Source organism: Felis catus, chromosome E2, assembly GCF_018350175.1.
Source record: "Felis catus isolate Fca126 chromosome E2, F.catus_Fca126_mat1.0, whole genome shotgun sequence".
NCBI classification, from domain to species: Eukaryota; Metazoa; Chordata; class Mammalia; order Carnivora; family Felidae; genus Felis; species Felis catus.
In genome coordinates, this window is record NC_058382.1 from 28,388,660 (window position 1) to 28,459,431 (window position 70,772).

Consider the following 70,772-nt stretch of genomic DNA (forward strand, 5'->3'; position numbering starts at 1 on the left):
CCAGCGACTACGCTCGTCCCAGGGAGAGAACAGGAAGATGTAGGACTTGGTTTCTGCTGTCCGTTTGCTGATCTCGGCCCCTAGTGCCTCTCCCACAACCCTGAGGGAGGGTAGTTTTCAAAGACAGGCATTTTCATACGCTCCAGACTCTCGACCAACTGCATTCGAGCCCATCATCCGGCCCTCCACCAATGGCACAGCGATCCGTGGCGAGGCTGGAAGGAAAAACCACCTGGGTCAGTTTCATTAAGAATCTGGCCTATCCTGGGGCGCCTGGGTGGCTCTTGGTTTTGGCTCAGGTCATGATCTCATGGACTGTGAGTTCGAGCCCCATGTCAGGTTCAGCACTGCTGGTGCAGAGCCCGCTTTGGATTCTCTCTCTCTCTGCCCTTCCCCCCTTCGTGCACACACGCTCTTTCTCAAAATAAATAAATAAACTTAAAAAAAAAAACTGACCTACCCTGTACTCTGAGATTCAGGAGGTTTCAAGGATGATCTTTGACACTGTGGAATTTTCCTTTTGTGTGAGGACTTTAGGCTCTAACTCCTATCGAAGCGACAACCCCTGAGAACAAGCTGAGGTCTCATCTCAAGTGCTGCGGGTGATGGACGGACTGTGACAGTCTGGAGGGTTGCGGGAAAGAGGGTGATCTAACAGTAATGTTTGCCAGGAAGGCAGGAAGGGCAGAGTGGGCCACTGGGGCTGGGGATCTCTGAGAAGTCTGAAGCTCGTCTCCTCTTCCTCCTACCGAATCCTCTCCCTGTGCCCTTGGGCAGAACCCTACTCTGCCCCTGAGGGTGGCAACAGTTGAGGTGCACGGAGCCCTCTGTTAGCCCAAGGTTACTGTTGGTCAGTATTCCCGGATGTACATGTGTCCTGTCCTCTGTGAGCTTGAGCAATGTGGGGGTTCTCAGAGCCTGGAGACTCAGGAGTGATTGATGCATTGGGTGTGTTGGTGGGGGGGGGGGAGATCCTGCTAGGCTGAGAGGCAGACCACCAGCCTGGAGAGCTCACTGGGCTGGCCTATCCCTGGGGACTGATCACTGCCAGGATGTCCCGTGGGTCTACTTATCATCCTAGAGCATTGCTGCTGCAAAGGGCTGCAGGGAACTTCAAGCTGTCTCATAGTTCAGGTGGGAAAAACTGAGGCCTAGCGAGGGAGAGGCGGCCCTGTGGCAAGCTGGAGACTTGAACCCAGATCTCCTGACCCCAGCCAGACCCCAGCCTACCTTCTCAGCAGTGTGTGGCACTTGGGTCCCTCTCTACCCTGGTTCCAGATGGTCTTCTGCAAGGACTCCTCCTAACCAGGGTTAGAGCTGGGCTGCACAGGCAGCATCCAGAGGCCCTGGCCTGGGGTGGGGGCCCAGCACTCGGGGGGCCACGTCAGAGTCCAAGGGCTGGACTCTTTTCAGTACAGCCCTTCCTGGTTGCCCTAGGTGATGTTCTTGACTCTATTGGACATACGGTCCAGAACCACAGAAACAGGGGGTTTGAGCCTTGCACAGGCCTGGGTGGCCCTCACATCCATCCTGGGAAAAGGAGCCTCCCAGGCCATCCAGTTGCCCCCCAGTGACTGCCACTGTCCTTGGGGCCCAAGGACCAGATCTTAGCTCATAAAGTAGATGGGTGAGCCAGGGGAGGGGGACAAGCCAGGTTGTGTCTGGGGGCAAGAAGGCCCCATTGAGGGCTGCGGCCACCCAGCTCCCCGTACAGAGACTCCCCCACGTCGGCAGCATCCCTCCTCCACCCCAGCACCGTGCTCCAGGAGTGACCTCTGCGGCCGGCCAGATAAGCAGTGGGGTGAGCAGTGCCTCCCCGCCTGATAATTCTGGGGCAGACGCTGGATTAGAGTCAGATTCCTGAGCTCTAGTTCCCCCTCAGTCTGATGGGTGAGGATGGGGCATTTTTTTTTTAAAGTTTATCTATTTTGAGAGAGAGAAAGAGTGGGGGAAGGGCAGAGAGAGAGAGAGAGAGAGAGGGAAAGAGAGAGAATCTCAAGCAGGCTCTGTGCTGGCAGTGTGAAGCCCGACGCGGGGCTCAAACCCATGAACTGTGAGATCGTGACCTGAGCCGAAGTTCATGGGACGCTTCACCGACTGAGCCACTCCGGCGCCCCATCTTGTCTAGTTAGCTAACATACAGCGTACACAGTGTAGTCTTGGCCTTGGGAAGAATGGGACATTTTTGATTGGAGACATACCCGTGGTGCACATATACACCACACACACACACACACACACACACACACACGCGCACGCACACACGCACGCACACACACACGCACACACTCACAGGTTTCCAGGTTTCCATTAACATATACAGGGAAACTTCTGTTTGGCCTGGGTGTGGGGTATTTGGGAGGAAGCAGGAGCCAGGAAAGAGGGGAAGATGGGCTGCCCACCGTCTGCTCCTCTGGGCTGTCCCGAGTTCTGGGTTTTGCGGGGAGCTAGAAGTTGGAGGTGCAAGCTGACGAGGCCGCCAAGGGAGAGTTTGTGAGACTGGGCGCCTGGCTGAGGCTTCGGGCCCATGGGACTCAGGGTGTCACTGGGCTGGGGAGAAAGGGCTCCCCCACCCCTGCGCAGAGCCCAGCCCCATCACGGGACCTTGGAGGAACATAAGGGGGGGCATCTTTGGCTGCGTACAGGCCTCAGGCAGTTCCAGCGGCTTTGTGGGCAGGTGGGAGCCAGAGCTGGGGCGCAAGGGCAGGGCGGGGGCCACACAGCCCGTGGCTGCTGGGCCCACACATTTTGTGGGTGCTGCTGCACCACCACAGACGTGAACCCCATGTGGGCGGGGACCCCATCTGTATCCCAGTGTCAGGACCGGACCCTGGCACGCAGCAGAGCCTCACTGAATGCTTGCAGACTGCCTTGGGGGGCTCAGCTGCGTGGCTTGAATACCTCCCGGGAATGTCCTGTGGGAGCTGTGGGGCGCCGTGCCCGTGGGAGGGGTCCTTGTGCCCCTTTCCGCGGGGTGTGGCGTCACAGTGGTGTGGCAGACTCGGGGCGCTGCTCATGATGGGCTGCGGGGAAGGGGGATCCGGCCCAGCGGCAAGGAACAGGGTTGAATCACGGGCCCCCAGCTGTGAGCTCCCGCAGCCGCCGCCTCTGCTTTCCAGCCCACCTGGCGCCTTCCTGGGGATCCCCCTCCCTACCCCGCCAGTGACTGAGCAGGGGGGGTGGTACCGGAACCTGGTCACACCCGGCAGTCTTTGCTCTGGAGCTCCCTGGGGGCTGGCGGGCCTTCCTCAGGCGGGACTGTGGAGTGACGGCCCCCCAGTTCTGCTCCTCTGCCCTGCCTTTCCTTCTGCAGGCGGGGGAACCCCTCAGTGGTTTGTAGTATGTTCAAACCGGGGTGCGGTGGTCACTACAGTCAATTTTAGAACGTTTTCATCACCTCCAAAAGAAACCTAGGACTCGTGACCAGTCACACCCCCCTCCTGCCTCCCCTCCCAGCCCCTGGAAACCGCGACGGTACTTTGTCTATAGATTTGCCTATTCTGGGCATTTCACAGCTTCCTTCTCCTAACGTTTTCATCCACGCCGCAGACTGTACCAGTCCTTCACCCCTTTTCCTGGCTGCGTAATATTCCATCGTCCGCCTCGGCCACGCTTTACCCATTCGCCAGTCCACGGGCCTTTGTGCCCTGTCTGCTTTTTCTTCAGTTATGAAGAAGGTGGCTCTGACATTCATGCCCAAGTTTTGTTTCTCGAGGAGTAGGATGGCGGGGTGGTATGGTAACTCTTAACCTTTCGAGAAACTGCCAGACTGTTTTCCATCTGCAACCTTTGACGTTCCCACCAGCAATGCCGGAGGGTTCGGATTTCTGCGCACTCCTCCTCCCCGACTTGTTCTCATTCGTCTTTTTCATGCTGGCCATCCTTGTGGGTGTCAAGTGATCTCTCGCTGTGGTTGGATTCGCATTTCCCTGCAGGCTAATGAGGTTGAGCATCTTTTCCTGGGTTTATTGGCCCGAATAATGACTTTGTGTTTCTCACTTCTCAGCCCTGCTTTCCAGAGAACCCAGCTGGCAACAGGACAGATGGAGAGCACATTGGGTGGGGCGTCAAGGAGGGGCCGATGTCTCTCTCTTCCTCGGTTCCTCTCTGTCTCTTTGTCTGTCGTCACGCCCTTCTTTTTGCCCACAGTTTCTGGAACACACTGGTGATGCCCAGAGTGTTTGCAATTCTTTCAATTAGAAGCACAAAAATGTCAGCTGGATACCACGCCATGGCAACCGCCCCATAACAAGATATGTTTTCTTTCCATGGAGCTTTCCAGAGACCGACCGGCTCGGTTGGACCCGCAGCCCATTCCAGGTCCACAGCCTCAGTCACCAACTGGCAGACCCTGGGGTTGACCCATGGTCATCTCCTGGCTCTCAGAGAGACTCTGCATCTCCTCTGTCTTTGCTCTTCCTTTTCGGTTTTCTTCTCCCCTCTCCTGATGATTTCCTTTGTGCCAGTCTTTTCTCTCCAGCCAAGGGGTGTGAGCTCGGAGAGGGCAGGGACAATGTCCCTCTCTTGTCTTTCTCTCAATGCCAGCAATGCAGAGACTTGCCCCTGGCAAGAAGCTTTGTGATGAGTGGGAGCTGGGGATCGAGTCTGATGGCCTGTAACCTATAGGAGGCTGGACCTACCCACCACCCCCCCCCCCGCCCACCGCTGCCCCCACCCGCACCGCTCCGGCTTGTTCATCCAGTGCCCAGGATGGTGACAGCGTGTGGCAGGCTATGGTGTAATAAAGGCTGTGGTAGATTTGGTTTTTGTCCCTGGTTCCTGGCACAGAGCTCCTGAAACTTGTTATTTCCTGAGTGACAGGAGTGTCTTTTCTTAATGGGCCCTTTTGACCACACCTGAGTTTCTGCTAATGAGGTGACGCAGGGTGGGGCCCCTAGGAGGCTTCAGAAGGGGGGGGGCTGGTCACCAGGGAGACCCAATAGTGATTAGAAGTGGGAACTTTCAGCCCTCCCCCGGACTTCTGGGGAGGGAACTGGAGGCTGGTTTATAAGAACTCTTGAACTAGAACTTCCGGAGGGCTTCGGGGCTGGGAGACACCTTGAGCTGTTTGGGGAGGGTGGTGCGTGTGGTGTGCCCAGAGGGGGCCTGGAAGCTCTGTGCCTGCCCCCACCCCCACCTTGCCCTGTGCCTCTCTTGTATTTGACTGCTCCTGAGCCGTGTCCTTTAAAATAAACCAGCGATCAGAAGTAACCCCCTTTCCTGACTTCTGTGAATTATAAAGTCCGAGGAGGGGGTTGTGCTGAATTTTAGTATCTGGGGTGGAAGTGTGGGTCCCTGGGGGACCCCAGTGGTGGCTGGCATCGGAAGTGAGGGCGGTCTCGTGGGGCTGAGCCCTTAACCTGTGGAGTCTGGTGCCAACTCTGGCCACTCAGAGTCAGAGTTACATGGAATCGTTGCACACCTAGTTGGCGTCAGAAAGCAACCGCATCCAAGCCCTCAATGAAAAGTTGCTGAATGGACAATGAATAACAGCTCACGTAATTTAAGCGCTATATCCTTCGTCCTTTCCTGAATGCTTTCCATTCAGTCATTCAGGAAAATGCTTTTTTTTTTTTTTAAGTTTATTTGTTATCGAGCGACAGAGAGAGACAGAACGTGAGGGGCAGAGAGAGAGGGAGACACAGAATCCGAAGCAGGCTCCAGGCCCCGAGCCGTCCGCCCAGAGCCCGACGTGGGGCTCGAACTCACGGACCGTGAGATCGTGACCTGAGCCGAAGTCAGTCGCTTAACCGACTGAGCCACCCAGGCGCCCCGGAAAACGCTTTTGAGTAAGGACTACCTGCCCTGTGCTCCGCTTGGTATTCGGGGACAGCTGGGAATAATTAAGTCAATTCGACAAATATGTTTTTAGCACCCACCACGTGCTGCATACTGGTCTAGGCACTGGGAACGCAGCTTTGAGCAATTCGAGTCTGTAAACTCATATCTATTGAGTGAATCTCTACTACATGTCAGGCACTACTCCGGGCCTGGAGGATACAGCGGTGACCCGAAAGTCAAAAATCTTACGCTGGGGCACCTAGGTGGCTCAGCTGGTTCAGCACTGACTTTGGCTGAGGTCATGATCTTGAGGTTCGTGGGATCAGGCTCTGCACTGTGCTTCTCTCTCTCCACCCCTGTCACTCTCCGCTCCTCCTCGACTCCCACTCTCTCTCTCTCTCAAAATAAATAAACTGAAAAAAAAAAACCATTCTTACCCTGTGTGTATTTTGCAGAAGCCCTAGGAGGTAAGGCCTCTGATTTTATTCATTTTACATTTGAGGAAATTGAGGTTCAGGGAGGTTAATTGTCTTTCAGAGGTCACACAGCTGGGGCAGTCAGGCTAGACCCAAGCCCTGGCCCATCTGACGTCAGGGCTGGGTTCTCATCCCAAGCCCATCTGACTGGTTTAGGCTGAATATTAATATTGGGGTGGGTCCTGTGGCCCACCTTGCTGAGATCTTTGGGACTCCTACATCCTCCGTGCAAGCCTCCCTCTTCTGGGCCCCCTGGCCCTGCTCCCTCCTCTCTGATGCACAAGATTCCGACCACGACTGGCGGTGTTCCTGAGTGACACCCCCGAGTGCCGTAATGTGTTTTTGTGCACAAAACCTCGTGTTCAGCAAATTGCTGTGACCGAGACCCTATCCAGTTACCTGCCGCATCAGAGGTATGTTCTGTGGCCGTGCCAAGCAAAGCAGAGAATAATACTTCTAAGAATTTTAACCATTAGATAGAAAACGCGCAGTCCTGGCAGGCCCTGGCAGGCGCTGCCGAGCGGGAACCGGAGACAAAGAAAACAAGAAGGGCCTGTCCACGTGTGGGCCGCCCTGGCCCCACAGTCACGTCGTCAAAGCCATCGGCCACCTGACTCCGGTGGCCGGCTGGCGGCAGGTGGTGCTGGGATTTCCAGGCACTCATGGGCCCAGCTGGGATGGCCACTGAGGACAATGGCTCCACCCATCAGCTCTATAAAGGTTTTTAAATGTTTACTTACTTTTGAGGGAGGTGGGGGGGAGGGGCAGAGAGAAGCAGACAGAGGATCCGAAGCAGGCTCTGTGCTGGCAGCAGAAAGCCTGATGCGGGGCTTGAATTTACGGGCTGTGAGATCACGACCTGAGCTGAAGTCGGACCCTTAACCCACTGAGCCACCCAGGCGCCCCCTCCACGCGTCAGCTTTAAAGCCGTACTTTAAAAGCCTGCCGTTGTCCCTCAACCTCAGCGACTTGTGAACTTTGAGGAAGCGACAACCTTGCTGAGCCTCACCGGGGAAGGCAATAATAAGGAACCCTGGTGTGCTTGTGAGGATTAAAACAGGCTGATACAAACGCAGAGAGCTGAGTGTGGCACACCCTTGGGCTCTGTAGCTGTCAGCCCTTACCCCCAAGCCAGACAGATCTCTGGGGGCACCTGCTAGGCCTTGCCAGGTGCACACCGAGGAGGAGGGCAGATGTGGTCCCTGCCCTTATGAAGCTTACAGTCCAGCGGGGTGTCGGGTGACACGATCCCCTGTGACACTCGAACTTGCTCCATGATAGGATTTCACTGCGTGGGGAGTCGGAGAAAGGCACTCTGGGAGATTTGGGGGGGTGCCTGAGCTGAGACCTGAACAAGGAGGAAGTTATGAGGGTGTACAAGGGAGGGACAAGCTTTCTAGGCAGAGGGAACAGCACTTGCAAAGGCCTGGTGGCAGGAGGAAGCCTCGTGACCCCAAGGACCTGAGCGGGTGAGGCTGGAGTGCAGAGCGACAGGGAACTGAAAGATGGGGCTGGAGAGGTGGGCAGGGACCAGGCCTTACAGCGCTTTGGAGGCCGAGCGGGTGCGTCTGAAAGGTCTTGCCGCGATGGAAACTATCACTGGCCCCAAATTCCTATAGAGGGGACAGAGAACCAGCTGGGTCTGTTCAAGCCATACTCACTTCTCTGCACCTCTTTGTCCCTAAAAGCCACCAAAGGCCAAGAAAGCTCTGTGCTGGACACAGCCCCTCTTGTGTCCACACCTCCCAGCCTCTCTCCAGATGCCCAGGTGGGGTCATGTCAAGCCTCCCGAGGACGGACCTGCCTCTGTTCCCTCCCGGGCACTGCGGGGAGCTGACCCGTTCTCCTCCGCACTGAGGGCCAGCCTCCCCCGGTAGAAGCCAGTCCCGGCGTGCTTGGTGCAGTGGGTTTAGACCCGGTTTTGGAGTCAGAGAGACCCAGGTGAGGGTGCAGTTTCCACCGTTACTGGAACTGTTCCTTTGTGGCACGTAGGGGCACCTGACTCATGGGTGGTCGTGAGGATTTAAATGAGTTATCCACATAAAGCACCCAGAAAAAGGCTGGGCCCATAGCAGGTGCCCAGTAAATATTATTATTACAGCTGTCAAGTGGGGACAGTGATCACAGGGCTGTTGAGAAGACAGTGCTCTTCGCAGCGCCTGGCACCTGGTCAGTGCTCAAGGAGTCCGATGTTGCCGACCCTTACAACAGCGCTAAATCGGAAGCAGCTTCAGGGCGCCCGGGGTGGGGGGGGTGCTCACTCAGCGAAGCACCTGACCCTTGATTTCCGCTCAGGTCTTGTGTTTTAGGGCGTCGGGCCCCACGCCAGGCTGTGTCCCGACAGCACGGAGCCCGCTGGGGATTCTCTCTCTCTCTCTCTCTCTCTCTGCCCCTCCCCTGCTTGTGCACTCTTTCTCTCTCTCAAAATAAACTTAAAAAAAAAAAAGCAACTTCAGCCTCTGCCATTGCGATCTTTGCAGTCAGTTCTGGATACTCGTACCACGGAACGAGAGGGAGCTATTCGAAAGGAGAAGGAGAATGAAGCGGGAGCTTCCTTGTCCTATCATGTTAAGGGAAAAGAAGTTGGGATTAAAACTTGCTATGGTCCGAACCTATCCCTGTAAAGATCGAATGTTGAAATCCTAACCCCCAAAGGTGATGGCGTTAGGAGGCGGGGCCTTCGGAGGGTACTTGAGTCTAGAGGGTGGACCCCACCCTAGAGAGATCCGCAACCCTTGCACCATGAGGACACTAAGAGGAGGTGCTGGCTATGAACCGGGAAGCAGGTCGTCACCAAAACACACCCGGGCTGGCTCCCCGATCTTGGACTTCTCAGCCTCCAGAGCTGTGAGAAGCAGGTTTCTGTTGTTTCCAATCCCGGTGTTTGTAAGTGGTATTTTGTTACAGCAGCTCAAACGGGCTGACACAAAACTGTTCAGGTGGTAGGTGAGAGAGTGGTGATTTTATTTCTTGTTTAGGCTTCTCATAGTTAACAAAAATTTCAATTATGGGGCACCTGGGTGGCTCAGTCAGTTGAGCGTCTGACTTCGGCTCGGGTCACGATCTCACGGTTTGTGGGTCTTGCCCACAAGACACCTGTGCTGACAGCTCAGAGCCTGGAGCCTGCTTCCAATCCTGTGTCTCCCTCTCTCTCTGCCCCTCCCCTGCTCAGGTTCTGTCTCTCTAAATGAATAAATGTTAAAAAAAAATTTCTAAAAGAAAATATTAAAAAATTTTCAATTATGAACATGTATTTACTCTAGAGTCTGAAAAACTATTATGTAGGATGTTTATAAAGACTTTTCGATGACAAGGGAACATGCTTGTAATCCAAAGTGAAGTTAAAAAAAGAAATTAGGTCATAAATAGTTTACGCAGTTTTGGCTCACCTACACAAAATGAAGTATCCAGAAGGAAATAAATATGCCATGACCTCATTGTTTGTTATCTTGGAACGAGGGTGTGGTGATTTTTATTTTATTTAAAAAAATGTTATTTATTTATTTTGAGAGAGAGAGAGAGTGTGTGAGCAGAGGAGGGGCAGAGAGAGAAAATTCCAAGCAGGCTCCATACTCAGTATGGAGCCCGACGCGGGGCTCGACGTGGGGCTCGATTCCACGAACGGTGAGATCATGACCTGAGCCAAAACCAAGAGTCGGACGCTTACCTGACTGAGCCACCCAGGCACCCTGGGGGTGTGGTGATTTTAAAACGAGACCTCGTATCCTTTGACCTTCCTCCTACTGAGAATCAGAACCTATGGCCTCTCTCCCTTGAATCCGGGAGGGCTCGTGACTGCTGTAACTGCTAGAATATGGCAGAAGTGACACCATGTAACTCGTTTCTTTATTTAAAGGAATGTCTATACCCCATAGGGGGCTCCAACTCAGAACGTTGAGATCAAGAGTCACATGCTCTGCCAACTGAGCTAGCCAGGTGCCCCTTTACTATACAGCTTTTAAGACTAGGTCAAAAAAGACTATGGAGTTTCCCTCATTTGCTAGAACCTACTCTCTTGGAGCCCTGAGCCTCTCGGTAACAAGTACAACTCCTTGGAGGCCACCATATTGTGGGGAAGCCTAAGCCACATAAAGAGGCCATGAATGGGCACTTAGGTCAACAGTTTCAGCTGAATCATCCCAGCCCAGGAGCCAGACATGTGAATGAAGATTCTAGATGGTTCCCGTCCCCAGCTGTTTGAGTCTTTCTAGCTGAGGCTTCAGACATCAAGGAGCAGAGACAAGCCATCCCTGCTGTGCCCTGTCCAAGTTCCTGACTCAGAGAGTCTGTGAGCATGATTACACGGTCGTTCTCTGCCAGTAAATCTGAGGTGGTTTGTTATACGGTGACAGGTAACCGGGACAGGGGGATTATGGGAAATTTTTATCCTTTTAACTCTACTTTTCTGGAAACCTGAAGTTTTTTTATTGGTGAGCATGTATTTTTATTATTAAGAACATATAAGGATTTTTTTGTTGAGTGAATAAAAGAGAAAGTCAAGAAAGGAAACAACATGGATTAAAGAAAAGGGAAGAGAGAAAGAGGCAGGGAGAAAGGAAGCAGAGAACCGTTTTTGTGGGAAGGTCCTGACTCCACGTCTCTCAGGAATCATGGAGCCCATATGAGTTTCCTCTGGACATTTCTTCCCTCCATGGCCCATTCCCTTAAATTACTCTATTCTTGGACCATGACTGAAGTGTGCAGCAGTAAATGGCTCAGAGTCGGACAATTGGCTGTGTGTCTTTGTGCAACTCACTCAACCTCTCTGAGCGCATTTCCTCACCTGCTCCGTGGAGTGTGCTTGGACACAGCTGGAATGGGGAAGAAGCAGGATTCAAATTCAGGGTTGTCTGACACCTGCCAGGGCAGTTCTCTTTCTTCATTAAGGGGGTCCAGGAAAAGACAATTGGGAGAAGAAAGCTGCCCCCAGCCAGCCCCTGCCTGGGAACCTTCCGGGCAGGCTGCCACTGGGGCCAAGGTGCTAGGGAGGCTGGGGCCCAGGCAGAGGCCAGTCTGCTCCAGTCCTTCCAGGAAGCCAAGTGATCCCTCCCATAAACCTTTCACCCCTGCATGCTCTGAATGGAGCCATTCAGAGGAGGAAACCTGAGCGGCCGATGTTTTATATGTTTTATGCATGGTCCGCCCGCGCCAACAGCGGCAGGTCTCTTGGGAGGTGTTATTTTTAGCCAGAGCATGCGAGGGAGTTGGGAGCTTGAAAGAAGCAGGCTGGTCACCCACCTGTCCAGCCGCCTCACCTAGCGACTCCTTGCCTTGCTGGGTGGCCGGAGGCAATGTTAACACGTTCTGTGCCCAGCACCGGGGGCAGCGGCCCGAGCCACGCATCCGCTGGGGGTGCGGGGGTGCGTGTGTGGGTCTCATCATTCCAGGCTGTCTGTTGTGCGGCCAAATAAAGCAGCTGGCCGTCTCAGATACCTGTGTGGCCACCTCCCACGGGGAGCTCCCTCCCTGTCCAGGTATTGGCTCTGAGTAAGGCTAAGTCCTGGGGAGGGGAGGGGAGGGAGCACGTTCCTGACACTCTGTGAGAGGATGGAACTTTTGTCAGCCTTTTGAAATCCCTCTGCTGCTGCAAAATGTAATCCGGCTGCTGGGGGTGCCAGCTTCAATCCTTCCCAGCCTCCTCTGGGGCAGTGTCTCCGCCTGGTAGGATGTCCATTGCAGGGGGATCGGCAGCGGAGCCTAGGTAATGACCATCTTTATCTGTCAGGTGCCCACCGGTGTTCCCTCCCCCTCCCGCCTTGCTTCCCAATGAGTTTCAGCGGCACTGTGGCTCACGTGCGTGGAGCATCTAGTCTGCGCTTAGAGCTTTGTGGCCCATCACTGCTTAGTCCTCACAACCTTTGGGCCTCATTTTTATGGGGAAACTGAAACTCACAGAAGAGAGTGATTAGCTGGAGGCCACACAGGGAGTTACGGCAGAGCCAGGACCCAGACCCAAGCCTGTCTGCCCCAAAGGAGTATTCTCTGCACACTTTGAGGCCTGACCTGGTGACTTCTTTAGGCTAAGAGCCCAAACCCACAACTCAGGGGTGTTTCGTCTTTTCTCTTTTTTTCCTTTCGCTGAATAATCAGAAGCAACAAAATGTGGACGTGGAAGGAGCAGTGGAGAGCCCTCCTTTCAAGCTAAGCTGTTCATTTCTCAGATGGAGAAGCGGAGGCCCAGAGGGAGGAGGGCACTTCCTCGAGGTCACTTGGCCCAAGGGCACTGCCCCGTGTGCTGACCTTATTCCAGGCCTCCTCCAGCCCAAGATTTTCTAGGACCTCATCATCCTGGGCCTCTGTCTGCCTGTCAATAGGGCCAGCCATCCAAACGCGACTTACAAGCTGTCATGGATGTGAAGGTGTTTGGCAAAGAGATGGCCTGATTCCCCGGTGCCGGACCTGTGAGCCCTCCCTGCGTTCGGCAGATTGGTCACAGGCTAGTAACCCCTCACGTAGGCATCCATCCAATGTGGGGGGGGGTGTGGCCCCCCGATTTGAAATGGCCAGGAGAGGTTGCTGGATCATCACGGCACTGATAAATGATACATGACCGAGGTCCAGTCTCTAGGTATGTCAGTGAGAGAGAATTCCATGGAGGGCATTGACTAGGTAAGACATGTGAGAGCTGAGGGGCCCAACAGAGAAAGTTAAGCCGGCCAGGAGCTTAGCAAGAGCCGGAAGCTGCTTCTACCCCAGGGCCTGGGACAGAGGTGGCGTTACCAGAGCCCGGGAGCTGGGGCAGGGGATAGAATCTAGGCGGGGGCAATCTGGGGGGAGCAGGATCGTAGACCCGATGGTGGTTTTGTTGGAAACACTACAGGAAACACAGAGATGGTGGGAGAGGGGAGAAATTCCTCGGCTTTTCCCTCCTCCTACTCTCTGCCATGCCTCGCATTGGCCAAACCAACCCCGAAGCCAGGTGGCAAAGGGGTCTGGGAAATGTAGTTCCTGTAAGACGGGGCCGAGCAGAAGAGCCGAGATAGGATCTGGGATCTGCAGGCAGTGACCAGCACAAGCTTGACCCGGCATTACCGCTGTAACAGCGAGCATTGGTTAAGCGCTCCCCAGGGGCTCTACCTGCGGTAACTGTTTTCTTCCCATGGTAACCCTTTCACAGATGAGGACGCTGAGGCACAACGTAATGAAGTAGCTCAGCCAGGAAGTGGGGGAACTGGCTTAAAGGCTGGCCTAGTGCTCAGACTCTGCCCTCCTCCTTGCTGCAGGCACCCCCCACCCCACCCTGGGCTGGGCTCCGGCCGTGCTTGGGAGCGTGCGCTTTGGGTTGAGTGACAACCCCTCAATACAAGCTAGTTGTTAACATGATCTTACAGCTGGGGAAATGCAGACAGGTTACAAGAACCCTCTGGGTCACCTAGCTCATCGGTGGCAGTGCTGGGAGTTTCCACCCGTCTCTTCTGGTTTCAGAGCACAGGTCCTTCAGAGAGCGAGAGACCCCTGCCCCTGTCCAAGGTGCTCCCCGAAATCCCTTCTAATGGCCGCTGTTGGGATCCCCCGTAGCCCTCTCTAGCTCATTAACTCTGCCCGGATGGCCGGGCTGGCGTGGCTCAGGCCTGACCCGCACGCCCAATTAGAGGAATTCAAAACGTCATTTATTTATCAATGACTTAAGTTCATTTGATCATGAAGGATGGAGCCCAAACTGTTCTCCGAAGCGACTATCGTCCCTCAGCTGTGCCAAATCCGCCTTTGATCTACTAATCCTGAGTTTATAAGGTTAGGAGATAAGTGGGCGGAACAAAATTCTTTTCTCTTTTGGTCTATCTAAGCGGCATGAACCCCCCAAGCATCACAGACCTCCTGGGCCCCTGCCTCCTCGCCAGGATGACTCAGATGGTGTGTGAAGGGGGAGCTGGTGCCCTGGTGCACACACGTTATTTGGGTCGGCAGGCTCTCCCCACCGGCTCTGCCTACTTCTTTTTCTTTCTCCCCCTTCTCCTCCTCCTTCTCCTCCTCCTTCTCTTCCTCCTCCCACCCTCTCCCTCCTCCTCCTCCTCCTCTCCCTCCCCCTCCTCCCCCTGCGCTGCCCTCCTGATGCCAACCTGGGGCTTGGAAAACCCAGGAAGCCAATCCAGCCAGTGACCTTGCCAAACTGCTGAGAACCTGCTCCCTCCCTTGCTCTCCCCCCCCCTTTCATTTTATACACAAATCTGCCCTTCCATCTGGAGCCCTCCTGCCTGGTACTGACCCTGGGGAGGTGACAGAAACCCTGTCCATAGGAAAGGGACAAGGTTTCAGGCCAAGTGAGCCCGATCCAGATTTATGGTTCCTTTGCAGGAGAAAACCCCCAGGGAGTGTTTATAATTCAATGCATTGAAGAGCATGGAAGATTTGTAGTCAGACAGTTGCCATGTAAATCCCAGCTCCGGCCAGTTACGTGACCTTGGGCAACCGCTTCACCTCTCTGAGCCTCCGTTTCTTTATTCATAAAATGGGGATAATGACGGTACCACCATCATTAACTGAATCCTCACTGCGAGTATCCGGTGAGGACACCTGCAGCCTGGTGCAGACTAAGTACTTCAGAAAGGGCGCTGGTCGTGATGACTTTTGGGGTCCTCTGTAAGACCTCAGCTTCCAACTGTGCAGCAGCCCCCACTCACCCATTCGGTGGTGGGTCTGTGGCTGCTGTCTGTCCGTCCCCACGGACCCTGGACACAAATTGCGTGGCCCCTGCCATGTTGCTTAGGCCAGGGCTGGGGGAGACACCCCAGGGAGTGGGACAGAGATCCACAGCGGCTCTGAAGAAGATGGGGGGACATGGGCAGGTGCTCTTGTGAGCAGCTGTAACTGACTCAAGCCACAGACTGATAAGGGCCACAGGAGAGAGGTTCACCGGTCAGAAGAGGCACTTGGAGACAGACAGGGGCGGAAGTCTCATGGGTTGCTGAGAGGCTTGGAATGCAGGCGTCCTGACCTATTTCATGCCCTTTAGATGCAAAAGGCCTTCAAGGGCAAGGACTGATCCTAGACAGGGAAGGGAGAGGCTGAGGCAGACCAGCCTGCTTCTCTTCCACCAGGGAAGAGGTGTGAGAGAGGCGGGTGAGGGCATGGCCACTGCTTTGGGCGTCTGGAGGCTGTATCCTTACCCTACTTCCCACCAGCTCTGAGTTCTGAGCCAAGTCCCCTCATGTGGAAGACATTGCCTGACCTCTTGCCTGCGTCTCTATTTTTAAACTGTAAACTGGGAGCTCCCTTGAGCTGAAGCTTCCTGATTCATCTTTGAGCAATCCACCTGTCAGCGGAGGGCACTCCGTTTATAAGATGCACATAAAACAGATCCCATACTCACATCTTGGAGTGGGGGGTGGGTGGGCAACCAAGCTCTCCCGAGATTTCTGCAAGGTTAAGGTGTCGACAGTTTCACGGTCATTGCTGGCTCTGACTCCCTGTCCCCCGCCCCATCTCCTCTCTTACGTTCTCTCTCCTCCATGACTGTGTCCTTCCCTGTCCCTGTCCCAGCCCCAGAGTGGACCCAGACTCTTTCCCCATGTGCCCTGCAAACACCACTGACACTAGTCATTCCCAGGCACGGCAGACTTAGCTGGTTGGGGGTTTCAGGAGGAGGAAGGTCACGTTCTAGAAACTGACCGGTTCAAATCCGTGTTGGTCGTCCTTCCCTGGAGAAGCCCCTTAGCCCTTGCCCCCATAGACATTTTTCACTCGATGCCTTTCTATGTGAGCTCCTGCTATGCGCCTACTGTTTTCTCCAGCAAGCCCTTGATCCCTGCGAAACCCTTATGCAGGGCAATTCAGTTTATTACCATCTTCCGAACATGCACATCAAAGCCTAACCCTCACACACCAAGTGCCCCAGCAAGATATTTTTCTCAACAAAAGTTTCTCCTTAAATGGGATTCTGGAACTGTGAAATGGCTTCCCCCACCCCCTCAATCAACGTGCACCCTAGTACACACCCTCTCTGGGTCTGTCTTCCCTCCCTTGTCCGTGGTGATCACCGTATCTACCTTTCCATCCCACGACCCTGTCGTGTTGGATCAAGACAGACTGATGCACAAGGAAACAAAAGGGCCGCACAAATGGTTGAATCCTCCTTGGAATAAATATTCCATGATGATGAAAATGGCTCTATAAAACTTGGGAAGAACTTTGGTCTCTCCAGTTTGGATCCCCACGTAGGAAGTTTTTGACCTTGCTGACAAAATAGCACTTTGCTCTCCCCACCGCTGAGATTTGCCAAATGCTGGAAGGATGGTCAGAAACTCTGAGGTTACCTGTTAGAGAGGAGAAAAGATGTCTGTCTCCTCTCATTTGGTCCCTCTGTGGGGAGAGGGTCGGTTTTATTCTCTCCCCTCTTCTTTTTTTATTTTCTTTTTTTATTTTTTACCATATGCAAATCTTCCTCTTGGCTTCCCTCACAGCTTGATAAGTGATTGGTTCTTGCTTTCAACATCAATAGCAAGGCATATATTTTTTTTTACTTATGCGCAATTCTGTGTCTAAGTTCTCGGGCACTGAGAGAAAACAATATAGTTCTCCTGCAGGAGGTAGACTGTGTAAATATATATTAGTTTGGGGAGAAGGAATGAGGAATGATAAAATATTCAGAAAGCGGTCTGTTCTTGAGGGATGTTATTCTGCACAGCCAGGGAGCAGATTAATGACACCGTTTGCGAGGAAGGGAGACCAGCCCCATAAAATATGTATTAGTGGGGATGGTGGTGGGGTGGGCGGGGGTGTTTGGGGTTGGGTGTGCAGGCCCCAGCCTCAGAATCTGGTGCCCACCCTTGGGCTCCCTCATCGGAGCTCCCAATGGCCGGCTCCAGGGCCCTGGAGGGTGAAAGCTCCGACGTGGGCTGCACTGGCCACACAATGGGCAGCCGCAGGGGACCCGATGGGTTCTTGGGAGGGAAGAGTTGGGAGGCCCGGCCCTGCCTCTAACCTGCTGTGTGGCCTCAGCCAAGTCACTTAAGTCTCTGAGTCTTTGTTTCTTCATGTTTCTAACATGAAAAGTAAAGGCTTCTTAATAGGGCTTAAGTGGCCCTATTAAAGGAGTGGGTAGGGTTTTTTTCTGGAAACGAAGCAAGATGGCAAAGTCAAATTTGCTAGTCCTCAGGAGTGTACCGTGCACGGCTTGAAGGAATTCTCCGATAAGCCAGTTGGAGGTGGGGGGTAAGACCCCTCAGGACCCTGCTTGAGTAACAAGGGATGGTCCCTAAACTGCCCTCTGGAGTGGACAGTGCTGTTAACATTAGGGTTTGGTATGGCTCAGTAGAAGTGCAAGTTTGAGCTGAATTGCTTGGAGCAGTGGCAGGAGGAGAGGCTGAGCACGGCCAGCACTGTTCGGCCTGCCCTGGAAGGCAAGCGTGGATATAAATTTACACTCTGTCAGCCTGGGTGTCTAGGACCAGGGCTGATCCCTTGGTTTACTTCTGCCTCAGCCGCTTCAGCTTTCTTTGGCCCATTTCTATCCCCGCCCCCCCCCCCCATTCAAGCCCTTCCCCGAGCCGAACTCCGCCAAATTTAGATTTTACTATGAAAGGTGGCCTCCTGTTACCCCCTTGGATTTCACATGGCAAGAGTAAGAAATTTGTACAACCCACCCCATGTGCTAGGCATTGTGTTACAAGTACCATCTCATCTCGCCCCCAGAACAATCCTATCGTGTAAATGCTATGATTGGCCCATTTTACAAATGAGAAGGCTGGGGCTCAGAGAAGTCAAGGAACTAGTCCAAGGTAACACAGCGGTATGTCAGATGCAGAGGCCAAGGCTTCCACCACTGTGCAGTAGCTCCATGGGACTATCTCCTCGCTTCCAATTGTACTGAAGCTTCTCAGGGGAGGGTTTTGGTTCCACTGGCCCCCCTGTGAGGCAGAGCCCAGACCTGGCTGCAGGGGGCTCGGCAGACGACGGTAATCGATTGATTTCCCCATACTGGGCCTTCCCAGCCTCTCATTGGCAGATTCCTTGTCAAGTTATAGGTCTGGGCTGGCGAATCTCATGGGACATCTGCCTGGGGTCACCGAGGCTCTCATGTCTCGGATTTAGAGGACACTCCCAAGTGTGTTTGTCAGCAAGGACTCACTTATGACTGGTGCTCCTCTGAGCACCCCATGCTGCCTTATCTGTGGTTTCTAGCACCATGTGGATGAACCTGGAGACCAGCCTGTGAGCCTCTGGATCAGTGATGGGTCTCCTAGCTCAGAGCCCAAGAGTCCATGCAGCCCCCACGGGACAGCTGAGGAACCACTCAGACTTTGAGTCAGAACAAGTGGCCATGCATGAGACAAAAGACATCGTAGCTAAAACGGGGAGTGGGGCGCCTGGGTGGCTCAGTCGGTTATGAGCCCGACTTTGGCTCCGGTCACGATCTCACGGTTTGTGGGTTCGAGCCCCACATCTGGCTCTCTGCTGTCAGCACAGAGCCCACTTGGGATTCTCTGTCCCTCCCCTCCGCCCCTTCCCTTGCTCCCTCTCTCTCAAAGATAAATCAACTTAAAAAAATACAAGCATTTTAAATTAAAAAAAAATAAAACTGGGAGTAAATATTTGTAAGCACGTAATAGAAATATGTTCCTACCTGCACCATCCAAACAGCCTACCAAATATAAGAAAGAAGGCAAACAACCCAATAGAAAGGCAAAGGGTAGGCAACCCAATAGAAAGGCAAAGGCAAATAGTAGGCAAAGGGTAGGAATGGGCAATTCCCAAGAGAGGTGACTCACAGGGCCGATGAAGCAGGGCAAGACTCAAAATACTTAGGCGTGGGCATCTGAACAGGTGCAGCCTGCCTGGGGACCAGCATGCAGTCAAGGCATCAGACGACCCTCCGTCCACTCGTGATCCAGGGAATGCATGGCCCAGGAACAGTGTGGTAGAGCTCTGACAGGCCCTCCTTGGCCCTCCCCTCAGGCCTGGCTTCCCTCCCAGGCTCCCCCGCAACCCGAATTCCCCAGGGAACATTCAGCTCGCCGGGTGAGGTTTTTCTCAGGATTCGAGGCCGGAAGGTGTGAGTTGGTCTTCAGGTTCTGAGAATCTGTTCCCTGAAGATTCCCTAAAATGGGGCCCTCCCTTCTTACTCAAGATCAGAAGAGGAGGTGCCCTCTCCCCATCTTTCCCCGTTCTGGGAGCAGGTTGTGGGAAGTCACAGCAAACCGGAGGTCTGGCCACCTGCCTCTCTGATCTGATTTGGTACAGTCATCACAACAGGGATGGATGAGACATGCCATCTGACATCGTCTAGGGTCTTAGGCAGGACAGGCAGGAGCTTCCTCCTAGACTTCTTCTTCCCTGCAGTGACCTTGGGAGGGGGATGGATCCCTCTGTCTCGTGCTGTTAGAGGAAGCCCAAAGTGCTTAGGGGGTGCCATGCCTGGGAGAAGGGCTCATTTCAGCACTTCAAGATGCATGAGGCTGGACATCAGTCCCGGTGTTGAGCAGAGGGGAGAGAGCCCCGCCCTGCACTGTGTGAGGGCCTCGGGAGCAAGATGAAGCTGCCACCTGCACGGAAAAATACCCTTGGCCTTTGCTTTAGGGGGCACAGGCAGCGGTCACGGGGCTGGGTGAACTTGTAGGGGTGCAAAGCTCTGTCCTTCTTCCCACAGATGTAACAGGTGCAGCCCGTGCTCCTTCCAAATCCCCCCACCCTGCACCTGTTCACTACTTCCAAATCCCCCCACTCTGTACCATCTGTGGCTCTTTCTGGATGCTTCCTCTGGCTGCTGGGACTTATGCAATGGAAGTGCAGGGGAGTCAATGTCTGACAACACTCTTACCCCGCTGGTGGGATACCTGAGGTGGGCTCTACGCAATCCCCAGTAGGAGTGAGCCTGGGCTGCCCACAGGGGACCTGCTCATTAACGAACCCCCTGACCAGCTTCTGTGCCCCCTCCACTCCCTTGCAGGTGCTTTCTAGGATCACCTCCTGAATGCACTCCCTGTTTCAAATCCTGGTTTCAGAGTCTGCTTCTGGGAAGTCCCGCTTAAGACAATAGTTGTAGCAGAACTAAAAAATTATGGGTTTGGGGGTGTAATCCGCAGAAGCTATTCACAGATGACCCCCAAAGCAGGAGAGCCTCACTGTATTGCCCAACCCTGGGACACTAGTGAATCCAGCCCTCCTCTCCTGGGCGCATAGTTTTTTGTTTTTTTTTTTAATTACATTGCCCCTGTTGATAAACCACTTGTGATTTTCACACCATAAAAACATAGAATCGTGTCTGGGGTTTCACAGTTTTGCCAGCTGCTTCAGCATGCATTTGACAGTTCTGGTGTGTTTTAACTGGCTGCAGTATCTACATCGGGAAGGGGTGCGTTCCCCTGAAGCTATGTTTGCCCACGCTCTTGCCCCAGGCTATATCAAGCTGTCCCAAGAGGGAGCCCCTGTTGCCTCTTCCCATCCCAGGCCCAAAGGAGGGCTGGCCTCATCTGCAGAAAGTGACTGTCTCAAGCTGGGCCAGCACAAGGTGACTTATAGAGTCAGGGGTGATGAGAGCCCCAGGGAGACCTTGAGGGGTTGGCCTGGAGATCCTTCCCAGATGGACCGTCGGCAAGTCTAGGACTTTGCACATGAATTGTAGGCTGGCAAAAAACTGAGTGGAGATCTCACGGGAGAGAGTTGGGACAAGTCTTGAGATGTTCCATGGGGGTCCAGAATGGGAGGAGAGGAGGGGGCTATGTCCATATTTGACCCCTGGGCCTCAAGAGTTATGGGACAGATGTGCAAGGTGCCAGGCTGGAGAGACTGAGTGGTCACCGCCCAGAGGGCTAAGTCATGCTGACTTTCTCAGGACAGCTAGTGGGGGCTCTGAAAAGATGGGCAGGCAAGGGGGCTGGAAAGGTCCCCGGGTCCCCTCTGGGGGACTGAGCTCACCTCCCCCAACCATGCATCTGTGGGCCCATTGGGCTCCTGTGATGAGGAGTGAGTTTAGAAGGCTGTCACCTGCTGGATATCTGCTGGCAATCTCTCACGATGAGGACAGAATCATGTGACACTGTGATTGCCAGTGGCTTATCTGGAAGATGATCCTGGGAAACCCCAGCAAAAGAGCAGGATAGCAAGATGGGGAGGGGAGGGTGGCAATGTGACAAAGGGAAGGACATGTCCTCAAGCGAGGTAGGGGAGCCCTGGGAGCCGGTGTAGAACATGCACTCTGGGCTATCCCGCCCCCGGAGTATTTCCACACCACCGCCCCTCTGACACAGGTGGGCGGCTGTCCTGGGGCACTGCTGGTTTTGCAGCCGTGCTGTCCTGTGGCCCGAGTGGACATGTGGGACTCTGGCCGTCAGAGAAACCCTCAGTAGGAAAGACGCACAGGCTACGGGCAGGGCAGCACCAGCCTCTACTACACTGCGGCCCCAAACCTCGCCACCGCTCGGACACAACTCAGCCCCGGCCGCCTTGCCAGGGTCGCTTCACCCCACGGCCCTGTTCAGAGTGGGCCCCGGTCGTTTCTGCTCTCACCCGTCACCTTTCCTGTCCCTCCTCCTGACTTCTTCTCCTGCACGGTCAGCAGCCCCAACCCCTCCTCCTTCAGCCAGGACCTCAGCGCTAGTGCCCCGGAGGCTTCTGGGAGCCCTGACCGTCCGTGGCGCTCACTTTGTCCTAACACAGGTCGGGTCAGGGTGGTGTTCTCTTTCCCGGGTCGGGTTGGCTGGGGTAGCTTGTGTCCTCGAAGAGGCAGCACCCTTGTGTCTTATGCAGCTCTGGGTCGCAATGCCTGGAACAGCATCGGACACGTAGTAGGTGCTCAGTAAGCGCTTATTGTTTTCGTTGATGGCATGGGGATGGTGGTGGTGAAGGTGACGAGGTCGCCAACGAGCAGGTCACAGGTCTCACTCTGTAGCTACTTGCTCTGTTTCTTCTTTTTTTTAAAGTTTATTTTGAATGAGAGAGAGAGAGAGAGAGAACACGTGTGTGCGAGCAAGAGAGGGGCAGAGACACAGAATCCCAAGCAGGTTCTGCACTGTCAGCACAGAGCCCAATGCAGGGCTCAAACTCACAAACCGTGAGATCGTGACCTGAGCCCCAGAGCCCGACGCCTCACTGACGAGCCATCCGGGGAACCCCTTGCTCTGTTTCTCCTGACAGCTCACATCATCTCTCCGAATCTCTTTTCTTGTAACAGACCCTTTAGCTGGTTGTTTTAAATGGTTCCCTTTTCCTCCTGTCTACGCGGGGAACCTACACTCTCCTGCATCCTTGGTGGTTGGGATCAGCCGTGTGACCGAGTGATGGAATGTGGCAGAAGTGACGCCTCCACCTCAGGGGTTTGTCTTGTAAACCCTCCGAGGCACATCCTTCGCTGCCTCTTCTCCATCTTGCACTAAACGTGGAAGGAGCCCGGCCACTGGCACCAGGGAAGACGGACACCCCCGTGGGGCTCCCGTGTGGGTATTACTGTGGCAAGCCCCTCAAGTGTAAGGTTAACTGTAGCCGTCCATCTAACTGTGATTAATGTGAAAATATTTATTTCTTTGCTTGTCTAATGTTTACTTATTTATTTTGAGAGAGAGTGAGTGTGAGCGGGGGAGGAGCAGAGAGAGAGGGAAGAGAGAGAATCCCGAGCAGGCTCCACGCTCAGCACAGATCCCGGCACGGGGCTCGATCCCACGACCCTGGGATGATGACCTGAGCCGAAATCAAGAGTCGGATGCTTAATTGACTGAACCTCCCAGACGTCCCTAATGTGGAAATATTTAAAAGCGAGAATAATATCGACATGAATGGGCTGTCACCAACATTGATGATATAACCTGCTCAGAAGATGCCACATTGGCTGCCTAGGGCAGCCAGAACAAAGGACCTCGGGGTGGGGTGGCTTCAGCCACAGAAATTCATCCTCTTTTAGTTCTAGGGGCTGGAAGTCCCAGATCAAGGTGCTGGCAGGATTGGTTTCTTCTGAGGCCTTTCTCCTGGGCGTGTGGATGTCTGCCTTCGCCCTGAATCTTCACCTCGTCTTGCCCCCGGGTGCCCGCGTTCAAATTCCCTCCTCTTATAAGGACACTGTCATGTGGATCTGGGCCCACCCCAATGACCTCGTTTTAGCCAAATCACCTCTTTAAAGGCCCTGTCTCCAAATACAGTCACCTTCCGAGGTCCTGGGGTTTAAGACTTCAAACTACGAATTTGGGGGGGGGGGCACAATCTGGCCCATAGCAGAAGCTCAGGGAGTGTTCCTTCCCTTCCTCTCCAGGAAATTCTAAGACACTCCGGTAACTAAGAATGATGTCCATAGCATGTCCAACTCGCTCTGAACTGTGGTGTCCAGGAATATCGCACTGGCCCTTTGTTCAAAGTCTAATGGTTTGATGGAAGTACATTGGAGACACTGTGACTCTATGACATAAAATGTGACAAGTGCGAGGCCACTGGGGAAGTGGGTTGCCCAAGCTGGGCTTGGCGGGGGGCAGGGCAGCAAGATGGACCATGCAGCGCTCTCAGCCTTGACCCTGTGGACTTCACTTCATCTGTACTTCGGCAGGGCTTTAAGAGACCAAGCCATAATAACGACATCAACCACAATTTCTCGAGCACTTACTAAGTGTTCGACACCTGGCTAAGCACACCCTGTGCGTTATGTCACTGAGTGCTCTCTAAGTGGGTTCTCTGGTTATCTCCCTTTGAAGAGAGGCCCAGAGTGTAGACAGCTTGCTCAAGTTCACACAGCAGGGGAGAAGCAAGGATGGTGGGTTGGGCCAGCGGCTGTGGGTTGGCCGGATCATTTGATGAACAACGCAGACGTGGCTTCTTTGACATGGCCACTGGGTGCCGGTCACACCAACCGTGCGGCCCCTGCCATTTCCATCGGTGGCTTGGGCTGGAGCCTGCCCTCTTCTGCCTTCAGGGTAAGAAAGCCCCCTCCAGCCTCCTTCTGTGTTCATCCTGAAGGCTGGCCGCCCTCCCTGCCAGCGGCTGGGAGCTTTCGTTCAAGTGGAATTGAGCCGAGGACTTTTGTAGCACTTCATTTACATGTATGCCAACAAGCTAAAATGTGCAGCAACCTTGGAACACTTTCAAAGGCAGGAATAATTCCTCTGAAATAGGTCTTCCGAAAGCTTTATCTTGTCCTTTCTTTTTTTGTTAATCTTGGAGCCCCTTAGCATGTCAAAGCAATTTTTCTAATGTCACATCTCTTAGACATTAGCATGAAAGGGCTTTAAGAGATGATTTGAAAAAGAATAAATGTTGAATGAGCATTTATTATAGAGTCGCTTACGCTACATTTGCATTTTGACTCTATTTCTGCCGTGTGGGCTGGAGAAGCAGGCTGATTTGAAAGTCAATGGTGTCTAAACAGGCGACGCTACAACTCTGTTTACACTCAGCTGTTTCCTCTACGCATTAATTTACAGAAAGAGAAGATTTCATTAGGCTGATTTGTCGCGGGGAATGAGATTAAGCAGAGCGAGTGTGCGCCTCACACAGAGGTGGGATTCCCAGCAGGAGCTGAACCTGTCAAGAGGCCACAAGGCAAAGGTAAGGGGTGCCCATTCGAAGCGCTGATTGCTTTCTGCACACGTCTTAGCAAATTAATTAGCGCTGTCCCGAGGAAGCCGGCCTGGCCCAAGTGGCACAGGACAGTGGTTAGAGCCCAGCCTGTGAACAAGATGCCCTGGAGGGGACTCCCTGAGGCCCAGGGCGACTGTTTTCATCTGTTTCCTCATATCTGTCCTTGTCTCACAGGGTTGATACGAGAGTGACACGGCGGATGGAAGGCGAACAGGGTGGCGCTGGGCACCCAGGAAGTGCTCCGTCAATATGAGCGGGTTTTGACATTTAACATTTTTATTGGCTTCTTGGTACAATTTGGTCAGAGTTCCAGACAAATGACCCTGGTGTGTGCCAAGTATGGATTTTTCCACCTTCGCTTCTGGAAGAAGCTCATTCTGTGGGTTCTGACCACAGGCAGGCAGGTGGGTATGAGTGGGTTCTGGGGCCACCGAGGGGTGTTTCAGGGATTGCTTCAGGCCTTTTCTCTCTCTCTCTCTCTCTCTCTCTCTCTCTCTGTGTGTGTGTGTGTGTGTGTGTGTGTGTGTGTGTGTGTGATTGGGAGAGAGAGAGAGAGAAAAAACGAGAGAGGGAGACAGGTCAGCTCAACGCACCCTGAGGCGCCCTCAAGCGTGAGCCCCCGGCCCCGCCCTTCCCAGCCCCCAGTCAGCCTCTGCCACTCCATTTTCCTGCAAGTTTCTCTCTGTATTTGTCCCCTCACGTCACCAGACTGTAAGCTCCTTGAGGGCAGGGAATGGCTCTTATTAATTTTCATCAAAATCTGGCCCTCAGTTAATGCACGATGAGTTCGTGCTCCATCAAGTCTGTGCCACTTGCTCAGGCTTGGTTTTTTAAAGCCGCCTCCCCCGTGTCCCAAGCCAACCTTGAGTGGAGGTCCAATCCCACGGAGTCTGGCAGAGCGGGGACAACCAGCTCTGTCACTTACTGGCCGTGTGACTCCAGGCAAGTTACTTAAACTCTCTGAGCCTTAGCTGCCTTCAAATGTGGATAATCATAAACACGTTGCTTCTCCTTCCTGGGCCTCAGTTTCCTCTTCATAAAAGTGAGGCTGGATGGTCTATTTCTAAATTCCCGTTTAGCTTAGCAGGTCTCAGACCCCCTGGTGCCAGGAGTGGGATTTGCCCCTCTCTTTGAGCCCCCATCAAAAGGCAACACAGTCGCACCTGGGCTCCTGCCCTGCAAGAAAGGCCCGGCAGCCTGGGGCGAATCCTCCTCGTTCTGTAGAAAAAGATGGAAAGGTTGCCAAACAGAGGCTACTTGAAAACGTAATCACAAGTTTTGGCTTAGGAGGAGAGATTGAGGTGGGGGTGTGTGTGGTGAAGAAGAGAGAGAGGTTTGAGAGAGAGAGAGAGAGAGAGAGAGAGAGAGGGAGAGAGAGAGACAGGGGAGAAGAAAGCCCACTTCAAGGCCGGTTCCCCTCCCCTGGCTGGAAACCTGTGTGTGTGCAGGGAACAGAGCAGAGGCAAAGGCTGGCCTTCTGATGGAGCATGGGGTGCCCACTTTGAACGGTGGCCTTTGTGCCTGCCTATTCAGGGCGGCCTCAGGACAATGGGGGGCAGACACGCAGGGGCGGACAATGACAGGGACATCGCTGCCTGCCGCTTTGCATTCCCTTTGAAGTGGCTCTGCCCTGGGCCCCCCGCAGGCTCCAAAAAGAATGCTTTTGTTGCCCGCTCCAAAGATGCTGTAAGATGCTGACCAAAAGTAACCGGAGGGGATCTGCTCGATTAAAAAAAAAAAAATTAAAGATAAGAAACAAATCAAGCTGGCCACGTGGGGGCTGGCGGCAGCTTTGAACCCTGAGAAGGGACATCGTGACCCAACCCTATCTCCCCTCCGGGGAAGTGACTGACTTCTGGGGGTCACTCTCAATGGGAGCTGGGGGCCGGGCTGGGGAGTCCTAGCTTGCTGGGGTCTCCTACAAGTTCCCCAAACTGGAGCCGGGACCCGGAAAGCCCACTCCAGTGCCGGCGTTTGGGCAGAAAAAGGCTGGAGGCCAACTATAAGAACTGTACTGTTTACTGACTTTGGCCTGTGCCAAGCCTGGGGTTAAGTACTTGCTTTCTTGCCTGTGTGATTACCTTAAAAATGCTTTGTTCTTATCCATGTGATTAATGTGCGAACACAAGATAAGTCTACTTCCCAGGGGGTGGAGGTCAGCATCAGAATTACCTAAATCAGGGGGTGCCTGGGTGGCTCAGTCGGTTGAGTGTCCAACTCTTGATTTCAGCTCAGATCATGATCTCACGGTTCCATCAAGTGCAGAGCATGGTTGGGGTCCTCTTCCTCCCTCCCCTCTCAAAAGTACATAAATAAACATTAAAGAAAAAGGAGCTGCCGAAATCACGAGTCCAACCTGTTGGGTTCCGGGCTGTGGGGGAGTAGGTGCAAAGTTCCAGAGGGCGCCATTAATCCTATGGTTTTGTCACAGTACCTGCTGGAGTTGTACAGTGTACAACTTGTACATCTGCACATGGTGCCCCTGCCAGGGATGGTTAAGTGATATATGAAGGGTCCTCATCAGGAATCCACACTTCCAGTATCGTTATCAAAATCAACATCAAGAATTTGTGTATTAGCGTGAGGACTGTTAGAAGCAGTTTTTTCATTGGTGATGAGAATGGAATTTGAAATAGCTGGTTGGTTGGTAAGCTTGGATAGGGCCCCCTCCCTGTGAAAAATGAGATGTAAGTCCTGGGAAGCCCAGGAGTCTAACACTGGCTTGGCACAGTGTCTAGAGTATCGTGAGTGCTCAGTAATTGTTATAATTATCCCTATTCCCTGCTGAGGAAGCGGAGGCTCAGAGAGGGGAATTAACTTGCCCAAGCACACACAGCTGGCAGATGGCAGTGCTAGAAGCACTCTTGGGCCCTCCAGCCCTGGCCTCTCCTGACTTTGAGAGGATGCCTCTTTCAACTGGGCAGTAACGGGGTCAAATCATGGCTCTGTGAATCATCGCCTCAGGCCACATGCGCCAAGGCCCCCTGCTCAACAGTATCAGGTGCCCTGACCTCGAGCCCCAGGTCCATCAGACCTTTTGGACCTGCCCTGAACATCCGGAGAACTCTTCATGCTTGCCATGCCCTGGGTTTGCCCCCAGAGGCTTTTTTTTTTCCAGAAAGTATTCAAGGGGGGCAGAATCGAAGAAGATCTTGGGTTAGTGGACAGTCATCTGGGTCCCTTTTATCATTTTTGGGCACCGAGCCCCATTTCTGTGCTGGCTCTCCTTTGGAGGACTCCTAGGGGCGGCAGCTCTCTGTCTACACCGTGGAGAGTCTGAAGTGCCTGGGAGCTTGTCCTCCGCTAGAGCAGGTGTGTGAAAGCTCACTCGCCTCCCTGGGCCCTTCAGAGTTCCCTGTGGGATCAGGTAGAAGCTGCCCTCTGTGGGGCTGGCCTGAAAAATTACCTTGCTTGGTCCTGCCCTCCCCCCCCCCCCCCGCATCCCTGATTCACTTCCTGAATGCATTGCATGGGCTAGAATGCTCACCTTGGGATCTGCTCCCCAAGGTGCTGACCCCTTTAAGAAGCCTGTACCCACAGAAAGTCCAGAATATGCAGCTTTGCTCCATCTTGCATGGGAACCAGCTTACCAAGTGAGGCGTTCCCCTGACAGAATCCAACAGGACAATCTGGGGCGCCTGGGCAAGTGGCCCATGGCCGTGCACTCTGCTTCTGGGGCCTCCGGAGGACTCGCTGTCCTGTCTTCTCTGATGCTCTCAGGGAAGCCCCACTTCGCCTCCAGCTAGAGAGTGGCTGAGTCAGGACTTGAACCCAGGCGTTTCACCATAAGTCTAGGACTTAAAAACAAATACCACCCCTTTCCCCGCAAACACCCACAGCACATTCATGGCCTGCAGGCCCTGTGCTGGGACTTTTCCCAGTACCTCCTCTACCAACTTCCTTCCCACTGCCCTACAGGTGAGCAATAGGCCGAGAGAGACACAGAGGCCACATCAGGGACAGAGACTGTGAGCTGGCAGGAAGCAGAGGGCCTGAGAGCCCAAGATGGGTCATGACCCAAGGCTGTCAGTGCTTTTTCTGACTGTCTGTATGCCTGCCAGTGTCTCTGGGTAACCAGTCCCTTTCATTCAGACTCCTTGGGAACTCTGGTGGCTCTGGCTTGCTGGCCTCTTGGACAGGCGTCCCGCCCTCAATCTCTGAGGCTGCCTCTTTAGAATTCCCCAGGGTTCCAAGAAGTCCTCAGTGGCTCTCACGGCCAAAGCTCTGGTTACTCTCAGCTCCTGGGCACTTAGCAGCCCACAGATTGGCAGGGGCAGGCAGCCTGTGACTCCCCACCTCCTGCTTGTGGTGGGTGAAGCTCCTGCTTCAGGCACCTCCTTGCATTCCTAGGGGCTATAACCCAGTACCTGAGTGGCCTATCTACTAGACTGAGCTCCCTACCGGGCAGAGCAGGAGCCTGAGAGGGACCCTGATTTACTGGATCTAGTGTGTGCAACATGCTACATAATGTGTCAGCCACTGAAGGGGGAGAAAAGATGCACAATGTGAGCTCCCTGCTCTCTGGAGCATGGAGCTCAGCCTACTGGCCTGGCAGGTCCCAAGCAGCCAGAAGAGCCTGGATACCAGTAGCCAGCAGGCTGAGTCAGACTGGCAGGGATCTCAGCAGAAGGAAACCTGGTCTCAGGAGGTCAGGAGGGCTTCCTGGAGGAGGGAGCATGAACTGAGCTTTGATTCCTTGGAGCCACAGGACTGTAGAGAGAATCAGATCACCATTCCTGCCTTTTCCCAAGCTGTTGCCCAGGCCTGGCCTTGTGTTTGACCTGTCTTATTTCCCATAACCCTGCGAAGGGGATCTTGTCCTTTCTTGAGTCTAGATGAGAAAACTGAGGCAAAGAGAGGTTACAGAGCCACACAGTTGGTGACTGGTGGGGCCCAGGTTGGAGCTGTCAGTCTGGAAGGCACACAGATCCTGCAAAGGAATAAAGCGCTGTCAGTCAAGGCTATATGTTCTCTAGTAGGAGGGAGGCACGCTGTGGGTGTAGGATGGGGACTGGGAGAGATGGGGAGGAAACTTTTAAAAATTGGGCTCTTGCAGGATGAGTAGGAGTTTGTTCAGGTTAGAGGAGGGCATTCGAGGCAAAGAGCACAAGTGCTAGCACATGAAGGTGAGAGAGAGCTCGGTGCCGCCAGGGAGCGGGGCTGGAGGACATGAACCTGAGGCCAGCATTCAGCACATAGTAGACACTCAAAAATTGTTTATCGGATGAATGAAGGCATATGCATGCATGAATGCATTGTATCCCTAGGCTCTGTTAGAAGTAGGAGTTCAATAAATGTTCGTTGAATGAATGAATGAATGAATGAACGAATGAACAAACTGTATTTCCTTTGCCCCCCACCCGCACCAGGCACGCCCTGAGTACTTGCTGAATCCACGACGGAATGAATGCAGTGGCGATGTCAGGAACTCGCAGGGGACGCCGACCGCCTCAGCCTCGCCGGTCCGCCGGCCCGCGACCGCGCCGCGGCGTCCCCGCCCCCACCGGCGTGCGCGCTAACGCGGAGCAGATGGCGGGCGGCGCGGGCCGCGCGGACGGGGCGGGGTGGGCGGGGCGGAGCGCCCGCGCGGCGGCAGCCGGGCCTGATTAGGGCCCCTCCCGCTGGCGGCCGCGGGCGCTTTGAAGTGAGCCGCTGCCGGGCCGCTCCGGCCGCCTGGCCGTCCCTGCCGCCAGGCCGTCGGTCCGGGGCTGGCGGCGGGGCCGGCGGCGCGTGTTTATCCAGGTGCGGGCTGGGGGATGGGCGTGGGGATCCTCTTTCCTCCCGGCCCATCTGGGACTTCAAAGCGCGGCGCCGGGCTCAAAGGCGGCCTCGGGGTGGGGGTGGGGGTGGGGGCGGGGCGGGCGCGCGGGCTTCCTGCGCTCGGCCGGCCCCAGGCCCGGGGCGGGCGGCCCCTCGCACCGCGGTCCCCCACCCCCGCCCCCCACCCCGGAGAGCGCTTTATGGAGCGCCTACTGTGTGCTCTGCTGTCAGTGTGTGATTTCCTGACCTCTCATTGCGTCTAGAGACGGGCGATGCTAGGATCCCCATTTTACAGGGGGAGGAAACTGAGGCTCACAAAGATCAAGGGCTGGTCCGGCACGTCTATGGCCATCTGCCTCCCAGGGCCTCTCTGCATCCCTGCCTTTAGGAGCAGCCTTCTTCCAGCTCTTTCTGAAGCTCGGCCCTCCCCGTTGTGGGCACAATGGTTATAGTTTATTATAGAAGCAGTGGCTGGCGTGTCTCGAGCCCCTCCCGTGTGCCAGGCGTGTGCCAGGCGTGTGCTAGTGCTTCGTCTGCCCACACCACTCTGTGAGGTGGGCGTGGCCGTTTCCCTCACTTCAGAGAGGTCAAGAAATTTGCCCAGAGCCACACAGCTAATAAATGCCAGAAGCAAGATTTGAACCTAAGGCCAGTTGGCTCCAGAGTTCTCCCTCTATCCATCAGATTCTACCCTACTCCCTCCAAGGAGCCCTCCCCGGTAGCCCCAGGTCGGGCTCTTTCTGTCAGCAGAACAGCCGATAGAAGTTAGCTGTCTACACCCTGGGTACATCTCATCTCTTATCTCGTTACTCAGGTACCACCAGGAGCCCTGGCATCATCAGAATCTTATTAGAAATGTAGAATCTCAGGCCCCTCCCCAGACCTGCAGAGTGAAATCTGTTTTTTAAAAGATCCCTGGTGAATTGGACACGCAATAAAGTTTGAGGACGCTAACATCTGGTTAAAAGTCTGCTATTGCCACTGTGTGGGAACCTGTCTTTGGGAAGCTGCACCTCCTTCATCGGATTGGCAAGAGCTGAGCCTTCTCCATCAGACCAGCTATGCTTCCAGAGCAGAAGCTGTGCTTCTGGGATCTTCCCGAGGACAGGGATTGATCCTCCCCAATCAAACTGGGAATCTGGCAGAAGCAGAGGTGGTTCTTGGTCGCAGGCCGGAAGCTCGCCTGAAGCTTGTGGTGCCACCCCCGTCTGACTGGCAGTCCCCAGGATCCCCTGTGAAACTTGGCTGGCTTTGGGGTCGAGAGCCACCTGCAAGGAGAGGTATCTGTTCGCGTTTTCCAAGAGGATGGAGAAGCCAGAGCGGAGGTGTGCCTTCTCTCCGGGACCCTCGTGAGCCCCTTTCTGGCCGCGGGTGTGCCCGCTAGAGGGTTCTGGAGGGGTGGGGGCAGGGGAGAGGGCAGATGCCACAGTGGGACCATGTGTGCTGCTGGACACCAGGTCTCTCTGGGCAAACGTTTGTCCTTATGTGTCCCCAAAGGACCACTCAGGCGGCAGGAAGCCCGCAGGCGGGTGCAGGAGTAAGCCTGCTGGCAGCGGGAGGGTATTTTTAGAGTTTTGACTGACGGCCCTTTATTAAGCTGTCGCTGCCTCTGCCCTGGCCCCGGGCCCCTTTTGGCCTGGATGAAAAAGAAAGCACATTGTCATTTTGTTACGAAGAGAGTCCTGGCAGCCCTTCTCTGGTCCCTCGCCAACTGGACAGGTTATTTCTCGCTGTGTCTGGGGTCCGTGCACCCCCGCTGGCACTCCCAGTGGGCCCCGCAGCCTGACCCTTCACACATCTGGCAGTGATAAATGGCTTCAGCATCGCTGCCATCACCTTGCACCCTCTGATCCCGCTCACTTTGTTCTCCCTTTAAAGCCGGTGGGCGGGTTGGGGGGGGGCGCTCTCTCTTCTTCCCCTTCTCCATCAGCCGTCTCCTGGATACTTGCAGGCCTGTGCTCTGATACCACTTGAAAGGGACCGCAACAGTCAGTTATCTGGTCTGGGAAGTCCGGCCGTGAGTTGTCTTTGCTGACTCGTGGAGTATGTGGGGTGGGAGTGCATGCCTGTGTATGGATGTATGCCTGTACATGAGTACCTCAGGCATGCCTGCGTGTGCTCGTGTGTGTGTGTGTGTGTGTGTGTGTGTGTGTGTGTGTGTGTGTATCTGAGCATGTGCTAGTATGTGTGCCTTTTAATTACTATAGCTTTATAATTTACTTTGATCTCCAGTAGGGCAAGACCACCCCATTCCTACTAACCCCCCCCCCCCGGCCACCACAAACATCCTCTGCTCTTTTAAAAGTTGTTCTTGGGGTGCCTGGGTGGCTCAATCGGTTAAGCCTCCGCCTCCGGCTCAAGTCATGATCTTGCGGTTCGTGGGTTTGAGCCCCGCATCGGGCTCTGAGCTGACAGCTCAGAGCCCGGAGCCTGCCTTGGATTCTGTCTCCCTCTCTCTCTGCCCCTCCCCGACTTGCACTCTGTCTCTCTGCCTCTCTCTCAAAAATAAACAAACATTAAAAAAAAATTTAACCCAGTAGTTCCAATCTCAGGAATATGCTCAACAAATTTGTGCATAAATGTGGATCAAAAGACAAGTATCAGAATGCTTTTTGTGAAATCTCCAAGCTGGAAACTCCCCAAATGCCTGTGAAGAGTAGAATGGATAAATATGTGGTGAGATAGTCGTACATTGGGATATTACACAGAAGTGAGAATAAACGATCAACAACTCAGGCAACAATATGGATGAATTGCACAATCATATGTTGAGTGAAGGAAACCAGATACAAAAAGTACATGTGGTATGATTCTAGGTATAGAAAGTTGAAAACCAGGCAAAGCTTGTTGATTAGGATAGAGGCCAGGAGAGTGGAGTACCCTTAGATATGGTACTGGGGTGCCTGGGCGGCTCACTTGGTTAAACATCCAACTTCGGCTCAGGTCATGATCTCGCGGTTTGTGAGTTCGAGCCCTGCATTGGGCTCTCTGCTGTCAGCACGGAGCCCACTTCGGATCCTCTGTCGCTCTCTCTCTCTGCCCCTCCCCGCTCTCTTAAAAATGAGTAAATAAAAAAAGATGGTAGTGACTGCAGGGAGGTAAAAGGGCAGTTTCTGGGGCAGTATTCTGTTTCGTGATCTGGGTCTGGGTGACCTGGGTGTGTTCACTTTGTAAAACTTCATTGAGTTGTTCACTTCTAATTTGTGTACTTGTTTGGGTGTATGCTGTTCTTGGGTTATGGTCCTCCATGGGAATTTTTAGAACAGCTTAGTGAGTTCAATGAAAAATACTGTTGGGTTGGAATTGCATTGTATCATAGGTTAATTTGGGAAGATTTGTCCTCTTTATGACATTGGGTCTTTTCCTCCATGAACATGGTATATCCCCACTTATTCAGATCAATTTTTACATCTCCTCAGTGAAGTTTTATGGCTTTCTCCAGAGTCCTGTGAATTTCTGCTTTGGGTTTATTCCAAGGTGGCTTGTGTGTTGCTGTTATTGTGAAGAGAATATTTTTTCTCTCATAGGTTTTCAAATCTTTAGAAAAATTTGGGGTAAAATACATAAAAATTTACCATTGTGATCATTTTAAAGTGTACAGCTCAGTGGCGTTAAGTGCATTCACATGGCCACATTACCACATTCATGTCCCGGATGTTTACCTCTTCCCAAATTGGCCCTCTAAACATGATCGCCGTTCCCCTCTCCCTCCAGTCCCTGGAAACCACTACTCTCTTTTCTATCTCTATAAGTTTGCCTATTATATGTATCTCATATAAATGAAGTCAGACAATATTGGTTCTTTTGTGATGGACTTATTTCAATTAGCATAATGTCTTCAAGGTCGATTCGTATTGTAACAGGTGTGTGAGAATCTCATTCCTTTTTAAGGCTGAATAATTTTACTGTATGGATGTACCACATTTCGTTTATCCATTCATCCGTTGTTGGGCATTTGGGTTATTTTCACCTCTCGGCTGTTGTGAGTCATGTTGCTGTAAACATTGGTGGACAAATAGGCATTTGAGTCCCCGCTCTCAATTCTTTTGGGTATATACCCAGAAGTGGAATTACTGGATCAAATGATAATTCTCATGTTTAATTTTTTGAACCTACTGGTTTCCACAGTGGTTGTGCTATTCTACTTCAAATCGGTTTGGTTGGTGTGCAGGCAAGTGGTTGGATTTTGGAAAATTGATCTTGCAGTTTTGTGCATATCATTGAGTATGTGCATGCATTGTGTGTGTGTGTGTGTGTGTGTGTGTGTGTAGCAGTCACGCTAACAAGAGTATGACTTTTAGTAACTTAGAATTCTCTGGCTGCATGCCCCAGAACCCCCTGCCTGCCCCCACCCTCCCCCCCCCCAAAAAAGCTGGCTTCAAGAGCCAGGAGCTTTATTCTTTCACCCACCCAGAAGTCTAGAAATAGGGTGGGCTGTGCCCATGATAATCAGCAGCTCAACAATATCATTCTTTCTGTCTTTCTACTACTGCTGCCTCCTACCTACAAAGCCAGATGACTGTAAGAAGACTGCCGGTGACAGGGGGACCACGGGCTTCTTTGGCCATGTCCAGCAGAACAGAGCAAAGCCCCCCCCCCCGCCCCAGGCACGGACTATGGCGCCCTTCCTTTGCAAGCAAGTGATCCAGTGGCGCAAAGGCAGGCCCCCGAAGGAAGTTGCAGGTGCAAACCATTAGGAGCAAAGCAGAGAAGCCGGGAGTGGGGCACAGCTGCACGGGAAGGCAGAAGGCACCCAGGGGGTCTAGGAGGGTAGCCACACTGTCCCTACAGTCGGGTCGAGTTACTCAGAATCCTCTTCTGTATCTGCTCGCTCAGGCTGGCTGCTCTCATCTGCACGAGATGGCAGCCACGGGTCCTGGGTCCCTTCCAAATGTAACAATATCTGGCCCCTGAAAGGGGCTGTCTCTTCCTGTACATCTCATTTCATCAGTGAGGAAACTTTTCACAAAAGGCCCAGCCTCCTTTCCTCAGGCCTCGTTGGCCAGAATCGTATCACATGCAGATCCTGAAATCAGTCACTACGGCTGGTTGGACGACTCTAACAGATCTGAGGAGAACACCTTGTGTGGGTTTGTGGCGACACGGGCGGGGCGGACACCTGTGGAGACAGAGGTGGGAAGAGAGGAGCTGAGACTCTGAGCCTTTCCTTCTGGTTGTCCTGACCTTCAGAAACCACAGTTGCTCTTTAGGGAGGTGTGTGTGTGTGTGTGTGTGTGTGTGTGTTGGGGGGCGGGTCACATAGTGGTGGAAAACTTCCTGTAGGAAGGGGAACTCAGCATTACAGGAGGAAGAGAAACAGCACAGTTCTGGACTTGGGGGAAACGTGGGCAAAGGGTGCGATCAGAATGAGCAGAGGCATTTTCACATCCTGCAGAGAAAATGCTGGTTGCACCTGTTGTGTCTTTTATCTGTACAAGGATACAAAGATAAGGAGGAAAAGAGGAATGGGCTTTTATTTTATTTTCTATTTATTATTTTTTTTTAATTTTTGAAAAACGTTTATTTACTTTGAGAGAGATTAAGAGCGCATGCGAGCGGGAGAGGGACAGAGAGAGAGAGAGGGAGAGAGAGAATCCCAAGCGGGCTCATGCTGTCAGCGCAGAGCCCGATGTAGGGCTCGTCCTTGCGAACTGTGACATCATGACCTGAGCCAAAATCAAGAGTCAGTCGCTTCTCTGACTGAGCCCCCCAGGCCCCCCAGGAACGGGCTTTTAAATGCAGCTCAAGACTGAATCCAGTGGTTCTGTCATTAATTCCACAGGTGCATTTTGAGGACCTACTCTATGCCGGTCTTGTGCCATGCACAGGCCACCCAGCAACAAGGAAAGCAAAGCCCGTGCCCTCGTGGCACGCCGGTGAGAGGAAGAGATCACGGGCTCGGCCTTCTGCTGTGGCACGTATCACGGTCTGGCCGGCTCAGATGGTCAGGCCATGTCTGTCTCCCATGCTGATTATTTATTACCCTCAGCTGGGTGACTCTGGACCCCAGTGACCAGTGCCACATTCTTGTTGCAAAGAGGATCTGCCTCTCAGCCGTTCCCCCCACGGACCAGAATCTCCCACTCAGGGCACAAAGTTTTCAAGGTGTCTCCTTGCCAGGCAGTGGGATGCAGAGTAAGCAAGACAGTGAGTCTGACTTTATAAACAGCCATCCCTTAATCTTGTTTGATGGTCAGTAGATTAAAAGACATCAGGTCTAGTAAGATGCTGTGATGTGCTGCCCAAAGCACCTGCAGGATGGCGGTTCATGCCCTCGGCTTCAGAGCGCTGGCGCCGCCGGCTCCGGTGAGTCCCTCCCCTTGACCGTGGGGAGCACCCTTGCCCCTGCTTCTGCCCACTCTCTGGGGGTGGTCCAAGTGTACCATGAGGCCTCCAGGGCCTGCCTATGTCTGTGACAGCTCTGAAGGCCTTTGGCACTCCAAAGCTCCCTTGGGGGTCGGCAGAAGCCTCTGTTCCAGGCACGGCAGCCTGGCCTTCCCTCTGCCCAACCCTGACCTCACTAGCCTCAGGATGGGGGTTCTGAGATGATTCCTGACCCCTGTATAGATCTCCATTTCATTGTCTGGTCCCCGGGGACCCTATCTAAGAGAGACTGTACTAAATGTAAATGAAAGAACTATTTTGTAATTTTTTAAAATGTTTACTTCTTTTTGAAAGAGAGAGAGAGAGAGAGAGAGAGAGAGAGAGAACGTGCATGCCTGTGCATGGGTGGGGGAGGGGCAGGGAGAGAGGGAGACACAGAATCTGAAGCAGGCTCCAGGCGCTGAGCTGTCAGCCCAGAGCCCGAGGCGGGGCTCGAACCCACGAACTGTGAGATCATGACCTGAGCCGAAGTCAGTTGCTTATCTGACTGAGCCATCCAGGCTTCCCAGAGGTATTGTTACTTTAGATGATGAGAGACCAGACTAGGTGTCTTCAGTTTCCTTCTTTCTCAAGGTCATACAGGTAAATGCACAGCTCCCATTTAAAAAAACTCAGGTGGGGGGCACCTATCAGTTAAGTGTCTGACTCTTGATCTTGGCTCCGGTCTTGACCTCAGAGTTGTTGAGTTCGAGCCCTGGGTTGGGCTCTGCACCGGGCCTGGAGCCTACTTTAAAAAACAATAAAGTACATACATACATACATACATACATACATACACACACACACACACACACACACACACACAGTCGTTTTAAAGTACATGCATTTATTGAGCACTTGCTACCTGCCAGCAAAGCACTTTGCATACATTTGCCCTTCTCGTCCTCGCTATAATCATATGAAGGTGTAGTGTTATCATTGGCATTTCAGCACAAGGGCAGTGAGGCTCAGAGAGGTTAAGTAACTTGTCGAAGATCACCCAGATATGTCAGGGTTGGATCAGGGAAGCAGAACCTCTACGAGCAATACAGAAAATGGATTTATTATGGGCGTTGGGCCATAAGCATCATGCAGGCATCTGCATCTGCGTCTGCGTCTGGGGCTGAGCCCAGAGTCCCTCTCTGTGAGCCTCCCGGGAAGGAAAGCTGGGTGCGGATGGCTGCAAGAACAGACTGGATGCAGGGTCTGTCTCTCATCCTCTCCAACCTGGGTGCTGTGGATGACCCACAGGAGAAGCTGGTGCCCTTCACCAGAAAATTGCACCACAGCCCGGCCAGCACTGGGAGAGGCTGGAGGAGGTCTGGAAGTTGCTGGAGAAGCCAGGGTGGGGCAGTGGCTCCGGGGTAGCACAGCTAAGTGGCCACAGGGCCCGGAGCCCTACACTGGCCTCGGGAGCAGGAAGAACATGGCTGTGCTAGACTTCCACCTTCTGCAGCTCACCCACAGGTCTGTTTCGGCCAACGCTAACTCAGAGCCATTTGGAAATATGGGAGCGATGTGGTTCCAGCTTAGCCAAGCCGACAGGGTGCCCAGGCATTGCAGATACTAAGGGGCATCAGAGCCAGAGTCTGGACCCGTCTGTCTTGTGCCGAAGCCCACAGAATGTGAGTTTCTCTTTGTTTAGCCAGAGCGGGTGGGTAGGAGGGGTCACACCTGATGGAGGTGTGGAGTCACACCCACAAATGTGACTTTGGGGCTGGCTGGTTAATATATAAGTGGGTGCAGCAGCAGGGCACCGTGGGGACTGTAGCAAACCGAAGAGCTCACACTCTGTCTACAGTGGGGAGCCACTCCCCAGCTCCTGGGCCAGTGCTGCCATTTAGGAATGTGGCCAGACAATCTGACTTTTTTCACTATAAGCTGGAGATACTAAATTTGGAGTGTGTGTGCGCGTGAGAGAGAGAGAGAGAGAGAGAGAGAGAGAGAGGGAGAGAAATCTGCCAATTCAAATGTATTGGCAATCAATTTGCATTCTTTGGACATCACTGTGCAAATCAAACAAAATCTGACTATGGATTGGATTTGGCTTCTGGGCTCCTGGTTTGTGACTTTGGACTCTAGTAACTTCTAAGGTCTTTTGTGTCCCAGAAGATTCTCCCCAACATGCTGGCTAAACTCTTGTGCTGCTGACTTGAAGGCTGCCTATTTTCTCAGAAGACTGGGAGGCAGCCCCCACCCTCTGGCTCCAGCTCCCACACCAGCATGGTTCCTAGAGTTTGGTTACCTTCCTCTCTCCTTGTTTTTAGCCACCTCTCAAACCGGGAGATGTCCGGACCAGACTCCTTCAGACAGAGAGGCATGATTGGATTTGAGGCCGGGATTAGATTTCCTGAATCCCGCTCCTGGTGCTTATATAGCCCTTTCTCTTCTACGTGCACCAGCTACCTGAGCTTTTTCCCCTTGAACTAGAGAAGACTGGTTTTGTTCTCTAATACGGAAACATTTTTGTTGTTGTTTACATCTGCCATTCATAAATGCAAAAATGTACTCGTGCAAACTGGTAATGTGCTTTTTCCATTTTATTGTCTGGCCTTCCCCGCCTTCTTTTCTCCCTCTCCCTTCCAGCTCATGCTTGCAACCAGAAGGATCCTTCCGTGTTTCTGTCCATTCTCAGGGGCCACACGTACGCAGAACACACGCGCGCAGGTGCACGGGACGCATGCGCGGTTAGAGGGTTTCCTCGATTGATGTGTAGATTGTCAAAAGGAGGCACTGCAGACGCTTCCCTGCATGTCGCTTTTCTCCTCCTCTGCTATGGCCTTCCCTGGGTCAAGCTCGAATGTATTCTTTGTGCAGGCTGAGTCTAGGGTGTCCTATGCCGTCATTTGGTCCGTCACTTCCTACTGACGGACACCCAGCCTGCGCATTGAAGCGTGCCAGGCTTTGCCACGTGGACGTCCAGAAACTGCAGCGCTTTATCACCACCAGAGTTTATTTCTTGTTCTGTCCCAGGGCAGCGTGGTCGGGCAGCCCTGGGGTGGTGTCCTCCAGACAGGGACTCGGGGCTCCCGGTCCTTCCATGGCCCATCATGGGGTCTCCTCAGTTAACTGCAGGAGCAGGGAGGCAGAGGAGATCTCTTTCCCCCTCAATCCATTAGCCAAGACTCAGTCACGTGGTCCCAACCAAAATGCCAGGGAGGCTGGAAAACAAGGTCTTCCTTGTGTGCCAGTCTCTGCCATGCTTTGTTTTGAGGTGGGTTTTTTTTTTTTGCTATTATGAATAATAATGTGTCATGTGTCCTTAGAATATGGTAGTTTCATTTCTATCAGATAGATTTCTAGGGTATGGATTGCTGGGTCAAATACACACACACACACACACACACACACACACACACACACTTAAGAGAGAGCACAAGTGGGGGAGAGGGGCAGGGGGGAAAAGAGAGAATTAAAATTTTTTTTTCAACGTTTATTTATTTTTGGGACAGAGAGAGACAGAGCATGAACGGGGGAAGGGCAGAGAGAGAGGGAGACACAGAATCGGAAACAGGCTCCAGGCTCTGAGCCATCAGCCCAGAGCCTGACGCGGGGCTCGAACTCCCGGACCGCGAGATCGTGACCTGGCTGAAGTCGGACGCTTAACCGACTGCGCCACCCAGGCGCCCCTAAAAATTTTTTTTAATGTTTATTTATTTTTGAGAGAGAGAGAGAGAGTGTGAGCTGGGGGGAGGGGGAGGGGGAAGGACAGAGAGAGAGGGAGACATGGAATCTGAAGCAGGCTCCGGGCTCTGAGCTGTCAGCACAGAGCCCCATGCAGGGTTTGAACTTACAAACCAGGAGATCATGACCTGAGCAGAAGTTGGACCTTAACTGACCGAGCCACCCAGGCACACTGAGAGAGAGAGAGAGAGAGAGAGAGAGAGAGAGAGAGAGAAAGAGAGAGAATATGAGAATCTTAAGTAGGCTCCACGCTCAGTGCAGGGCTCAATGTGGGGCTCGACCTCATGACCCTAGGATCATGACCTGAGCTGAAATCAAGACTCAGACACTCCAGGTGCCTGGGTGGCTCAGTCGGTTAAGCGTCGGACTTCAGCTAAGGTCATGATCTCATGGTTCATGTTCGAGTCCTGCGTCCAGCTCTGTGCTGACAGCTCAGAACCTGGAGCCCGCTTCAGATTCTGTGTCTCCCTCTCTCTCAGCCCCTCCCTGGTTGCATTCTGTGTGTCTCTCTCTCTCAAAAATAAGTAAGCATTAAAAAAAAAAAGAGAAGCTCAACTGAGCCACCCAGGCGCCCCTAGATATATATTTTTTTAATGCAAAATTTTAATACAACTCCTGAAGTTTTAATTCCTGTAGCCAGCTTTCTTCTTAAAAAGATTACAATAATTTGCCTGTTCAGTAACAACAGATGAATGTAGCTTTCTCCAAATCCCTGCCAGCAATTGCATTACTGGTTACTGTTCTTTTAAATTTGCCTGTGTGATATCTCATTGTCAGCTTAATTTGCATTTCCCTGACCACTAATGAGTGTGAGCATCTTTTCATTTGTTTGTGGCCAGTTGGCTTCATTCTTTTGTGAATTGCCTATTCATGTCCTTTGCCATAATTTCTTTTGGGTTGTTTGCCCTTTTCTCTTCAATTTGTAAGAGCTCTTTGTATATTATAGCTGGTAACCCTTTGTCCTCTGCATCACGAATATTTTTCTGAATTTATTGTTTGTCTATTAACTTGGCTTATAGTATCTTTTGCCTCACAAGAGATCGATATTTTTATGTTGTCAAATGTGCCCATCTTTTTAATTTCTATATTCTGGGTTTGCATTCTTGGAAGGTCTCTCCTTACTTGGGTCCTTTAAGAAACTGCTCTCTGGTCATGGGCTGTGAACTGGAAGCGACTTCCCTCTTCCCCTCTCCCGGGTATTTGCAGCCACTCTTGCTACTCCTGGCCACGTGGGCACCAAGGCCCAGACTTGATTCCTGCACAACTTTTCAGGCATTTGGGAGCTGAGCAATCCGGGTCACACAGCTGGAGGTCAGGGAGGGGCCCTGGGCTTGGAATCTGAGAGCCTGGCTACTAGAACTGGTTTTGAGTTGCCTGTGTGACCTTGGCGGAATCACTTGGCCCCTCCGGCCCTCAACGGCCCCACCTGTAACATGGGGGCATAACCCTTGCCCTGGTGGCTTCCTAGGGTGCGGTGAATCTCAGATGATAAGATGGGGTTGAGCACTCTGTGGGCTTAGAAACACTGTACAGATGTTGAGTTGCAATGACAGTGTGACAACTGACAGTTTCTGAGTCTTGACAATGAGTGACTTTACATACATCATCTCATTTAATCCTCAGTAATCCTAAAACATAGGTATCATAACCCTCTTTTTAGAAATAAAGAAACATAGACTCTGAGTGGGTGAGTTACCTGCCCAAGATGCCGAGCAGATAAATTACAAAGATTCCAGAATCTGAGTCATTCCTAACCCTGGTGTGTGTGTGTGTGTGTGTGTGTGTGTGTGTGTGTGTGTGCACCTGTTTGTGTGTGTGATAGGCTGGTAAGGAGAACTTTACAGTATTTTAAAGACTGCAGAGCTAAAAAAAAAAAAATAAAGACTGCAGAGCTTAAGGTTAATGTGAAAAACATGGGACATTTTCTAAAACACTTTGGGTGTTTCCTGGGAGGACCACCTTCCTGACATTCAAAGTTCTTAGAACCTGTCAAAACAGACAAGAGTGGCCTCCAAGCAAGACTGGGGCCAGGAAGGGTGCATGAGGCCTCTGATATAGTTGTCCCCAGAGGAAGGGGGCAGGACTGGAGGGCTGGTCACTGGCTGAGGGCACGGAGAACTAATTCGCTGTGAGAGGCACTAAGGTACCATGGGTCTGGGGCTCACGGGCTGGTGTTGCTGTGGGGGATGGGAGTGAGGGCAGGGCCTTAGCGGGGCTCATGTCTGGCTGTGGCCTAAATACCTGATGAGTGGAGGGCCAGGTTGATATGAATGTGGCTGCCTGTTTCCACAGACTCTAAATCCCTGTGTCACGATGGTGGGTGTCATGACCATCTCCTACAGCCTGACTCCCCTTTCTTTGTTAATAAAACTCCAGTCTTCGTGGGAGACTATCTTTCTGAAGAGGTCAGTCTTGACCAGACTAAGCCAATCACAATAATGCCTTTCTCCTGGCAGAGATGGGCCTGTGTTGCGATTCTGGCCAGTGAAGCATGAGAAAAAATCAGGGAAGGGGCCCTCCTTGGCTTAAAATGAGGCTCAAGGTAAGGATTATGAAACTGAATAAAGGAAACCTCATTTAAAGTGGAATTTGGAGGGGGCACCTGGGTGGCTCAGTCGGTTAAGCATCCGACTCTTGGTTTTGGCTCAGGTCATGATCTCATGGTTTGTGAGATCAAGCCCCACATCCTGCTTAGGATTCTCTCTCTCCCTCTCTCTCTCTCTACCCCTCCCTGGCTCTCTTTGTCTCTCAAAATAAATAAAGTTAAAACAATGGAATTGGGACGCCAGTAGGGGGAGCTCTTGTGCCCTGCCACTTGGGCCAATTGTAGACACAGCAGGCCGGAGAAGGACCCTGCAGGTCAATACTGTTTTAGCTGTTGCAGCAGGAGAAAGGTTTCCTCTTATCTTGACAACAGCCCAGCCAATGGGAGACTGTCACAACTCAGCCAATGAAAAGCCACTAGACTTTGAACTCCCAGTGTACTCTCATAGACTTCTTATTTATAATAGCCCTCCCTACTTCCCCCTTTCTTTTCCTTTGAGGGTACCTTTCCTTTGTTCTCTGGACTTGTTTATGGTTTTGCTATAGCTTTCTTGTCCCAAATTGCAATTCTCTGCTCTTCCCATTTATTCCCTAAAAATAAACCCATTTTTACTTGTAAAATAACTGGCAGTTTTACTTTTAAGGTTAACAGGATATCTCCTTTCTCCTGCTTTGGCTATTACTGTGTGAGGTCATGATACTTGGCGCAGCTGCAGCCATTCTGTAACCATGAGGTGACAGGTCTCTAAGCGTGGCAGAGCAGAACCAGCAGAAACATGGTGGTTGGAAGTGGTGATGCACTTGAACCAATGAACTGACCAAACCCAGAAGGCCCACTCTTTGGACTCATTGGCCTGTGAGATGACACATTTTTCTTGCTGTGTAAGTCACTTCGAGTCGGGTGTTCTGTCCTTTGCAGTCAAATGCAGGCTGTCTTTGCACATTTTGCAGGGGTAGGACCAGAGAGTGAGGGAGATACGATCTACTTAAGATCATAATCAAGTGCTTTCATCTCAGGACGGCTTTGCACTCTTAAATTTATCGAGGACTCCAAAGAACTTGTTTTTTTGTGGCATGGAGCTATCAATATTTACTATATTTGAAATTCAAACTGAGAATGCTGAAAAAGATTTATGTATTAAATCTTAAAAAGTTCCACCTTAGGTTAACATAAGTAACCTTTTTTTTTTAAATGAAAAAGAACTCGATTTTCCAAAACAAAAGAGATTTGGTAAGAAGAGTGGCACTGTTTCTGTTTTTGCAGGTCTCCTAATGTCTGGCTTAATAGAAGACAGCTGGGTTCTCATATTGGCTTCTGCGTTCAATTTGTTCCAATATCCCATGTCATGAAGCCCCTGGAAAACTCCGCTGTGCAAATCCTGGGAGAACGAGAGTGAGAAAAGCACCGGCCATCGCGGGATTTGTATTAGTTTTCTGTGGCTGCTGTAACAAATGACTGTAACCTTGGTGACTGACAGCAGAAATGTATTCTCACAGTTCTGGAGGCCGCCAGCCTGACGTCCAGGAGTTACCAGAGCTGTGCGGTTCCCAGAAACTCTAGGGGAGAACCTGGCCCTTCCCTCTGCTGGCTTCTGGTGGCTGTCCATGTCCGTAGGCTTGCGGCTGTGTCACTTCATTCTCTGCCTCCATTTTCATAGCACTGTGTTTATCTTATGACATTTGTCATTGGATTCAGGGCCCACCCAGATCATCTGGGCTTATCTCCTCAACTCAAAATCCTTAATTGTATCTGCAAAGACCTTTATTTTTTATTTTTTATTTTTTTGCAAAGAAGTTTTTATTCAGTTTCTGGGGATTAGGACATGGGCCTATCATTTTGGGGACCACCATTCAACCCACTACAGTATTATTACAAAAATAATTCAGCCTGTGGAACCCCTGAAAGAGTCGTGGGGACCCCTGGGGTCAGACTTTGGAAACCAGGGATCTATGACTTCCACACATATATAAGTAGGCAGATGGTGGAAGGAGGGCCAGATACACGTAGCCTAATAATCCGATGAAAATAAAATTTCTAGATAGAGTCCTAGAGGGAATATTCCAGCAAAGGGGAATGAGAGGTGTCCAGTGTGTGAGAGAGGACCGGGGCCAGTGGAAGACCAGAGATTGGGGGGGAAGATGGCAGGCGAAGGGCTTCTAAGTACAGGAATGCCTAGTTTGGGGTTGTTCCTGTGTGGTGCCATGCTATGACCCCCCCCCCCCCCCCAGCGCCTGAAAACTGATCCAGGCTGATATTCACCAAGAGCTCTGCGTGAATGATGCTGATGCTGGTGGAGAGAGGGACAGTCCAGGGAAGCAGCGGCTGGGGCTCCTATCTGAGGCAGTTACAAGACAGGACGTGGCAGGCAGGATGGTGACATGACCCCACACTGACCAGGTCAGATAAGAACTCAGAGGGCAGGGGTGCTGGAGAAAATCTAAGAGACACCCCCAAGATTGTGAGAGAGAGGGGTTCCCATCTTCAAGTCTGTGTGAGAGAGTAGCCTCGCTGCTTGGTCGGCAAAAGTGGATGAGCTTCACAGCTCAAAGGACGGGCACCCTTAACCAATATCCAAGTGATTGGGTTGAGTGGGACCAGGAGCCCAGGAAAGAGATGGGCGAGACCCTTTTGCAGGTGCCACCCCCCCCCCAAGCGGCCCATGAGGAGTCCCAGAACCCCTAAGGCAAGTGGATCACATTTAAAACAGATTAATCCCTCCCTCCTCACTTTACAAATGGGAAATCATAAAGAGAATGGCTGATGATTGTCACGTCATACCAATGCAAAAAAAAAAACCCAAACCAAACCAAAACAAAACAAAAACCCTCCACAAAACCCCCCACAGGCTTTTAGGTCACAAAAAATCACCTTAAGAATGGAAAAAAAAAAAACACCTTGGGGTACCTGGGTGGCTCATCGGTTAAGTGTCAGACTTCCGCTCAGGTCATGATCTCATGGTCTGTGAGTTTGAGCCCCTCATCGGGCTCTGTGCTGACAGCTCAGAGCCTGGAGCCTGCTTCGGATTCTGTGTCTCCCTCTCTCTCTGCCCCTCTCCCACTTCTCTCTCAAAAATAAATAAACAGTCTCGCTAAAAAAAAAAAAAAGAAATGAAAGAAATGACCAAATGTCTATAATGAGCTATAATTTTTCACCTATCTGTTTGGCCACGACTGGCAATTAAAATAATTGATAGTATCCAGCTCTGGCAAGCGTGGAAGGAAAATTGACCCTTTGCGCCGCTGGAGGGAGAATTAATTGGTACAGTCGTATGGAGGGCAGCTAGAAAATGTGAGTCAAGATGCAAACTGTGCCTGCCCTTTGACCCTGCGGTCCCACTTCTGTAAAATGGGGACAATGAGACTCCCTATTTCAGTTAATTGTTAAAAGGCTCAAGTGAGCTAAGCCATTAAAAGCATTTAACACAGTGCCTGGCAGAAAGGGCTTAAGAAATGTTAGCTATTATTAGCAATGTATCCTGGGATATAAGCTCCCATGCGCAAAATGACGTGAGTACAGCGGATGTTCCCTGCAGCATTGTTTGCAATAGCGAAACACTGGAAACAAATGGATTGTTCCTCAAGAGAGGCAAGGAGGAGATTTCCAGGAGAGCCATGCCTTCTGCAATTGCAGGCTGAACTGGAAAAGAGCTGAAGGTCCTTGGCTGACACTGGTCACAGATGTGTTCACTTTGTGAAGTTTATGAAGTTGCATCCTTGTGATTTGGGCTCTTTTCTGTATACATGTTCTATTTCAATGAAGAGTAAAAAAAAACATAGGGGCGTCTGGGTGGCTCATTCGTTAAGCGTCCCACTCTTGGTTTCTGCTCAGGTCACAATCTCATGGTTTCGTGAGTTCGAGCCCCGCGTCGCGCTCTGTGCTGACAGTGTGGAGTCTGCTTGGGCTTCTCACTCTCCCTTTCTCTCTCTCTGCCCTTCCCCCACTCACGCTGTCCCTGTCTCTCTCAAAATAAATAAATAAAACCTTAAAAGAGTAAAACACATAAAAAGCACCCACCAGCACTAAAGTGGGATCTCATCTAAATAAATACTACATGTATATGTACAGAAACAAGTCTAAAGGGACATTTACTCTATTGTACTCAAAGTCGTTTCTGGGTGGGGGGATTAGGAGTAATTTTTAGTTTCTTTTGTGTGTGTATCAAATTTTCTGCTTGTCTTCAATGGTATGTATTACTTTTGTGACAAGGGAAAAACACCTTCAGCGTTAGGACTCTTTGTTCTAAGAGTCAAAAATCCAACTCAGTCTTATGGAAAGAAAAAAAATGTAATTCATTGGCCTGTGGCTGAAAATTTTGGCAATGGATTTGGTTTCAGGCTTGGAACCAAGCTCGAAAGAGGTCATGGGGAAATTGTCCCACCCATTTCTCAGCCCTCTTGGAGTTCATTGGCCAACAAGAAAGGTGAGAGCCAGGGGTGTGTATCTATAGGTCCAAGGGACCAGAGCTGCTATATGGTGCAGAAGAGGGCCCCCCAGAGGGCTTCTCAGAGGAGGAAGCCATGAGGTGAGTCTTGAATGATGGGCAGGATTCTCATGGGCAGTTAGAGAAAAGAGTTTCTCTGCGGAGCAAAAAGTGCTACAAAGTGCTGGGTGTATTGCAGCACGAGGAGCAGTTCAGTCAGTTGAGGTATGAAGCTCATTATTAGAGATAAGAATGAACAGCTTGGCTGAGGCTTGATAGACAGGAGCTTCAGTCCTAGGGCATTAGTCAACATTATTTAGGTTTGTACTTACAGAAGTCCCATTCAAACTATCCAAAAGTTTGGATTTCAGGCACAGCTGGTTCTAGGTGCTCAAACTATATTTGCTATCAGGACAGAGACTCTCTGATTGTCTTTCTCTTGGCTCTAATTTCCTCTCTGTTGTCTTCATTCTCAGAGAGTGCTCCCTAACCGTAGCATCAGGCCCATATCCTACTTAGCACCTCCAGGGAAAATAATATCTTTTCCCCACCAATTCCAGAAAAAGCTCCAGGATTGATGATGATGATGAGTCTACTTTGATTCCTGTGCGCATTCCTACATTAGTCACTGTGGCTGGGGGCATAGCGTCTTAAGGATTCAGATCTGGTTATGTGGCCACTCTAGGAACCAGGGGCTGATTCATACAAGTGACTCCACACCAGTCACTCGGGCACAAGGAACTGTGGTCAGATTAAGAGGGACTGCTTCCTGGGTAGACACAAGAGCAGCTGTCCAATAAAGAGACGACACTCTCCTCTACAGGCGGTGCTTCAAGTTACCCAGAAGGAAGATAAGCCGTCAGTGCGTGGGGGGCACTAGAACAGTGAGTCTGGTTTTACCCTTAACGTCTCCTCATCCCCATGAGGCCAGAAGCTCCCTAAGGTTGGGTGCCCACTCTTGTCTACTGGTGTATTCTCCACGCTGCCTGGCATACCACGGATGTGTAGTACATCCGTGTTGACCGCATTTCATGGAACCCATGCAGTGACCTGTTTGAACCAGATCTCTTTACCTTGCAGGTGACGTTCTGTTCTAGTCGCCATGAACAAAAATGGGGAATGTATTGCCTCTCACATAATTAAAATTCTGCCAAGTATTTTGCTTCAGGTATGGCTGAATTCAGTTATTTAAAAGGATGTCATCAGTTCTCTCTCTCTCTCTCTGTCACCCTTCATCTTTTAAAAATACCTTTTCCAATTTGGCCTTATCTTCAGGCGGACTCTCCCATCGAGGCAGCAAACATGCCCCCAGCACCAAATACCCATTTCCTCAATTATTCCAGCCAGAGTCCTGCCACAGACACTTATTGGCTCAGCATCGGTCACATGACCAATTCTGAGCCAATCACTGTGGCCAGGGGAGGTACACTCTGATTGGCCAGGGGATGTACACTCTGATTGGCCGGCCTAGATCATGGACCTAGAGCTACAGATGGCCCGTCCCTAGAGCTGTTGTTGCAAAGAAAATAAAAGTTACTGGAATGATGGTTGCTGGCCAAACAAAACTAACGGACATCTTACCTGCGCTGACACCGTTCCCTCGCTTTGGGAGACAGTAGCGCTGAGCCCACAATAAACACCCTTATCAGAAGGACCCTCGGCTCCCACCTCCAGAGACTCACCCTGAGGGGGGCAAGGAGAGGAAAGAGCAGGGAAAGCGGCCATCCCTCCCCTCTGAGGCCGCGGGTGCCGAGCTTCTGGCTGAGCTTCCCTTGGAAGACTGGATCACAAAGATCTGGAAATGGATGTTTCAAATGGAAACGCAGACACACAGTTAATTACAGCGTCCTGCTCGGCGCCACCCTAATTAAGGCAGTTCTCTGATGGGGGCCAAGATTTAATACTCTCTCTTTTATAGTGCGCGGTGGCAAGTGGCGGCCCTGTCCTCTCCCCTCCCTCTGATGCAGCCTGGCTGGCTGGCCAGGGGCTGGGTGGAGAGGGCCGCCCGGCTGGCTGGCTGGATGGCTGGCCGGCAGGCACATGAGAAACACTATGTGTGCGCCATTGCAGGGACATAGCCGCCCTTCCAGGACAGAGGACAAAGTCGGGTGCCATGTGGGAGGCAATGTGAGGGACAGAAATGTTAATCCTAACTCTCTCCTTCTGGGAGGTTTTCGAAGAGAAGTGTTAGGAACCAACTTGGCTCTGGGGCCTTCCAGGAATTGGGAAATGGCTCCCAGAAAGCACTGGTGACCTCGCTGGCTAGGAGCACAATCAGGTCCCGATGTCTGGCTTCACGACCTACCCTGATGCAAATAAAACGAGGAGGCCAGATCTATTGCCCCCCCCCAAAAAAAGTAAAAACACCATAGAATTTCATTTGAAACCTATGGAATTTCTCTCTGCCATCCACAATATAGAATTGTTCAGTCCATCATTAATAGAATTCATTGGATGGCAGGGCTGGCAGGGACATAAAAATCATTTCACATTAGAGGTGAAGAAATTGAGGTCAAGATAGAAGGGATCTTCCCAAAAGTCTAGAATGTGTTTGATTGGCATAGATGGTGACTGGCAACTGGATCTTACCTCAGGTGCCACTGCTGAGTGATTGGACAGCTGGAGGCTATGACGATATGATTCAGGGGCATTTACCTTGCTCTGTGGGGAATAGACTCTTGATTGATTAGTGATGCCTACCATGGGCAGCGGAGGGTGTATAGTGGTCCATGTGCCAACTTTTTGCCATCCCAGTGTAGATGTCAGAGAGATGCTCTGAGATAGGTTCTGAAAGCAGGCAGTCTTGCAGTCTGGCTAGAGAAGCCGAGAGTCAGACCACATTTGCTGAGACAGGCGTCAAATCCACGCAACTCCTCGATGAATTGCCAACAGGGTGCCATGAGGGATTTGTGGTCAGAATTGCAACAGGGGAACTTCCAAGGTTTTTCACGTTAAGGAACATTCTGGTAAAGCTTGGGCTATGTCTTGGCATACCTACCTACCGCCTGGAGCTGTGAATCTCCTACGCCTGTCCCTTTCTTTATGGGAATATGGGTCAGTGATCCAGGTGGTGGATCTCCAGAGCCTTGGAAGGGCAGGGTCTTGTGTAGAGACGTGCGTCGGGATGCTGGTCACAGAGTTCAGAATCTTGAATTGAAGGGCCAGGGCTGAAGGTTGGAGTGTCAGGACACCTAAGTTCTCCTCTTGCCTCTGCTGTCACAGCTGTTCTTTCTCTGCTCAGCCTCATCTACACAATTAATGAGGGCACAGTGGCCTCGCACTTGACCAAATAGTCTCCTTTTTTGGTGTGTGTGGTAAAAGGCACATAACATAAAATGTACCATGACAACCATTGAAAAAATTGTTTTATGTTTATTTATTTTTGAGAAAGAGAGACAGAGTATCAGTGGAGGAAGGCCAGAGAGAGAGAGAGACAGAGACAGAGACAGAGACAGAATCCTAAGCAGGCTCCAGGCTCTGAGCTGTCAGCACAGAGCCTGACACGGGGCTCGAACTCTTGGACCGAGAGATCATGACCTGAGCCGAAGTCAGACTCTCAACCGATAGAGCCACCCAGGGGCGCCCATGACAGCCATTTTTAAGTGCACAGTTCTGTGGTATTCGATACACACACCACCATCCCCACCATCGGTCTCCCAAACTTTTTCATCTTACCTAAGCGAAACTCTGTCCCGATGGAACACTAACTCCCCTTTCTCACCTTCCCCTCCTCATCTCCTGGAAACCATCATTCTTTCTGTCTCTATGAATCTGACTACTCTAAGTACCTCATATGAGTAGAAACCTAGAGCATTTGTCCTGTTGTGACTCGCTAGTTTCACTTACCATAGTGCCTGTGTCTTTAAGATTCACCCATGTTGTAGCAGGTGTCAGAATTTCTTTCCTAAGGCTGAATAATATTCCATTGTACACACATTCCCCATTTTGCTTATCCATTTGTCTGCTGAAGGACACTGGGGTCGCTTCTGCATTTTGCTATGGTAAATATTGCTGCTATGAACATGGGTGTCCCAACGTCTGTTTGAGTCTCTGTGTTCACTTCTCTTGGGGAAATACCCGGAAGTAGAATTTCTGGATCATATGGTCATTCTATGTTTAATTTTTGAGGATTTTCCTACCGTCTTGCAAAGCAGCTGCACTGTTTTTACATTGCCAACAGCAATGCGCACGGCCTCCTGTTTTACCCCATCCCTACCACACTTGTTTTACTTCTTTTTTTTTTTTTATTTTTGATAACAGCCATTCTAATAATATCAAGTAGCATGTCGTTGTGGTCTTGATTTGCAGTTCCCTAATGATTGGTGATGTTGAGCATCTCTTTGTGTGCTTATTGGCTATTTGTACATATTCTTTCGAGAAATATCTACTCAAGCCCTTAACTCATTTTTGAAGTCGATCGTTTAAAAACTTTTTTTAATGTGTATTCATTTTTAAGAGATAGAGAGAGACAGAGTGTGAGGCGGGGAGGGGCAGAGACATGAGGGAGACACAGAATCCGAAGCAGGCTCCAGGCTCCGAGCTGTCAGCACAGGGCCCGACACGGGGCTCGAACCCACGGACCGCGAGATCATGACCTGAGCCGAAGTCTGATGCCTAACCGACTGAGCCACCCAGGTGCCCCCAAAGTGGATTGTTTTAAAGAAATAAATTGGATTGTTTATTTCTAGCTTGGTTTTAATCTCCTATGAGGGCCCCAAAGGACAGGTGCTGAGGAAGGGTAATTTTTTTTTTCCAGCCTTACTGAGGTATAATTGACAACAAATGTAAGATATTTAAAGTGTACAACATGATGATTTGATATGTGTGTACTGTGAAAAGATCCCCACCATCAGGTTAATTCATAGGTCCATCACCTCACATGGTCACCTGTGCATGTGTGTGTCTGTGCGTGTGTGTATGAGAATGGTTAAGATCTCCTTTCTTAGCAAATTTCAGATATATTACACAGTTTGATCAACTAGAACCACCATGCTATACATTAGATCCTCGGAACTTACTCATCTTAACAACCAAAAGTTTATGCCTTCTCACTAACATTCATGTTTTCTCTATCCATTTACCTGTTGACTGATGCCTATGTTACCTCCGTGTCTTGGCTACTGTGAATCATGCTTTAGTGAACATGGGAGTGCAGACATCCCTTCCAGATAGTGATTTCGTTTCCTTTGGGTAGGTACACAGAAGCTGGATTATAGGGTATTTCTATTTTTCATTGCTTGAGGAACCTCCGTACTGTTTTCCAGAGCGGCTGTGCCATTCACATTCCCACCCACAGTGCACAAGGGTTCGGAAGGGTAATTTTTGACAGAAGAAGGAATGTAGATAAAAAGGCTCAAGGCTGAAACGCATCCCCCCACCCCCCACCCCTTATGGTCATTTTTGCTTTCTGCGGTATCAGTTACTCGCGGTCAACCACGTTCTGCAAGCAAATGGTCCTCCTCCTGACATGTCATAGGAAGGTCGATAGTTAGCCTAACACTAGCTCACAATGCCTACATCAGTCACCTCACTTCTTCTCATCAGTAGGCATTTTATCATCTCACATCATCACAGGAAGGGTGAGAACCCAGCACAATAGATATTTTGAGAGAGAGAGAGAGAGAGAGCACCTTCACATAACTTTTATTACAGTAAACTGTTATAATTGTTCTATTTGATCATTAGTTATGGTTGCTAATCTCTTACTGTGCCTAACTTCTATTTTTTTTCATGTTTATTTATTTTTGAAGGAGAGAGAGAGAGAGAGAGAGAAAGAGAGCATGAGGGGCAGAGAGAGAGGGAGACACAGAATCGGAAGCAGGCTGCAGGCTTCGAGCTGGCAGCACAGAGCCTGACGTGGGGCTCGAATTCACAAGCTGTGAGATCATGACCTGAGCCAAAGTCAGACACCCAACCGAGTACGTAGGGTTCGGTATCTCCACGGTTCCAGGCGTCCACAGGGGGTCTTGGAACATCTTCCCCGTGGATAAGGGGCGACTCTTGTACTGAGTCTGGTTTCCCTCTTCATCTGGGTTCTTTCTCCAGTGCTCTCTTCACTGTGGCTGCCGCGGTGGTGGCTTCCTCCCTGGCTTTCCAGTGGTCTCCTCTCCCACCCAACCCCAGTGGCTTCAGGGCCGCCTCAGGGGTCGCCAAGATAGACGGAGCCGCGCTTGGAGGAAAAACTTCGCGGCACACTCTGCAGAGCGAGTCTCTTTCCCCAACCGTCCAACTTAAATCCGGGGCCTGGCTCTCGCTGGACTCCTCTAGAAGCGGGAGGTGGAGACTCAGGCCCCCCTGCTTTCTTCACGAGGCTGCTGTGGCCACAAGAGATAGAGCCCCTCAAGTGACCTCAATAAAATCTCATGACGCTCTAAGAATAGGAACGGTCGCTGCTCCGCTGAGTGCCTTGGGACGGGAAGGGCATTCAGGGTGCCAGGTGGCTGTCCCATAGGTGTCTGTCTGTCCCCTCAGCATGGGGCCCAGGCTCCTCCGCCCAGAAGAAGTACCCTGAAGGCGACTCTCCTGCTCTTCGCGGACTTTCCCCTCATGCCCCCCAGTCCAGAGCAGGGACTCAGATTGGCTCCGTGTACCAGGCCTCGACCAGATCCATATGACCCCATCTGCTTTTGGCCCTGGGTCCCTTGCTCCGTCCCCAGCCGGAGTGGCCCCAGCCGCTCTGGCGCGTGGGAAGCCCCGGCCACCATCTCTTGTCATCGCATCTCTTGGCACCGCTAGCTGTCTCGGCGACCCTGGGGGCAAAGCTCGGGCTGTGGCATGGCCTCCTCTGTACTTGCCCAGGTGGGGAAGGGAGCAGCTCCCGCGCGGATCCAACGGTGCCCACGGAGGCGCTGGCAGCTGCCTGGAGGGGCCGAGTGGCACACGGAAGAGGCAAACCTGGACGAGTGAGAGTCAGGAGGCAGAAGTTTCCCACCGTCCTCGCTTCCACAGACTTTTCTGAGATGGGTCTTCTTCCACGGGTCCTCTGTGAAGATGTCACTCTGCTGGATTTTTCGGGAAGCCGGGACCAGCTAGGTCACGCTCACGTTTGAATTTTGCTTTCCTTCTGCCCCTCTGGGTTCCCTTCCCTCTGCGGGAAGTTTACTGGGCGTGCACTCGGGGTCCCGGCCTGTAGACCAGCAGGTCGGACTCAAGGAGAAGTGGGGGGTGATGCAGTCTCAGTGGGAGACCCGAGGCTGGTGACACCCTTCGGAGTTGTCCTGAGTCGGGGTGAGTGAGGGACAGGGCCTCTCTGCCCCTCTGCTGATCAGCCAGCGATGGGGCTGCTCCCGGAAGGGGGTGTAACCAGGGGACAGGGGACTTCAGGAGAGCAATTCCTAAGAGGGCGGACAGTTGGGGGCCACCTGCCCCCCGCACTCCCAGAGCTGGGGAGTAAGTTCTCCACTTCTGAAGGGGGATCTACTCACCCCCCTTCCCGGCTTCACTTACCATTGCCCGTCATTCTTGCTTCCCCGGGATTGTGTCTGTCAGTCACACGTTAGCAGGTAAGCTTTGACGCAGGCTCAGCTTTCTGGGGAATCTGGGCTCGGACACCCACTAGTCCACCTTTTTGGGAGATCTTTGTGTTGCGATGTACCACAGGCTATTTGCTAGTCTGTGGGATAGCTTTCCTTAGGTCAGGTGATCGACCCTCAGCCAATCGTCTCTGGTCAGAGGCAGGGTGAGACAGACGTCAGCTACCTGTGCTCCAGGGACGGTGTGTCCCCTCTTCCCTCAGCAGGGGACCGTGAGGGGGATGGTCTCCAGGACTGACGCATCCACTACACCTGTGTGTCTGCCATTTAATGGGCCTTGACTGGGCAGGAGACAGGCAGTGCAGGGCAACAGACAAGGATTCTGTCCAGGGAGCTCACAGTCCAAGTGGGGTCACCCAGCTTTTCCTCTCAGAACCCTTGGGGACGACCCCAAGCAGAGGTGGAGGCCAACACTCTTGACTGCCCTCCCCCATCAGCCGTTCCCTCCTACCCTCGCGGTCTCGGGGTGAACTGTGAATGTTCTAACCCCATTAGTGTGGCCCATGATCGGTTTGAGTCTGGGCGTGGGACTCAGCTCAGTCCCAAAAGTTAGATCTGGAAAAGGATTTCCTCCCCAATGAAACGCCGCACACCGGAGGAAATTACTCTTTTTACCAAACTGCACGTGACTGCCTGAAAACGCAAGGACATCGTGGCCGTGCGGGATGCGGTGACGGCGGCATCTTTGATGATGTCGCCGAGCCACGGAACTGACCCACCCTGCAAATGGCTCCACTCTGGGCTTGTGGTTATACGAGGTGTCAACATCCTCATCGGTGTAGCGACCAAGAGTGACGCCTCTGAAGCCTAGCTACCTACCACTCATTAGGTGTGTGACCCTGGGCGAGACGCTTAACCTCTCTTGCCTCAGTTTCCTCGTCTGTAAAATGAGTGTAGAATAAGATCCACCTTGTAAGGCTGCTGGGAGGTATAAATGGGTTTGCATGTGTGAAGCGATTATTATAGCATCTAGCACCCAGGAAGTGGTATATTAGTGTTGTTATTTAGGCCTCCTTTAAGGACAGAGCTAAGTTAACAGGTAGACAGAATTGAATTAATCACAAGCCTTGGTTTATGACATGCCACTGGTATATTTATTAATATAACGAACATCCAGGAACCCGTCGCTCAACTCAAAACTCAAGAACTCGAATATTGCCCATTGTAGTTACTCCCTGGTACGTGTTTCTCTCTCGAACTAGCCCCCTGATCACCCCACCCCGGAGCCCCCCTGTTGAGTAGTGCCCTGAATTTTATATTTATTATTCCTGTGTGTGTGTGTGTGTGTGTGTGTGTGTGTGCGTGCGTGTGGTTTTGTCCGATATAAATGCACGGCCAAACAGTACGTTACTTTGTTTTGCCTGCTTTTAGGCATCATAAAAGGGTACATGCGGCATGGTCTTCTGGGAATTTTTCTTTCCACGGAGATGCTTTTATTTGGGGTGTCTGCTTCTCACAGCCAAAGGAATCCAATCCCATAGCACCTTCTCGAAGGGAGAAAGAAAGGCCCACTTTCAACGGACAAGAAACAACAGTTAGATCTTCTCTTCTTTCTTGATTCCTGCACTTAATTTGGCTGTGGAAGTGTGCTCGCCCTCATAAGGGTCCTTCCAAAAGTGCCTTTCTTCTGAACTAGTGTGTGAGGGCATTCCTGTCCTGCGGGCCGGCCGCCCTGCTACGCAAAGAGTCCAGGTATGAAGCCCCAGAGATGCTACTGCTTGGAGCCCTGGTCCCCGTGTGGAGATGCTGCGGCCCCTGTGGAATTTTTCTGATGCCTTTGAATCCCCATGGGGATTCATTTTCCCTTTTCCATCCCAAATACGGGCTAGGGCCCTGGAAGGCGTGGGAGAACTAATTTGAGGCAAGCATAAACACTTCCATGCCAGTGGAACCCCGGCCAGCAGGAATTTCAAGCCATCGGAGAAGTCTGCCAGCCTCTGGCTGGACTTTGGCTGGGACCCTCTGCTGTAGCTACTTTTAGCTGGGAACATTTTTTCCCAGACTCTTGAAGGCCACACTTGAAGGATGATGATTTACTCACCAAAGACCCCAAACTGACCAGGGGCATTTCTATATCAAGTTAGCCATTTACATGCCTGCCTCCCCAGTTTCCCCATTCTGGGTGGTGGAGCCTACTTGTTAAGACCCAGAGCTCAGGAGGCAAACAAACCTGGGTTCTACCCCTGGGTCTACCTACCTCTTATTGACTTTGGGCCAGTGACCTAACATGTCTGAGTCTGTCTGTTTCCTCATCTGGAAAACAGAGATGATGATGATGATAATAATAATAATAAGATACCTACTTTAAGAGTGGTGAGAATTAAGTGAGGTAATAATGTATATGAACATACTTGCACCTAATAGTGTTTGTATCAGTCAGTCCAGGTGAAATTATGCTGCAGTAACAAACACCCCCCAAAGCTCAGTAGCTTAACACAACAGAAGTTTTTTTTTTCTTTTTAATGCTTATTTATTTTTGAAAGAGAGAATATGAGTGGGGGAGGGACAGAGCCGAGGGGGACAGATGATCTGAAGTGGGCTCTGCACTGACAACAGCCCAATTCGGGGCTCAAACTCACAAACTGTGAGATCACGACCTGAGCCAAAGTTGGATGCGCAACAGACTGAGTTTATTTTTCACTCTTATAAGGTTTGCTGTAGACCTAGGCCACTCCCCAGGGCAGCTTTCCCCCATGCGTGTGATACGTGATCCAGAAGATCAAATTCTGGTTCCCCCATTTCAACAAGAAGCCCCCATGTTCACTGTGGCAGGGGAAGAGTTTAGCTAAAGAATTGGGAAGAGCCCTTTTGCCCTCAATTAATTGCACAGAACTACTTACATGGCTTCATCTAACAACAAGGACATTGGGATATACAGTTTTCTGTGTGTTTGGGGAGGAAAAGTGAACCAGGTACCGGGGAGAACTCAGTGTCTCCCACAGTGTTCAATAAACATTAGTTTCCTGCCTTTATTTTCTACCCTCAAAGAGTTTAGAACCTGTTCAAGGTGACAAGGCACAGATAGATGAAAAGATAAACATATTTTCTTAGTTCCTTAGAAGCATGAGGTCCTTTGCATTTTGTAGAAGGCTTTTCAGCCTCATTTCCATAGTCTCCCGGGGAGGATTTTTCCTGCCGGTGTATGAGAAGACGGGGAATGGCGTGTGGGAGGCCCACGTAGGGACTGGACGGGCAAGCGTCAGAACCATCTGGTTTTGCGGAGGAAATCCAAGTGCACCAAGCCTCCCAGGAGGGCAGAACTTGAGGCTGGTAACTCAGTAGCTGTCTGTGGACAGACAGAAGGACAGACCGTGAGCCCGGCATCAAGCCAGTGCTATATGTACTGTCAGTCATATAGTTACTATGAGTACCCCAATTTTACAGATGAGGAAACTGAGGTTCAGAGAGGGGAACCATCTTGCCAAAGACATGCAGCGATGGCACAAGGGAGGAGGGATGGGGGGGGGGGGATCCGGAAAGTCTCTGGGCTGAGGAGTGGGTCAGGGATGCCTGGGTCCTCCCTCGTTCCTTCTGCACGGGCTCCGGCTGAGCAGGCAAGACAGGGGGCGCTGTCTGCAAATTGCCAAATGTGAAACACGCAAGAGGCTCTTTGCAAAAATCCAAAGCGCTTGCGGGAATTTTTTCACAAAAAATAAGATGAGACTTTTCAGTATAGAAGCAGCCAGCGGCTCCTTTTTGGATAGAAGGGAGTTGGGGGAAGGAGGGGGATTCTGCAGAGTGAGGGAGGGCACTCTTCTCCACGTTGGGGCCTTAAGCTGGTGGAGATCCGAATCAAAGTGTCCTTCCCTTGTAAGATGGGGACACTGAGGCTGAGAGCAGGGAAAGGTTTGTTCAGGGTCACACAACCAGGAAGTGGCAGAGGCAGGTGGGAACTCGGGTCTCCGGATGCCTGTCCCTCCCGCCACCCCCTCCACGGCTGCCTCGTGGGGCAGAGCGAAATGGAGGTCAGAGGGCACAAAGTCAACACCGAGCCCTGTGTGCAGGCAGGACGTGGGACCTCTCCTGAGGCCTGGTCTATCCCCGCAAACCTGCAACGTCCCAGAGAGGAAGGGAGCAGGGAGGAGACACCCCCATCATACCTCAGTCCCCTAAAGTATCTCGTTTTCCATAAGGGTGATCAGCAATCTGTTGCCGTGACATTGTTATTTATTTATTTTTTTTTAGGATTCTGATACGAGGGCAGAAAAATCAAGACCAGGAGGCATCAAAAGGGGATCAAACGGGAGATACCGTTATTTTTTTCTGCCTTGACAGGGAAGCAGGCCTCCTAGCCAGCTCTGCCCCGGCCTTCCCAGACTCCCCCTCCTGACCTTAAACTACAGCTCACGCCCTAGTATGTGTGTGCCTTGCTCCCCACACCCTGAACTTGGTTTTGCCGGGAACTGGGGTGTGGAATGTTTCAAACGTGGATGGGCTGCCTGCAGGGGGAGGCCAGGGTGGGCTTCCCATCTCTGGGCGGGCAGGGGCTGAGGTTGGCCCCGGTGTGGCATGCTGTGGGTGGTGTCCCAGGGGGGATGGGGGGGGCTCCCCCCTCCCACCCCCCTTTGGCTTGTGTTTGGCTAACAGGACGTGGCACCCAGGGATCAGTCAAGCCGTTCATTCCCTGCGTCTCTCCCTGCCGGGCCTCAGCTCCTACCTGGCGGCCTCTCCAGAGCTCACCCCTTCTGGGTTCTGGTACCTGCTCCGAATCTTAGCGCTTTCGGGCCTCGCTGGGGTAACCGCTCACCACTGGTGCTCGGTCCTCTCAGGGTGCCTCGCGGCCCATGTCCATTCCCCTTCCCGCGTGCATGGCCCGGTCACAAAGTCCCCTCGCCGTCCCTCTGGAAGATGCCATCTGTTTGCCGCCGGGGCCTGGACTGACACAGGCAGAAGGGGTAGGACGTCCACCCCCGCGGCCCCCGTCCTTCCCGGAGGCCGCGGTTCCCAGGTCCTACCGCTCTGCCTGGCGGTCCCGGCATTTCCGACAGCCCGGCCCCTCCGCGTGCCAGGCCCGCGCCGAGCTCCCGCCAGCCTTATTTATTTATTGAACAAGATGCAAGCACGGTTTCCTTTTGTGTCTAATGTGTCAGCGTTTCAGCGGATTCTGACTTCAAGGCGGGGATTTTGTTGACAATAATGAGATCACCCAGACAATTACCGTTTGATTTTTCCGTTTGCCAGAGAGGGGAAGATTAAAGAAAAGTTAAGAAGCTTTGGCTGTTTCCTGTTATCCATTTGCGGGGAGGGGTGGGGGTGGGGCGGAGGGCTGGGAAGAAGAGAAAATCTAACCGCTTAGAAATGTCCACGTCGGGAGGCGCTCAGCTGTCTGCACGCGGCAGGCTTCGCCCGTCGGTGAGGGCGCCCGCGTGGGCCGATCCGAGAGGCGCCCGAAGCTCCTCTCTTCCCAGGTTCTTCCCCACCTCAGGCCACAGGATCTGAAAGTCCACCAGCTCCAATATCCATTCCTGCAGCTTACCTCCTGGAGTGAGACACGGGGGACTGGGATTCAACACGCATGTATCATCATCATCATTATTAGGGATAGAAATATTATTGTTTTGGTTCAGCCCTAACTTGTTGGCATGGGGTTGGCTTTACTCCTCCGGCCTCAGTTCCCCCTGTGAGGGATGAATGAGAGGATCCAGACCCCCTTTGGCCCTGACTTCCACCGCCCGGTGCTTCCCCCTGATTTGGGTGGCCAGAGTTTTCGGATGGGGAGACCCTGGGAAGAGCGTGCATGGGTGCTGAAGGAGAAGAGGGTGCTGAAGGCCCAAGTAGGGACTGGAAGCTTCTTGGCTCCCGTCATGTGTTCCTAATGAGACCTCAGCCCCAGGAGGACAGGCCTCGGCTGGGGGCATTCAGAGCGTGTCCCATGGTCTTCCTGGGGGAGGAACGGTGCCGGGCAACTTAGGCAAGCTGGAGAATCTTCTCCCTCCTTCCATCCTCCATGTGGGGTTCCTAGTGGGGCCCCTCCTGTGAACCAACCTCGCTGGCAGACATCATCTGGCTTCTATGCTCAGAAAGACCATCTAGAAAATGACTCTACCTCTGGAAATGTTCTCACGGCCTCTTCTACACCTTACACCTCTTTCTAGAACATCACAGAGGCTCTCACCCCCAGTGGGTTCTGCCTTTCCCTCGACCTATCACCTTCCCTCTCCCTCCCTTCCAGCTCTCTGCCCCCTCCTGTGCGTGAACGTGTCACCGTCTGTTCCTGCCAGGTTGTCACTCTATTGGTCTGTCCAGGTGCTGGCACTTTCAAACAACCTGGTAGGTACAGTATGTTGGAAGGTGATCACTGGGACAACACAGTTTGTCACTGAAAAGAGAAAAAAAAAGAAGAGAGAGAAATCATAGCGGGGTGAAGGGACTCAGAAACTTTAAGCAAAAAGAATGCTAGACAAATGGGAGAACTGAGGCCCAAAGAGAGGGTTGGCTCCACAATGTAGTGCTTCCTCTAAGGCTTGCGTCCCCCACGGCAAGATAAAGCAAGCCGAGGCAGTTTACTGAGTTTTGTTTTGGTTTTTTTCTTTTTGAAGTAGGGTTCACTCCCAGTGCGGAGCCCAGTGCAGGGCTTGAACTCGTGACCCTGAGATCAAGGCCTGAGCTGAGATTAAGAGTCGGACACTTAATCGACTGAGACACCCGGGCGCCCCTGAGTTTTTCATAAAGCTTTTTCTTCTGAGAGTTAGTCCTTCCTACTTTTGCTGTTTAAATATCCACTCTTTTATGACATTGTGGTGATAATGCATAGTTGCCGATTTTCTTTTTAAATATCCTTTTGCGTGGGGGCACCTGGGTGGCTCAGTCAGTTAAGCATCTGACTTTTGATTTTGGCTCAGATCATGATCTCACGGTTCGTGGGATTGATTGCCGTGTCGGGCTCTGGGCTCACAGAGCAGAGCCTGCTTGGGATTCTCTCTCTCCCTCTCTCTCTCTCTGCCCCTCCCCTGCTTATGCACGGTCGTCTCTCTCTCTCTCTCTCTCTCTCTCTCAAAATACATAAATAAACATTAAAAAAATCCTTGCTTGGCATAAGACACAAATTTTAAAAATTGGCAATATCAAATTGATAAGCCAGATTTGGGTGAAATTTGACTGTTGCATGATGGCCAATGTCTGGGAATGTGTGCCTCCCAGCATCAGGAGAAGGCACAGGCCAGCGTTTGTTAAACTCCTCTCCTGGTGGGGAGCTCCCTACCTCCCCTGGGAGGTGGTTCTGAGGAGCACAGACTTAGGGAAGCCAAGGCTCACAGCACCCCACTGGCCCGGGCCCAAGCCCCACGGTGGGAGGGAGGTCACAGTCAGGCCCCTGCCACATTGGTTCCTGAGGCCTTATGTTGCCGTGGGCCAGAAAAAGCAGGACAAGATTTCTCCTGCCCAATCAGTGATTATGGGTGATGTTTCACTTTCTCTACTGTTTTCACTTTTGTCTGAATTTTTACAGGCAGCAGAATAACTTTTATAGCCACCTCCAATAAATCCTCTCTACATTGGAGAAATACAAGCCCGCAAACCTTTGTCCTCCATTTTCCTTTTTTTTTTTTAAATTTTTTGTAATGTTTTTACTTATTTTTGAGACAGAGACAGAACATGAGCAGGGGAGGGGCAGAGAGAGGGGGAGACACAGAATCTGAAGCAGGCTCCAGGCTCAGAACTGTCAGCCCAGAGTCCGACGCGGGGCTCGAACTCACAGACCGTGAGATCATGACCTGAGCTGAAGTCGGACGCTTAACCGACTGAGCCACCCAGGCGCCCCTGTCTTCCATTTCTTAAAGTTTATTTATTTATTTTGAGAGAGAGTGAGCAAGCAAGCATGCGTGGGGGAAGGGCAGAGAGAGAGAGGGAGAGGGAATCTCAAGCAGACTCCACTCAGCGCAGAGCCAGACTCGGGGCTCGAACTCATGAGAACCATGAGATCATGACCTGAGTCAAGATCAAGAGTTGGACGCTTAACTGACTGGGCTACCCAGGCACCCTTGTCGTCCAATTTTAAAGTCATAATTGCTCACGGCACTAAATTGGAACACCCAGGGAAGGACAATGAGAATGTCTGCCTCCCACGAGAGAGTGATGGCCAACATTTTGGGTCCTTCCTTTCCATCCTAGGACCACGTAGAAACAGAGGACACAATTGGCTGTTCCCTCTTGGGGTTCCTCTCTCTTCCACACGACCCACCCGTTCCCTCGAACCTCCCCAGACGCTGATGCCAGCCCAGTAGGAGCTCCCCTGATAAATGTTTGTGGAGCTGAATGAAAAGGCAGGGGAGAAGAGCCAGCCCCTGAGAGGTGGGCCTCCACTCCCAGGCCCCCCGGAGAGCTCTTTCGGCCAGACTTTGACAGGCAGGGGTTTGTTTCTTCATGTTGGTTAGCTCAGAACGGAGTTAAGACTCCTAATCATCTCAAATGACCTGAAATGGTTTCCCAAGCAACCTGGGTAGACCCTGGGGGGTCCAGAGGGCATGCAGGGGCCCTGGGCCTCTGAGGCTGGAGGCCTGCCCGCCCCTGCTCTGCCTGACACAGATTCCAGAAGGGCAGCAGATGCCTGATGCCGAAAGCCTGGGGAGAGTGAGCGTGTGTGTGCCGGGGTGTGTGGAGCGGGGGGGCTGGGAGGGGAGCAGGGGTCTCGCTTGGGCCTGGGGCATTGTCTCCAGGGGCAGGGAGAGGAAGTGGCCTGGGGGCATCGCTGGGGACAGCGATGAGTGAGAAGAATGGGGTCATTCTTCCAGAAAGCTGAGCGCTCAGAGCTGGGGTAACTCCCAGGGGCAGGGGGTCCTGGCTGCTGTTTGCCCAGGGCAGGACGGTCTGGGGATCAGTGCCAAAGCATGGCTGGAGGGTTCCCCGTGGGAGTGGCTAGTCCCAAAGGGGAGGGAGAGCTGGTGCTGGCCCACCATGCAGTCCTGGGATCTGGGGCTTTAGGACGGGGAAGGCCTTCCCGTCATCCACAGTTTGGGGAAACCAAGGCCCAGAGAGGAGCAGGGACTCTCCTGAGCTCCCTTAGTGAGTTAGCGGCAGAGCCGGGACCTTAATCCAGAGGACTCTGGGGACTGGGGTTTGAGACCCAGGTTGGTCACTTAGTAGGTGCATGTGTGAGCCCTGGGGCCTCAGCTTCTCCGTCTGAAAAATGGAGATAAATACAGTTCCCCACGGAGCTCGTGCAGGAGGCTGGCTAACGTGTCACGGACAGTTTTTAGCTGCTATTTATAACCGACTCTTTTTTTTTTTAATTTTCTTTTTTTTGAACGTTTATTTATTTTTGGGACAGAGAGAGACAGAGCATGAACAGGGGAGGGGCAGAGAGAGAGGGAGACACAGAATCGGAAGCAGGCTCCAGGCTCTGAGCCATCAGCCCAGAACCTGACGCGGGGCTCGAACTCACGGACCGCAAGATCGTGACCTGGCTGAAGTCGGATGCTTAACCGACTGCGCCACCCAGGCGCCCCTATAACCAACTCTTAAATCGAGCCTCCGGGCTCTTGCTGGATCCTCAAGGCCCCTTACAGCCACTTCCCTGCTCCTGGCTCCTCCGCTCAGCTAGTTGAGGACACCTGTTCTTGCTCTGTTCTCTGTGTTTGGCCCCCCGGTGCCCAGACGAGGATGAGCCCAGGTCCCCGTTCTCTCCTACATTCCTTGCGGTTATCCTTTAAGAACAGATGGCTGGGACAAAGGCCTTTCTCCCAGTTCCGGGCACGGCCGATCGGCAAAGGAGACAGGGAGCACAGCTTCCCAGGAACCCGTCTGACGTGTCCCCTGGGTTACTGGCTGCCGAGAATGGGGGTGGCCTCCGTGAGGCGACCGGCGTCTCTGTGCACCAACCACGTATGTGCCTGATGTGTGATAATCATTTAAGCCTCACAAAAGGCCTGTGATGTTCATGGTATTTGTTACCGTTTTGCAGATGAGGAAACTGAGGTCCAGTGGGCCAGAATCACTTTGCTTTGGACGTTCTGCCTCCGTGTGGCCTAAATCCTCCAGGCCAGGAGCTCAAGCTCTGTCCTGCTCCTCGCCGTGACCGGGCACCTCAGGGGCAGGGCTGGGTGCCCTCTGGCATGGGAGCTGGGCAGGCTTTTGGCTGGCAGCAACTCTGTGGGTTCCCAGTTAGGAGGCGACGGGGAAGCCAGGGCATTTCCTGGGTGCACATCCTAGCCTTCTCGGCGCAGGAGGCCTGCGGCCCAGGGGAGTGAAGGCAACTCTGTGGGTGAGGCCTTGTACTGCTGTTTTCCTAGCAGCTCTGCCCTCCAGCTGGGTGGCCCTCAGTTTCCTTATGGAGCCTGGGCCTTGAAATCACCCTCCTGCTCTCTTGTACCTCCCTGCCGGGTCTGTGAGGCCAGAGGAAACTCAGACTGGTCTTGCCTCACCCCCAGGAAGGTGAGGCCTCAGAGAACTCTGGGCCTTCTGTCACCTGCGAGCTCCCGGAAGACCGTGACTCGACACACCCACCCATCCCCCTAAAGGTATAGGATCCGAATGAGTTGGACACAGGCAGCTTCGCGGAGCCAGAGGTCTTGAGTCCTGGGAAGTGGTCAGGCCAGGCCAGGTCCGCAAAGGGCTTGCAAGTCCCGCTCAGCCAGGCACCCACAGCCGCCTGTCATCAGCCGCAGTCTGGCTGCTCAGCTTTCTTGGACCTCTGCTCCGGAGGCCACAGAATTGCTGCCAGTTTTAAGGCACAGAGATCCCAACAACTAGAGATTTCTACCACCAGGTCATTTATTATCTCACACAAGAGAAGCCCAGGGACAGAGTAGCTCCATGGTGGTTCCACAGTCTCTCGCGCACTCGCTTCTGTCCCTCTGTTCCCTCCACTGTTCCTAGCGTGAGCGTGACCTCTTGGCTCGGCCATCCTCATGGCCTCAAGACGGCTGCAGGATTGCATGCCCATGGGCACTATCCAGTTGGGAGGAGACGGCCAGCTTTCTCTCATGCGTCTCTCTTCGAGGGCAATAGACCCCCTGCGGGAAGCACCCCCAGCTCACCCCTTACCTCTCACTGGCCAGAGGACACCATTGCCGTGAGGAGTTTTGACCAGTCAGGATGCATCCCGGGGACGGAGTCTAGACTCCCTCCAAAACCCATTACTTTGGACCTGAGCAAAATGTTAATGAGGTGGAGGAGGGAATTCTGGCAACAGGCATTCAAACACGTTTCCCTTAAATCTCCGTGTAAATACGCGTCTGTGTGCATATATACATACACTGATGTCTGTTTCATCTTTAAAGCACCTATTTTAATAGTATTGAATTCTGATGCTGGTGCCACCGCTGAGATTGCGTTTAGTTGGTTGGGTCTCACCCGGGCTTCAGGATTGCTGGCAGTTGCCCAGGAGATTCCAACAGGCAGCTCGGGTTGAAGACTGAACAAAAAGTTCCCTGAGCCCGTTTACGCCCCCCCTGCTACCCCGGCCAACGCTCAGTATTAGCTTCATTTTCGCCTGTCTGAGAAACGGGAAACAGTCCCTCGCTGCTGTTCTCATTGGCATTTCCCTGGTTACTCTGGAGGATGGGTATCTTTGGGGATGCTCGTTACTCATTGGTGCTCCCTACCCCAGGATTGTTTCCCCGCACTCCTGCCCGCCTCTGTCCCTCACAGAGCCGGGGCCCTTCCATAATCCTGTCTCACTGGGTCTCCTAGAGGCCTCGGAGGACAGACGGTAAGGTGGGGCCCGTTTCCCACTGTGGAGAAATGGACATCAAGGCCCAGGAAGGACCCCAGGACGCGCAGCGGATAAGAGGCAGAGGTGAGCTCACACTGAGGTCTTTACACTTAGGTTCGTCTCTGTTTCCAGGACGCCAAGAGCTTCGAAAACATTTTAGGTAAGGAAGTTTCTTTTGACATCTTACATATAACCCCAAGTAGAGAGCAGGAGAAAGGCCTGTCCCTGAGGAGCTGGGTGTAAGGTCTGTCCCCTGCAGCTCTGTCCCCTGAGGACAGGGGCTGGGTCTTCCAAACTTCCTTGTATCCCCAGTGATGCCCGGGCAGTCCCAGCCACCGTTGGGATTCCACAGGTGCCACTCATAGTGCTGCTTTGTTTGGTCCACGGGGTGATTTTTATTTTATTTTTCATGTTTTATTAAGGTATGCTTTTTCCTGAGGTGTAATTTTATTGTATAACTTACTTCTCTGTAGGAAAATTCACCCTTTTCGGTATTCGGTGCTGTGAGTTTTGACCGGCTGTCACCACAGCGACATATAGATAATCTCCATCGCTCCCCAAAATACCCAGAATGCCCTTCTCGATCTATCCCTGCCCGCATCCCCAGCCCCCGGCAATCACCGATCTGTTTTCTGTCCCTATGGTTTTTGCCTTTTCCAGAATGTCATAGAAATGGAACCTTACACGGAGGGGTCTTTTGATTCAGTGCTCTATAACTTAGCAGAATGCATATGAGATTCAGTAATTTTGCTGCACGAGTAGGTGGTTTATTCCTCTTATTGCTGATTGGTGTTCCATTTCATTGAATGTACCACTATTTATCCATCACCTGGTCGAGGGACGCGTGGGTTATTTCCAGTTTTTGGTGATTACAAACAAAGCTGTCATAAACATATCCTTCCAGATTTTTGTGTGGACGTAGATTTTTTTAAGTTTATTTATGTATTTTTGAGAGAGAGAGAGAGAGAGAGAGAGAGAGAGAGAGAGAGAGAGGAGGCGGGGCAAGACAGAGGGAGACAGAGAGAATCCCAAGCAGGTTCCATGCTGACAGCACTGAGCCTGACCAGGGGCTTGAAACCACAAACTGTGAGATCGTGCCCTGAGCTGAAGCCAAGAGTTGGCCACTTACCCGACTGAGGCGCCTGTCGTAAATATTTCTCTCTCTTGAGTAACCCCAAGGAGTTGGGTTGCTGGGCTGCACAGCTGAGCATATGTTTAACTTTATAAGAAACTGTCAAACTGCGTGCCGTATAGCAGTACTGTTTTGCATTCCCTCTAGCAATGCCAGACTCTTCTGGTCGCTCTACCTACTTGCCAGCACTTGGTATTGTCAGTTTTTCTGTTTTTTTGGTTTTGTTTTTTAAGAATTTAGCTATGCTGATAGGTGCCTAGAGTTATCTTCGTGCGGTTTTAATTTGCATTTCCGTGATGACTAATGGTGTCGAATGTCTTTTCATGTGCTTGTTTGCCATCTGTGTATTGTCTTTGGTGATGTGTCCACATCTTTCGTTCAGTTTGTTTTTAATTAGGCTTTGAGGGTAATTTATATATTCTGGATACAATATAAAGGGGTTTTAAAAAATCGGAATCTGTTTGTAATATTCAAAGAGATTCCAGGAGATTTCACGTCAAAGTTGGCTTTCTGGTTTAAAAAAAAATGGGAAGATCTGACAAGGTTGAGGCCAGCATCCCATGTGACAGCAGTGGCTGAGGCAGGGTGGTGCCTGCATCTTCATATTGGCTCCCTTCCCCAGCCTCCGGCCTGTTTACACGCCAGCCTGTCTCCCGCAGGCATTGGAGTTCGAGACCCTCTGAATGGTGTGTTTAAGGCTTGTCCTGTGGGTTGGCCACATAGACAGCGCCCCCTAGGGCTGAGTTCAGGCTTTGCACCGTTTTCTTCCCATCTTCCCAATGACCCCTTGTCTGAGATTGAATCCCCAAAACCTACTTTTTCAAAAGAACACAAGGCTGATGCTCCTTGGACCCTTGATGTTCCCCACCTGGCCACCATGTGGTTCATTCACATGGTAGCTTATGTGGCTGGTGCCCCCTGGAGTTGTGCAGTGCACAACCCACATTACCATACATGCCAGCCGAGGCCTTTGTCGCGCCCTAGCCCAGGCCTCAGGTGTTTATTGTTTGCTCACCAGACGGGAGGATGCTATGTAGCATGTACTGGAACCTGAAGTTGTCTCAAGACACCCTACCTTCTCGGCCTTTGGTTTTAAACTTATAAATTCACAAAGAGGATTATACAGGATGAGTGGTTCTTAAACTTTAGCATTTGCTAGAATCTCTTGGAAGCCTGGCTAAAACACGGATTGCCAGGGTTCCTGGGTGACTCAGTGGGTTGAGCACCTGACTTCTGATTTCAGTTCAGGTCATGATCTCATGGTTCATGAGTTCAAGCCCCGCATTGGGCTCTGTGCTGACAGCTCGGAACCTGCTTGGGATTCTCTCTCTCCCTTTTCTCTCTGCCTCTCTCCTCTTCTCTCTCTCTCAAAATAAACAACAAACAACAAAACATGCTTTGCTAAGCTCCAAGAAATTGCATTTCTAACAAATTCTCAGGTGATGTAGATGCTCCTGGTCCAGAACCATGTTTTGGGAACCACTGTTCTAGATCATTCCAGAGGGAAGGAGAGAGAGAAGAGTGATTCTGAGTGGGAGAGGTTAATTTAGGGAGAGGAGGTCATGAGAAGAAAATGAAATGCCCTGAGAGAGGAAAGGGATGTATGGGATTCTCAGGTCCCTAAAGGACAGAACCAGGGGAGAAGGCTGTGGCAGTCCCTCTGAGTGACATGGCTACACCTGGGCTGGCTGGATCGCGGCCCCGGGCCTTCGCAAAGGTGCTGCACCCAGGTGAGGCTCAAGGCGGCAGAGGTGCAGCCTTGGGGGAGTGGGGGGAAGAGGGGGTGGGGGGAGGAGGGGGTGGAGGGAGGAGGGGTGGGGGGAGGAGGGGGTAGGGGGAGGAGGGGGGAGAAGGGGGGAGGAGGGGGTGGGGGGAGGAGGGGGTGGAGGGAGGAGGGGGTAGGGGGAGGAGGGGGTGGGTGGGCCCTGCAGGGCTGTCAGGCTCTGCCTTGGGCTGGAGACCTGTCAGAAGTGATCAGGACCCCGTGTCTAGTCAGGCTGCTGGGAGAGTGCTTGGAATCTTGTTTAATTTGATTTTAGAAAACCAAAATAAGGACTTTATTTTACACATCGAGATCATGGAGTAAAATTCATAGCTGCCGTCCATGATTTCACTGTGAGCGCCTCTGCCTTCACAACCGCAGGGGTTTTAGCCAAGGATAAAATAATTCCGGGGTGCCTGGCGTCCAGCTTTGGCTCAAGGTCATGATCTCAGTTTTTGGGTTTGGGCTCTACGTCGGGCTCTGTGCTGACAGCTGGGAGCCTGGATGGAGCCTGCTTCAGATTCTGTGTCTACCTCTCTCTCTCTGCCCCTCCCCCGCTCTGTCTCTCGCTCTCTCTCAAAAATGAATAAACATTAAAAAGAAATTAAAGGAAAGATAAAACAATTCTTTCTTAAGCCTGCAGAAACCCATGGTGGAAAGAAGTCAACAGATGATGAAAATCAGTCTGTAAATAGCCTGCAAAGTAGAACCATCAAGAGGTGGTTGAAACTACGGCTCGTTCTCCCTACCTCGGAATCTGTGTAATATCGTAGTGATCAAAGGTGCAGAGGTGATCAAAGCACGAGCCAGGTGCCGAGGGTCTGCTGTATCGGGCACTATGGGCAAGAATTTCCAAGTACATTACATATTTTGAATCTCCCCACAGCCCTGTGAGGTAGGGATCTATTGCTCCCACTTTATAAAGGAGAAACTGAAGCCAATAAAAAGCACTGTGTCTGAAGCACACAGCCAGGGGCAAAGGCGGGATTAGAACCCAGATCTGTCTTACGATTTACGTTGTGGATTATACGCTGTGGGATCGGATAATCTCTCAAATCACCTTAAACATAAAATGGCGCTCCACAGGAAGGGTACGGGGTGACGGCAAAGAGCAAGGGCTGGGGGTGGACTGGACCTCAGCAGGTTTCTCCCTGGCTCTCTGGGGCCATCTGGCC

The 70,772-nt window shown here is 52.0% G+C and overlaps 1 long non-coding RNA gene across 2 annotated transcripts; it reads left to right on the forward strand.

Moving 5' to 3' along the window:
- The first annotated feature begins 30,343 nt into the window (after positions 1–30,343).
- On the forward strand, positions 30,344–45,939 carry LOC109494845. 2 transcript variants are annotated; one of them, XR_002738564.2, is made up of 5 exons: positions 30,344–30,491; positions 31,324–31,834; positions 43,013–43,098; positions 43,745–43,982; positions 44,365–45,939. It is a non-coding gene; the product is annotated as an uncharacterized LOC109494845 (long non-coding RNA). The 2 variants fall into 2 exon arrangements; XR_002738565.2 differs by lacking the exons at positions 43,013–43,098; positions 43,745–43,982.
- Positions 45,940–70,772: the final 24,833 nt, after the last annotated feature.